The 72,089-nt window shown below is 44.8% G+C and overlaps 2 protein-coding genes and 1 non-coding gene across 4 annotated transcripts; 1 reads left to right on the top strand and 2 right to left on the bottom strand.

The window, feature by feature from the left end:
• Positions 1-30,387: 30,387 nt before the first annotated feature.
• On the bottom strand, positions 30,388-30,469 carry LOC111590215 (small nucleolar RNA U31b). Its single transcript, XR_004852927.1, has one exon. It is a non-coding gene; the product is annotated as a small nucleolar RNA U31b (small nucleolar RNA).
• A 15,521-nt stretch (positions 30,470-45,990) lies between these two features.
• On the top strand, positions 45,991-55,741 carry LOC103638749 (uncharacterized). Of its 2 annotated transcripts, XM_020543928.2 has the most exons (10): positions 45,995-49,771; positions 49,889-51,034; positions 51,569-51,770; positions 51,869-52,016; positions 52,477-52,561; positions 53,800-53,887; positions 53,980-54,250; positions 54,322-54,364; positions 54,463-54,566; positions 54,982-55,730. In XM_020543928.2, exons 1-10 carry the CDS (start codon positions 46,348-46,350, stop codon positions 55,393-55,395), a joined length of 5,925 nt encoding a protein of 1,974 aa, XP_020399517.1. In that variant the 5' UTR covers positions 45,995-46,347; the 3' UTR covers positions 55,396-55,730. The 2 variants fall into 2 exon arrangements, with proteins under 2 accessions (XP_020399516.1, XP_020399517.1); XM_020543927.2 differs by having other exon boundaries at positions 45,991-51,034; positions 54,982-55,741.
• Positions 55,742-56,350: 609 nt separating this feature from the next.
• Positions 56,351-59,094, bottom strand: LOC100273175 (uncharacterized). The gene is made up of 4 exons (NM_001147620.1): positions 58,821-59,094; positions 57,541-57,798; positions 57,087-57,290; positions 56,351-56,762 (listed from the first exon to the last, which is right to left on the bottom strand). Exons 1-4 carry the CDS (start codon positions 59,079-59,081, stop codon positions 56,595-56,597), a joined length of 891 nt encoding a protein of 296 aa, NP_001141092.1. The 5' UTR covers positions 59,082-59,094; the 3' UTR covers positions 56,351-56,594.
• Between the last annotated feature and the right edge of the window lie 12,995 nt (positions 59,095-72,089).

Below are 72,089 nucleotides of genomic sequence, written 5' to 3'. Positions count from 1 at the left end.
GGATCCATCTCTTCGGGCGGTTAGTCCCTTAGATGAAGAGTACGACTTTGATACCAATTGAGAGCACCTAGAAGGGGGGTGAATAGGTGATCCTGTAAAAATCAAACACTAAATAGCCACAACTTGATTATCAAGGTGTTAGTGTAGTCAAGTGGCTAAGAAACGTTCTCGTGCGAACAAAGCAATCACAATAAGCAGCACACGAGACACGTGATTTTTATCCCGTGGTTCGGCCAAGTAACACTTGCCTACTTCCACGTTGTGGCGTCCCAATGGACGAGGGTTGCACTCAACCCCTTTCAAGCGATCCAATGATCAACTTGAATACCACGGCTTTCTTCCTTAGTCTTTCTCCCGTTTGCGAGGAATCTCCACAACTTGGAGCCTCTCGCCCTTACAATGATGATCACAAAAGAAGCACAGAAGTAAGGGAGGGGATAGCAACACACACAAGACTCAAATCCACAACACAACCATGCACACAAGTCACAACTTGAGCTTGAACTACAACACACGGAGTTCGTAACTCAAATGGAGCTCAAATCGCTAACACAGAGAATCAAATGCGTGGAAACAGAGTCTGGATGTTTTGGAATACTCAGAGAATGCTGGGGTGACTCCTCCATGCGTCTTGGGGTCCCTTTTATAGCCCTAAGGCAGCTAGGAGCCGTTGGAGGCCAACTTGGAAGGCCAAACTTGCCTTCTGTCGGGTGGTGCACCAGACAGTCACTGTAGTTGTCCGGTGCGCGATCTCCTTCCTTTTCTAGCGCATCCGAGTGTTGGTACTCGGGGGCAGTTGACGCACCGGACACTGTCCGGTGCACACCGGACAGTCCGGTGTGCCCAACCGACCGTTGCTGTGGGCCATGCGTCGCCCGCGGATTGCGTGGCCGACCGTTGCGCTGGCGACCGTTGGCTCACCGGACAGTCCGGTGCACCACCGGACAGTCCAGTGAATTATAGCCACGTCGTCTTTTCCGTTTCCCGAGAGCGACGAGTACGCCGAGATGACTCACCGGACAGTCCGGTGCACCACCAGACAGTCCGGTGAATTATAGTTGTACGCCGCCGTCGAGTCCCGAGAGCGGCCTTTTTACGTAGACCAGCCTTGTAACACCCACTTTGTAAACAGAGTCTAAGTAGAGAAATTGTATTCCGTATACATATATGAGTTATCTATGTTTCTCATTTCATGTGAACACCATAATTAAACAAATAAATAATTAACAAAAGACACTCAAATAAATCATGCATCATGCTGGATATTGTTTTTGTGTGTACATTTTGTGATAAGGAATATAGTAACAAGTCCAAAGTGGAATTCAAAACTTAAAAGGAATTCTATAATTTAGAAAAGAGAAGAAAATGAATATTATGTGGAGTAAAAATAAGTACAAAAATATATATTATTCCTACACAGACTGAGTTTATATATTTGACTCAAAGGAGAATTTCTTAACAAAACTCAAATTGAAATTTGAAATTCAAATGAAAGGAAAAAGGAATTCAAAATAGAAGGGAAAATAGGAAAAGAATTCTAACCTAAATGGGCTGGCCGCAACACTTCCAGCCCATCCCCTTTTCCTCTGTGCAGCCCATTTTCGCGCCCCCGCGACTGTGCGTGCATCAGCGCCGACAGCTGGGCCCGCTTGTCGGTCATCTGCGGCGCGTGCTTGGGTTTTTTGCCTCTGACCGGTGGGCCAGCTCGGTCGGAAGCATCCCTAACAACCCCACCGATTTCCCTGGCGACTATGGCGCCTGCTCAACCGCACCACTTGCGCTCGTATCGACCTGCGGGGGAGTATAAAACCTCGTTGTGTGCTCCCTCCTCCGCCTGGCGTAAACCCTAGACCAAGCATCCTGCGACTTCTGCCGCCGTGCAAGCTTCAAAATCAGAGGAGAGAGAGAGAGCTACAGGAGTGTCGCCGTGTGGAAACGCCATTGGTGTTCTCCTTCGGGGTTGGTGCGCGGTCAGGGGCTTCTATCGAGCTTCTTCGCTGCTTCGGGTGCGTCTGCTGAGTGGTCGGGCGACCTGGGAGGGCCCCAATTCGTCACTGTCGCTGCGAGTCCGCGGCACTCCGTTGACAGGACTTCCACGACTTCGATTGGCGGTGAGCACCTTCCATTGAAATTCCATGTCATTACCGCTGCCAATTTCTACCTTTGGATTGGAGTTTAGGTGCGGGGATAGGGGGATTAGTAGATCTAGCCATGGAGCCATCGTGGTCCAGGGTGCCGCCGCGTTCTACGAGAACCAGTGAGGAAGACGCGGTGTTGGTCGTCGAACGTGTGATGGACGGCCACGATCAAATCCAGTTTCCCCTTTCTCCCGATTGGATCGCGTCCGTTGGATCTTTCACCAACGGTGTTGATTAGATTAAGTGTACCGATTCGGGGTATCCCACCTGGAGCGCTAGATCGGAATCCAAGGGCATAGGATTGATCGCAGTCACATTAAATCCGGGGCGTAGATCTTGGATCCTGGGGCTCAGGTTGCGTACCGATTTGAGCGTGGCCAGATTTAATCGTGACCTTTGGTTTAGATCGGACGGCCGGTGTTCTGCGATACCCCTTCGCGAACACATTTTCATAAGAACCCCCTAGAGATTGAATAATTAACCCGCAATCCTGTCTGCAGGACTCTGTGTCTTAGGACCTTTTGCGCCAGGGCCCCTGAGTTCTTTGTAAATAGTGCGCCCAGTCTAGAACATTATAAAACCAGAGAAAATAATTTATAAATGAATTTTTAATAGATAAATAAATGCTAGAACTTGTTTAAATCATAGAAAATCCATTTTTAGTACAAATTAATCCATTCCACTTTCTAATTTTTTGTAATTTTATTCTCTATCACTTATAGTCTCTGTTTTGCCAGGAAAACAGTAAGAAATTTAATCTCTCACTTAATCTATTTTAAACATATAAAACCTTTGAAAATTCATAACTTAAAATCTATAACTCCAAAAACTATGATTCATGTTCCTAGGATTTTATTTTAATATGTAGAATATTGCTGTGTATTTTGTTCACATGTTTGGTGTGATGTTAATTTTCCCTGTATATTGTGCTTGTTTGTATTGTGGCGAGTAGAAGAGACCGTGACTGAGGATCCTGGTGAGCAGCAGATAGAAGTAGCTGAGCAGGAGCTCATTGAAGGCAAGTTGTGCCCTTGACCACTTTTTACCCAATAATGTTCTTTAATACCATTTATTCATGCATATGTTAATTTTGATGGGACCCAATAGGTCATCCTAGATTGTTTATCTCATTACCTTGTTTACCCCTGAATCACTTGGGTAGTTTGCTATTGCTTTACATGGTTTTGGGATAATCATTCATTTTATCTATGTTCCAATTCTTTTGTTATTCTATTTATGTTCATGTCAAGATCACTAATGTTAATTGGAACATACAGCTTAACTTGAGTAACACGTGCCACCACAAGGGTTTAATGGGACACCCTTGGCTGACTAATTAGGAAAGCTAGTGGAAGACTACCTTACCCGAAAGGGGCAAGGGCAGTAGGGGAGTTGCATGCAAGGAGGTTCTCGGGTTGATTTAGCTGCGATGGCGGTCAGACGGGGGATTCTTGCAAGTGCTCTTCCCATAAACTGTAGCGGGTTTTCGGAAGCTAGTGGAACTTTGTAAAGGCCTCGTAGTGTTGCCCTGCCGCGCTTCCTAGGTAGAGGTGTATGGGAGTCGCGACCCCTTGGCAGATGGGTAACATGACTTGTGGGTAAAGGATACAACCTCTGCAGAGTGTAAAACTGGTATACTAGCCGAGCTCACGGTCATGAGCAGCTTAGGACTCTCTGATGATTAATTTATGGAACCTAAATTCAATTTTGTCATTTGCATATGCATGGGTTTATTATTAATTTGTTCTATTACTTTATTTAAGGTTTGGTATTTACTTACACTTAGTAATTGCTAATAAAATTTTGACCAACTACTTAAAAGCAATGCTCAGCTTTAACCATTCTCTTTGATAAGCCTTACACTCCATGAGCTCCCACCTTTGGTGAGTTCATGTCACATTATTCCCCACGACTTGTTGAGCGATGAACGTATGTGAGCTCACTCTTGCTGTCTCACATCCCCCCACAGGAGAAGAACATGTGGTTCAGGAGGAGCCACGAGGCGAGGAGTTTGATCTGATCTAGGTGGCGTTTCTCAGTTGACATTGACGCCGACGATCCTTAGTTCGTTTTAAATTTATATTTTATTTTGTAATCAGACTTCCGCTATGAAATAAATACTCTGGTGTTTTATGACATTTATCTCTATACACTCTGTTATTATATATGTTGTCTTCTTGGCGCATGTATGAGATGCACCTGGCTTTGTTCCTTAAAGCCGGGTGTGACAGAAGTGGTATCAGAGGAAATGTTGACTGTAGGACGAATCCTAGATAGAAATGGACAAACCCTTACCTACTTATCTTATTCTGATTCATTCTATACTTACCTTACTCTGATTCTTTCTATACTTATCTTGATCCTGTCTCACCTTCTACTGTTCTACTCTGATCATTCTTATCTTCTCTATTCTCAAACAAGATGGATTTCACACCTTGGAATCCTACATTTATGACCTTTTTAAGAGATAGGAGACCTAAGACAAAAATTAAAATTATTTTATCTATTAAAAATATTGGTTGATTGTGCTGATGACCAATGCCTGATTTGCTTCTTTGATTGATTGAAATAGTATAGACGGGCATCTTAGCATGTACCACCATAAGGTAATGTATTAGCTTTAGTAGGTGACACACTAATCTACTTAGTTAATAAATCCCCCGCAGTAACATTTCTCGTAAATTACTCGCATTGTCTATAATTCTTCCTTTCTTACCCTGTATTTCTAACCTAGATGGGCTACCCTATAGTGTTAGAAGAGAGCACTATAGACGTGATCCTTGGTATGTCATGGTTAAGAAAGGCAAAGGCAGTATATACACTATGCTAAGGGTACCGTAGAACTCACTACCACTAAAGGAGAAAGATTTCAAGTTAATATTGCAGTGACCACCTCATCCAAACGTGCAATGTTCTTTATACCTGAGGAGTTTGTTGGTGACAACATCCGTGTGGTTAGAGATTTTCCGGATGTCTTTCCAGAGGAGTTACCAGGGATGCCACCTGACAGAGAAGTTGAGTTTGTAATTGATCTTCTACCTGGAACTGCCCCTATTTCTAAACGACCATATAGGATGTCCGTAGAGGAGTTGAAGGAACTTAAGAAGCAGTTAACTGAGTTACAAGAGGTTGGGTACATTCGTCCGAGTTCCTCACCTTGGGGAGCGTCGGTTCTGTTTGTACAGAAGAAGGATGGATCACAAAGAATGTGTGTGGATTATAGATCCCTTAATGATGTCACTGTGAAGAACAAGTGTCCATTACTCCACATTTAGAATTTATTTAATTAGATGAGAGGTGCAAGGGTATTCTCGAAAATTGATCTCCGATCAGGTTACCATCAAATGAAGATTAGGCCATCGGATATTCCCAAGATAGCTTTCTCGACCCGATACAGTTTATATGAGTTCATCGTTATGTCATTTGGACTAACTAATGCAACAGCTACTTTATGGATCTGAAGAATAAGGTGTTTATGGAGTATTTGGCTAGATTCGTCGTAGTATTCATCGATGATATTCTTATTTATTCCAAGAGTGATAGTGATCATGAGGAACATCTAAGATTGGTGCTACAGAAGCTACGAGATAATCAACTATACGCCAAGTTTAGCAAGTGCGAGTTTTGGATTGGTGAGGTGCCATTTCTCGGACATATTATTTCTAATGGAGGGATATCAGTGGATCCTGCTAAAGTCAAGGAGATAGTGGCGTGGAGCATACCCACTACAGTTACTGAGGTCTGGAGTTTCTTGGGACTTGCAGGATATTATCGGAGATTTATTAAAGGATTTTCTAAGGTTGCTAAGCCTATGACCTCACTTCTGGAGAAGGGAAGAGAGTTTAAGTGGGACGAGAAGTGCCAAGACAGCTTTGATCAATTAAAGAAGAGATTGATGTCACCACTAGTGTTGGTTATGCCAGATCTACAAAAGGGATTTGATATTTATTGTGATGCATGTGGCCAAGGCTTGGGATGTGTGCTCATGCAAGAAGGACATGTGATTGCCTACGCATCTCGTCAGTTGCGGAAACAAGAGTTGAACTACCCCACTCATGACTTAGAACTGGCAGGCGTAGTGCATGCGCTTAAGATATGGAGGCATTATATCATGGGGACCAAGTGTCAAGTATACACGGATCATAAGTGTTTGAAGTATATATTCACTCAGAAGGACCGCAACCTTAGGCAACGCCATTGGTTGGAGTTTATTAAGGATTATGATTTGGATATTCCCTATCACCCAGGCAAGGCAAATTTGGTTGCAGATGCCTTGAGTCGAAAGGAGCATGTTCATTCAGCTGTTGTTGCCCAGCTACCCGATAAGATTGTTGAGGATTTCAAGAGACTTAACCTGGGGATAATTGCTCACACTGAAGGAGTTATTATTGATGTGGAACCTACCTTGGAGCAAGAAATCTGCAATGAACAAATTGGTGATGCTAAGATATAAGAGATTAAGGATCTAATTACTGGAGGTCGAGGTCCGGAATTCACGGAAGATGAACAAGGCACTGTGTGGTTCAAGGACAGGATATGTGTTCCTGATATTGAAAGCCTTCGTGAGACTGTTTTAAAGGAGGCCTATGACTCGGATTATTCTATTCATCCTGGTAGTACCAAGATGTATCAAGATTTGAAAAGAAAGTATTGGTGGTATGGATTGAAGAGAGATGTGGCCACATGTGGCTATGTGCGAAGTGTGTCAAAGAGTTAAGGTCGAACACCAAAGACCAGCTGGACTATTATACCCATTAAAGATACCCGGATGGAAGTGGGAAGAGATTGGTATGGATTTCATTACTGGATTGCCTCGTACCTCGAAAGGATATGATTCTATATGGGTTATTGTGGATAGATTGACCAAAGTGGCTCATTTCACTTATAAGGGATCTTAATTGGCAGAGTTGTATATGGCTCGGATTGTGTGTTTACATGGAGTACCGAAGAAGATCGTGTCTGATCGAGGTTCACAGTTTACCTCAAGATTTTGGAGAAGCTTTCATGAGAATATGAGTACGGAGTTGAATTTTAGTACAGCTTATCACCCTCAGACTGATGGACAGACTAAAAGGACTAATCAAGTATTGGAAGATATGTTGAGAGCATGTGCCCTTCAGCATAGAGGAAGTTGGGATAAGAGTCTACCTTATGCTGAGTTCTCATATAATAATAGTTATCAGGCCAGTCTGAAGATGTCACCTTTTGAAGCTCTATATGGCAGGAAATGCAGGACTCCTTTGTATTGGGATCAAACTGGAGAAAGACAGTTCTTTGGGCCTGAACTGATTCAAGAAGCAGAAGAACAAGTTCGTCTAATTCAGGAGAATTTGAGGATAGCTCAAACCAGGCAAAAGAGCTACGCTGATAATAGAAGAAGACCACTGGAATTTGAGGAAGGAGATCATGTGTATCTCAAGGTGTCACCACTTCGTGGAATGAGGAGATTCAAAGTTAAAGGCAAATTGTCCCCTCGCTATATTGGACCATTCTTGATCTTTAGGCGAGTTGGGGAGATGGCATACCAACTCGAGTTACCTGACAGTCTATCGGATGTGCATAACATGTTCCACGTATCTCAACTGAAGAAGTGTCTCCGTGTTCCTGAGGAACAGTTACCGATGAAAGAGCTCAGTGTTCAGGGTGACTTGACTTACACGGAGTACCCGATCAAGATTTTGGATACTTTGACTCGGGTTACAAGGAATAAGGTGATAAAGATGTATAAAGTGCAATGGAGTCACCATGGAGAGGATGAAGCAACTTGGGAAAGAGAAGAAGAGCTTCGCATAGATTTCCCCCATCTTTTACCTAGATCTTCCTAAATCTCGAGGACGAGATTATTTTTAAGGGGGGTAGGATTTGTAACACCCACTTTGTAAACAGAATCTAAGCAGAGAAATTGTATTCCGTATACATATATGAGTTATCTATGTTTCTCATTTCATGTGAACACCACAATTAAACAAATAAATAATTAACAAAAGACACTCAAATAAATCATGCATCATGTTGGATATTGTTTTTGTGTGTGCATTTTGTGATAAGGAATATAGTAACAAGTCCAAAGTGGAATTCAAAACTTAAAAGGAATTCTAGAATTTAGAAAAGAGAAGAAAATGAATATTATGTGGAGTAAAAATAAGTACAAAAATATATATTATTCCTACACAGACTGAGTTTATATATTTGACTCAAAGGAGAATTTCTTAACAAAACTCAAATTGAAATTTGAAATTCAAATGAAAGGAAAAAGGAATTCAAAATAGAAGGGAAAATAGGAAAAGAATTCTAACCTAAATGGGCTGGCCGCAACACTTCCAGCCCATTCCCCTTTTCCTCTGTGCAGCCCATTTTCGCGCCCCCGCGACTGTGCGTGCATCAGCACCGACAGCTGGGCCCGCTTGTCGGTCATCCGCGGCACGCGCTTGGGTTCTTTGCCTCTGACCGGTGGGCCAGCTCGGTCAGAAGCATCCCTAACAACCCCACCGATTTCCCTGGCGACGATGGCGCCTGCTCGACCGCACCACTTGCGCCCGTATCGACCTGTGGGGGAGTATAAAACCTCATCGTGTGCTCCCTCCTCCGCCTGGCGTAAACCCTAGACCAAGCATCCTGCGACTTCCGCCGCCGTGCAAGCTTCAAAATCAGAGGAGAGAGAGAGAGGTACATGAGTGTCGCCGTGTGGAAACGCCACTGGTGTTCTCCTTCGGGGTTGGTGCGCGGTCAGGGGCTTCTATCGAGCTTCTTCGCCGCTTCTATCGTGACCTTTGGTTTAGATCGGACGACCGGTGTTCTGCGATACCCCTTCGCGAACACATTTTCATAAGAACCCCCTAGAGATTGAATAATTAACCCGCAGTCCTGTCTGCAGGACTCTGTGTCTTAGGACCTTTTGCGCCAGGGCCCCTGAGTTCTTTGTAAATAGTGCGCCCAGTCCAGAACATTATAAAACCAGAGAAAATAATTTATAAATGAATTTTTAATAGATAAATAAATGCTAGAACTTGTTTAAATCATAGAAAATCCATTTTTAGTATAAATTAATCCATTCCACTTTCTAATTTTTTGTAATTTTATTCTCTATCACTTATAGTCTCTGTTTTGCCAGGAAAACAGTAAGAAATTTAATCTCTCACTTAATCCATTTTAAACATATAAAACCTTTGAAAATTCATAACTTAAAATCTATAACTCCAAAAACTATGATTCATGTTCCTAGGATTTTATTTTAATATGTAGAATATTGCTGTGTATTTTGTTCACATGTTTGGTGTGATGTTAATTTTCCCTGTATATTGTGCTTGTTTGTATTGTGGCGAGTAGAAGAGACCGTGACTGAGGATCCTGGTGAGCAGCAGATAGAAGTAGCTGAGCAGGAGCTCATTGAAGGCAAGTTGTGCCCTTGACCACTTTTTACCTAATAATGTTCTTTAATACCATTTATTCATGCATAGGTTAATTTTGATGGGACCCAATAGGTCATCCTAGATTGTTTACTCATTACCTTGTTTACCCCTGAATCACTTGGGTAGTTTGCTATTGCTTTACATGGTTTTGGGATAATCATTCATTTTATCTATGTTCCAATTCTTTTGTTATTCTATTTATGTTCATATCAAGATCACTAATGTTAATTGGAACATAGAGCTTAACTTGAGTAACACGTGCCACCACAAGGGTTTAATGGGACGCCCTTGGCTGACTAATTAGGAAAGCTAGTGGAAGACTACCTTACCCGAAAGGGGCAAGGGCAGTAGGGGAGTTGCATGCAAGGAGGTTCTTGGGTTGATTTAGCTGCGATGGCGGTCAGACGGGGGATTCTTGCAAGTGCTCTTCCCATAAACTGTAGCGGGTTTTTGGAAGCTAGTGGAACTTTGTAAAGGCCTCGTAGTGTTGCCCTGCCGCGCTTCCTAGGTAGAGGTGTATGGGAGTCGCGACCCCTTGGCAGATGGGTAACATGACTTGTGGGTAAAGGGTACAACCTCTGCAGAGTGTAAAACTGGTATACTAGCCGAGCTCACGGTCATGAGCAACTCAGGACTCTCTGATGATTAATTTATGGAACCTAAATTCAATTTTGTCATTTGCATATGCATGGGTTTATTATTAATTTGTTCTATTACTTTATTTAAGGTTTGGTATTTACTTACACTTAGTAATTGCTAATAAAATTTTGACCAACTACTTAAAAGCAATGCTCAGCTTTAACCATTCTCTTTGATAAGCTTTACACTCCATGAGCTCCCACCTTTGGTGAGTTCATGTCACATTATTCCCCACGACTTGTTGAGCGATGAACGTATGTGAGCTCACTCTTGCTGTCTCACACCCCCCCCACAGGAGAAGAACAGGTGGTTCAGGAGGAGCCACGAGGCGAGGAGTTTGATCTGATCTAGGTGGCGTTTCTCAGTTGACATTGGCGCCAACGATCCTTAGTTCGTTTTAAATTTATATTTTATTTTGTAATAAGACTTCCGCTATGAAATAAATACTCTGGTGTTTTATGACATTTATCTCTATACACTCTGTTATTATATATGTTGTCTTCTTGGCGCATGTATGAGATGCACCTGGCTTTGTTCCTTAAATTCGGGTGTGACAAGCCTGGCGCACCGGACACTGTCCGGTGCACCACCGGACAGTCCGGTGTGCCAAACCGAGCTGAAGATTGGCAGCATAGAGCCAAGTCTTTTCTTTTCCTTCTTGTCTTCTTTAGTCACTGTTTCTAGCACTTGGATAATCATGTTAGTACATAAAACAATTTACCAAGTCTAGAAACATACCTTGTTATATGATTTGCACTTCTTCCTTGTTTTAGCAACTCACTCACTATGTGTTGGACACTTAATCACCAAAACATTATAGAAATGGCCCAAGGGCACATTTCCCTTTCAATTACATTATGGGAACTGAGTGCCAAGTATACACGGATCATAAGAGTTTGAAGTACATATTTACTTAGAAGGATCTCAACCTTAGGCAACGTCGTTGGTTGGAGCTTATTAAGGATTATGATTTGGAGATTCACTATCACCCAGGCAAGGCAAATTTGGTTGTAGATGCCTTAAGTCGGAAGGAGCACGTTCATTCCGCTATTGTTGCCCAGCTACCCGATGAGATCGTTGAGGATTTCAGAAGACTCAACCTGGGAATTGTTACACACACTGAAGGAGTTACCATTGAATTGAAACCTACCTTGGAGCAAGAAATTCGTAAAGGTCAAGAGGGTGATGCTAAAATTCAAGAGATTAAGGATCTGATTACTGAAGGTAGAGGTCCAGAATTCACGGAGGATGAGCAAGGCATTGTATGGTTCAAGGATCAGATATGTGTTCTGGAGATTGATAGCCTTCGGGAGACTATATTGAAAGAGGCCCATGATTCTGACTACTCTATCCACCCTGGTAGCACTAAGATGTATCGGGATTTGAAGCAGAAATACTGGTGGTATGGATCGAAAAGGGATGTTGCTACACATGTGGCTAAGTGTGATGTGTTTCAAAGAGTCAAGGCCAAACATCAAAGACCAGCTGGACTATTGCACCCATTGAAGATACCCCAGTGGAAATGGGAAGAAATTGGTATGGATTTCATTGTTGGACTACCCCGCACTCCGGCAGGATATGACTCTATTTGGGTAATTGTGGACATATTGACAAAAGTGTCTCATTTCATACCGGTGAGGACTAATTACACGGGAGTTAAGCTAGCAGAATTGTATATGACTCGGATAGTTTGTCTACATGGAGTGCCTAAGAAGATCGTATCTGACCGAGGATCACAGTTTACTTCTCGGTTTTGGAAGAAGTTGCATGAGAGCTTGGATACACATTTTAGTTTGGCCTACCATCCTTAGACCGATGGGCAGACAGAGAGGACTAACCAAGTACTGGAGGATATGTTAAGAGCTTGTGCTCTTAAACATGGTGGAAGTTGGGATAAGAGCTTACCATATGCGAAGTTCTCATATAATAATAGTTACCAGGCCAGTCTGAAGATGACACCATTTGAGGCTTTATATGACAGAAAATGCAGGACTCCTCTATATTGGGATCAGACTGGAGAAAGACAGTTCTTTGGGCCTGGACTTATTCAAGAGGCAGAAGAACAATTTTGAATGATAAGGGAGAATTTGAGAACTGAGCAATCAAGGCAGAAGAGCTATGCTGATACCCGGAGAAGACTACTGGAGTTTAAGGAAGGTGATCACGTGTATCTGAAGGTGTCACCGATCTGGGGTATGAGAAGATTTAAAGTAAAAGGGAAGTTGTCCCCTCGCTTTATTGGACCTTTCTTGATTTTAAAGCGAGTGGGAGAAGTTGCATATCAACTAGAATTACCCGATCATCTGGTAGATGTACATGATGTATTCCAAGTATCCCAACTAAAGAAGTGCCTCAGGATACCTGAGGAGCAGCTACCAATGGAGGACCTTAGTGTACAAGATGACCTGACTTATGCTGAGTACCCTATCAAGATTCTTGATACACTGGCTCGTGTCACGAGAAATAAGGTTATAAAGATGTGCAAAGTGCAATGGAGTCACCACGGAGAAGATGAAGCTACTTGGGAGAGAGAAGAAGAGCTTCGCATAGATATTCCCTATCTTTTCCCTAGTCCTTCCTAAATCTCGAGGGTGAGATTCTTGTTAAGGGGGGTAGGATTTGTAATACCCAAAATTATAAGGTTGTTAGAAGAGTTGCTCTCCTTACGTGTTTTGCCATTCACTTATCATATTATGGGAACAATCATATGTAAAGAATTAATTAAGGCCATCCTTAAATCAGTGCATCATGTTGAAGGTTTTGCTTGATTGTGCATTTAACAATAATAATATAATAATAAAAATATGATGATGATTTTAGAATTTGGATTGAACTCAAAAGTACAACTTGGAAAATTTGAAGCAATATTAGAGGAGAAAAGGAGAGAAATACTATACAAAACAAAATAAATGTATAAATAAATAAATTTAAACCGCATTGGTGAACTCAAGTCGTAAATTCAATCTGAGCACAAAGAAATTCTCTGCATGAACTGAATTCAAAATTTGGAACTCTAAAAAATAAAAAAATAAAAAGAGAAGAAAAAACAGAATAAAGAAAAGGAAAAGGAGGTTTTGGCTAATTGGGCTGGAAGAAGCCAATTCAGCCCATTTGCTCGCGCGGCCTGTGGGGGATAGATATCCCCTGGGTCCACTAAAGAAGTAATAGGCCTCACGAAAGGCCCGAGGGCCCAATAATTCGTAAGGTCATTCTTTCGTGGGCCTAGGGAAAGACCATCAACAAAGAAGAGAAGACGTGAGACCCGGACGGCCCACAACGTCGAACGAATGAATCACAACAAAGACCCGACTTTCCCGCGCTGAAGCCCCATGCAGCGCAGCCATGCGAGGATAAGTCGGCGAGGGTTACGTAGGGATAGACTCAAGAGGTTCACTATCTTTTAGCTACTTGTTGTTATCATATCACATGTACCGCCCCACGGTCGAGTATATAAGGCCTAGGGGGCACCCCTTCAGAACGATCGACTCTGTTCTACTTAGCCACCCACAAAAACTCTCTGCGCCCTCTACCCAGAGAATCCTCTTGTAACCACACTCATATACTCACCAGGACGTAGGGTATTACGCACTTCTAAGCGGCCCGAACCTGTAAATCTTGTCCATTGTCCCTCGTGCGATCGGCACGAACCATTTTGCTACAGTCGTCGACACCGTCCTACTCCTAAAAACACCTTGAGGGGCAACCCCGGGTGTGCGGTCGGACCCAAAACACCGACAGCTGGCGCGCCAGGTAGGGGGTGTGTCGACGATCCAAGCTAGCTCAATGGCCGTCACCTTCCACAACAAGATCACCATGCGTCCCGGATCCATATTCTGCTTCGGGACAATCTCATCCGTGGCGGACGAAGAAGGAATCCTACACCGCCTCGCGGATCTGCCGGAACAGAAGTCTCCTCCAACAAACTCCGAAAATGCTGGAAAGACGCTACCTCCGGCTCTTTGGAACAAGATCGTCTCCGGGGAGGCTGGAGCTAGAAGCTCGCTGACCCGGAAGACTCCGCTGTCTACTTCCCCAACGAAAGAATGGACACAGATCATGAGAAGGAAGGAGATCAGGGAGAGGCCGGTCGTTCTTCCCGTTCCTCCGACCTCAAAGGAGAACGGAAAGAAAGTCACCGCGGCAGCAATACCGTTCTACCCCGACGTCCTCTTCATCGGGAGGGCAGAGTCGCCCGCCGTCTCCGATGATGAACCGACCGCGCCCGGAGAAGAACCGCCTCAGCGAGAATCCCGCCGACGAAGGAACTGACGCAGAAACGTTCGACGACATCACGCAGCTGGAGAACGGGATCCGGAGCAGCCTGTCTCGCGAGACGAGGTCTCAGAGATAGGAGAAACTCCGGAAGAACGCGTCTTCAGGGAACGAAGGAACTCCCGACGACGTGATCGCTGTCGGACTCAGGAGCAAGCCGAACAAGATGCAAGGCAACGACGCGAGAATCCGCTCTTTGGGCGTAACTTGAACCCTGACTTCGCCCGAGCTATGAACACGCCGAGCGAGGTCGGAGGCGTTCTAGCCCGGATAGCTGACGGACTTCCTCGGACCCCCGACGCCGAGGGATACCGGCGCCTGTTCACTCAGGCAGCCAACCATCTTCTACCGCTCGCTCACCCGCCGAACGATCTGCGACACGCCATCAACAGTCGCCGAGACGCGCGGAGCTCTATCAATGCTTCGCGCGAACGGCGGCACGAGAACGAAATTCGCCGTCGGGAGGAGTATGACCGAGATCATGGCTTCCCGACTCAAAGCCAGGCTACCCGAACTGAGTCGGCAACAGCTTCAACTGGTGGAACCACCCGGGGACGGTCGAGGAACCACCACCGCCACTCCCCTCCCCGGGACAGACGACATCCTCGACGACAGGAGGACACGTGCGGAGTATCTGCCCTTACTCCGCGCCTTAGGGCCATCCAATGGCCTCCCAACTTCAAGGTATCCAATGTCGACAAATATGAACCTAAGCAGGATCCAGGGGGCTGGTTGGCCGTCTACACCACCGCTGCTCGGGCTGCCGGGGCATCCGAGGACGTCATGACTGCGTATCTGCCCATCGTCCTCGGGCAAGACGCGCTACAGTGGCTACGACATCTACCCCGACACTGCATCGACGACTGGGGAGACTTCAGTCGACGTTTCACCGCCAACTTCCAGTCTCTCTCCGACAAGCCAGCGCAACCATGGGACCTCAAATCCATCAAGCGCCGGGGGGATGAGACTCTCCGGTCATACCTTAAAAGGTTCCAGACCATGAGAAACCGCATCCCCGAGGTCACGGAGGCGGCCGTGATCGAGGACTTCTACAGAGGATCTAACGACTCGGCTTTCGTCCGAGCCATACTGCAAAAGGCGCCGACTACCTCCGAGGAGCTGTTCCAGGAAGCCGACCTCTACATCACCGCTGACGAGCGGGCCCAGGACCTCATCGGAGGAGCAAAGCCCGCACCGGCGGCGCCACGACGCGACGCGAACCAGCCGCCCGACAAGCGCTGGGAGAAGAGGCCTCGCGAAGAAGTACACGCTGCCGGACCACCCGCCTCTCGCACCCGAGGAGGACCTCGTGGAGGCGAACGCACGCTGGACGACATCCTCGACGCCCAGTGCCCGTACCACAAGGATATGCGCCACACTCTCTGCAACTGCCGGGATTTCAAGCACTCCGTCGGGCATGGCCGACCTTTCCAACCTCTACCACCTCCTCCGCCGAGGGGAGGACCAGATGAACCACGACAGCCCCATCAGCCGGAGGAGGGGGGAGGAGGAGCATTCCCGCGCGTTGACAGGGAGGTCAACGTCATCTTCGGTGGACATGGGTCGCAGGAGAACAAGAGACAACAAAAGCTCAACGATCGCCAGATACTGGTGGCGACCACCGGCCCTCCCGCTCCGTACCAGTGGTCGGAGCACCCAATCACGTTCACTCGGGAGGATCAATGGCTCAACTTCGACCACCCGGGCAAATATCCGCTCCTCGTCGATCCGGTGATCCGAGAGAGCCGGGTGAAGAAGGTGCTAGTGGACGGGGGGAGCAGCATCAACGTCACCTTCCCCCGTACGCTCCAAGGCTTGGGAGTTCACCTCAAAGAGCTCCACGAGTCAGACACTCCTTTCTTCGGCATCGTGCCGACGGAAGGGGAGTACCCGCTGGGCCACATCCACATGCCGGTCACCTTCGGGACTCTGGATAACTACAGAACCGAGTTCCTGAGGTTCGAGGTGGCGAACTTCGACTGCGGGTACAACGCCATCATCGGGAGGCCGGGGCTGGCCAAATTCATGGCCATCCCACACTATACGTACATGATACTGAAGATGCCAGGGCCGCAAGGAATCATAACTGTACGCGCCGACTTCCAAGGCGCCGCAGAATGCTTCCGAGTGGCCATCCAAGCAGCCCTCACCACCAAGCCATCAGCGGTTCCTTCTACACCGGCGAACTCTAAGCCTGAAGAAGACCTCGCCGTGCCGGCAAACGAAGCTCAGGCCGCGACCTCTATGCGGCCGACTGAGGACACCAAGCGGATCAACCTGGGGTTCGCTGATGAGCGCAAGACGGCCATCATCAGCTCCAGTTTGAGTGACAAATAGGAAAGCGCGCTCGTCCAGTTCCTGCAAGATAACCGAGACGTATTCGCATGGCAACCTGCGGATATGCCGGGAGTCCCAAGAGAACTGGCCGAGCACAAATTGAAGGTCTATCCCCAGGCGAGGCCGATCCGGCAAAAGCTGCGTCGTTTCACGCCCGACAAGAGAGAGGCCATTCGTGCCGAGTTAGCCCGCTTGGTCGCGGCCGGATTTATTAGAGAAGTATTACACCCCGAGTGGTTAGCCAACCCTGTTCTTGTACTCAAAAAGAATAAAGTGGATTGGCGCATGTGCGTCGACTATACTGATCTCAACAAACACTGTCCGAAGGATCCCTTCGGACTCCCGAGGATAGATCAGGTGGTGGATTCCACCGCTGGATGTTCGATGCTGTCTTTCTTAGATTGCTATTCTGGGTATCATCAGATTAGTTTGGCAAAAGAAGACGAGGAAAAAAACGGCGTTCATCACCCCGTTTGGTGCTTTCTGTTATACCTCCATGCCGTTCGGCCTCAAAAACGCTGGAGCGACTTATCAGAGAGCTATTCAAACATGCTTAGCCGATCACTGGGGCAAGCGTGTGGAGGCTTACGTAGACGACGTGGTGATTAAAACGGAGAATCCGGAAAATTTCATTGAAGATTTACAGCTGGTTTTCAATAGCCTGAGAAGATATAGATGGAAGCTCAATCCTGAGAAATGCGTCTTCGGGGTACCAGCAGGAAAGTTACTCGGATTTATTGTCAGCCAGCGGGGAATTGAAGCTAATCCAGATAAGATTGAAGCTATCATGAAGATGGAAGCTCCTCGATCGCAAAAGAAGATTCAGCGACTCACTGGATGTATGGCAGCCCTGAGCAGATTCATATCCAGGCTGGGAGAAAAAGGTCTACCATTTTATAAATTGCTGAAGAAGGTGGATAAGTTTCAATGGACTTCAGAGGCACAGGAAGCTCTAGACGCACTGAAGAAATTCCTGACAACACCGCCAGTATTGAAACCGCCCCGGCGAGCTACGCCGACTCAGCCAGCTGAAGATTTGCTGCTATATATCTCTTGCACGACTCACGTGGTAAGCACTGCGTTGGTAGTCGAGCGAGTGGAAGAAGGGCATGCCTACCCGGTACAACATCCCGTCTATTTCATCAGTGAGGTTCTAGGCCCATCGAAGAAAAAGTATCCTCAAGTTCAGAAGCTATTATATGCAGTACTTCTAACTGCCCGCAAGCTGCGCCACTACTTTGACGACCACAAAGTCATAGTAGTTACTGGTTTTCCAATAGGGGACATTCTTCACAACAAGGAAGCCATTGGCCAAATAGCCAAGTGGGCTTGCGAGTTGGGGTCTCATGATATCGAGTTCCGACCTCGCACTGCCATCAAAACTCAAGCACTGGTCGATTTCGTATCAGAGTGGACAGAACAGCAAGTGCCGGATAATCCAGAAACCGCAGAAGTATGGCGAATGTATTTTGATGGCTCGCTAAAGCTGCAGGGAGCAGGAGCAGGAATTCTTTTCACTGCACCTGGAGGCGAGCACCTCAAGTATGCTCTCCAGTTGCTATTCCCGGCCTCTAACAATGCTACCGAGTACGAAGCTTTGATACACGGATTAAACATCGCCATATCACTGGGTGTCAAGAGACTGATGGTGTACGGAGATTCTCTGATAGTCATCAGTCAAATAAACAAGGAATGGGATTGCTCAAGTGATTCAATGGGAAGATACTGCGCCGCCGTCCGAAAGCTAGAAGATAAATTCGAAGGTCTGGAGTTTCATCATATAGAAAGAGATCGGAACACGGCGGCTGATGTACTGTCCAAGCTCGGATCCGGTCGGACTCAAGTCCCGCCCGGGGTCTTCGTGCAAGAAATCCTTCAGCCGAGCATCTCGACGGATCAAATAGAAGAGTGCAACATCATAGACCAACCCGAGTCAGATTCTGATGACTGGAGGCAACCGATTATTAAGTATATAAAGAATGAAGAAGAACCAGATGACAAGAACTCGGCAGAGCGCGTTGCCAGACAATCAGCTCACTATACACTCATTGGGGAGATATTATACAGGAGGGGCGCGTCAGGCGTCCTCATGAAGTGCGTTCTCCCGTCCACCGGGAAGCAACTTCTGGAGGAAGTCCATGCTGGGCAGTGCGGAGTACATGCAGCATCCAGAACGTTAGTCGGGAAGGTTTTCAGGTCAGGATTCTATTGGCCGACGGCGAAGAATGATGCAGCCGAGCTAGTTCAGAGATGCGAAGCTTGCCAATACCTGTCAAAACAACAGCACATGCCAGCACAGCAGCTACAAACCATACCAGTAACTTGGCCTTTCGCATGCTGGGGATTGGATATGATTGGACCTTTCAAGAAAGCTCAAGGAGGATACACCCATGTATTGGTGGCAATTGACAAGTTCACTAAATGGATAGAGTTTCAGCCCATTGCCTCCTTAACCTCTGCTAAAGCCGTGGAATTCATACAAAGCATAATATTCAGATTTGGAATACCGAACAGTATCATCACTGACTTGGGATCCAACTTCACCAGTTCAGAATTCTTTGACTTCTGCGAGCAAAAAAGCATTCAGATCAAGTATGCATCTGTAGCCCATCCGAGAGCCAACGGGCAGGTTGAGCGAGCCAACGGAATGATATTGGAGGCACTTAGAAAAAGGGTCTTTGATAAAAATGAAAAATTCGCAGGAAAATGGATAAGAGAATTGCCTTATGTTGTTTGGAGCTTGAGAACTCAACCTAGCCGGGCCCTGCATGGAAACACTCCTTTCTTCATGGTCTATGGGTCGGAGGCAGTGCTACCTGCTGATCTCAAGTTTGGGGCGCCAAGATTGATCTTCGAAAGCATAGCAGAAGCCGAAGCTACTAGGCTGGAGGATATTGACGTACTTGAGGAAGAACGACTGAATGCAGTGATTCAATCAGCACGATACCAGCAGACTCTAAGGCGCTACCACGACAAAGCTGTGCGGCAACGTTTCTTTTCGATGGGAGACCTCGTCCTCCGCCGCATTCTAACGGGGGAGGGACGGCACAAGTTATCACCCTTATGGGAGGGACCTTTCGTAGTAGCAGAAGTCACTCGTCCCGGATCATATCGCCTTACCCAAATGGATGGCACGGAAGTTGGGAACTCCTGGAACATAGAACACCTCCGAAAGTTCTACCCCTAGCTATATTTCAAAACAGCCGAAGTGACCATGTATTCTGTATAATGGAAATACGTCATCAATAAAGAGAGATTTCAAAGATACTTGGCTCATTTATGATTGACTTGCATTCTTACTTAACTCGGGGTGACCACTATGCCCTACAAACGGAGCAATCGACTTAAGTCGGCAACGACTTAAGGCGGTGCAACATGCTCACGCTTACTTAACTCAGGGTGACCACTATGCCCTACAAACGGAGCAATCGACTTAAGTCGGCAACGACTTAAGGCGGTGCAACATGCTCACGCTTACTTAACTCGGGGTGACCACTATGCCCTACAAACGGAGCAATCGACTTAAGTCGGCAACGACTTAAGGCGGTGCAACATGCTCACGCTTACTTAACTCAGGGTGACCACTATGCCCTACAAACGGAGCAATCGACTTAAGTCGGCAACGACTTAAGGCGGTGCAACATGCTCACGCTTACTTAACTCGGGGTGACCACTATGCCCTACAAACGGAGCAATCGACTTAAGTCGACAACGACTTAAGGCGGTGCAACATGCTCACGCTTACTTAACTCGGGGTGACCACTATGCCCTACAAACGGAGCAATCGACTTAAGTCGGCAACGACTTAAGGCGGTGCAACATGCTCACGCTTACTTAACTCGGGGTGACCACTATGCCCTGCAAACGGAGCAATCGACTTAAGTCAGCAACGACTTAAGGCGGTGCAACATGCTTACGCTTACTTTACCTAGGGTGACCACTAAACCCTACTAACGGAAGTTACCGGCTAAAAGTCATTGACAGCTTAAACCAGTATAGCATACTCGCGCTTATACAGTTCAAGGGATGATCTCCATATCCCACAAGCAAACTTCATAATCATCATGCAGCGTTACCACAAACTTGCAAACTAATAAATTCTGATACAATAAGGGAGTAATCACGTCATTCGAATGATAAGTCGATAACCTCTAACGAATACTTGATCATGCTAACTGCGCGCTCAGAGCACGCGAACTGTTTCTTTATTTTCTAATGTCTTTCTCAGGAACGACTGACGAAGAAGGGCGATTCGAGGAATCAGGGGCAGCATTCACGTCGGCTCTTATATCTTCAGGGACAGCCACGCCGGGTCTTCTCATCAAGATTCGTCCCGCCCGAATGGCCTTGTCCAGGGCCTTATCGCGCTGAGCTTTGAAAGTGACAGCAGCTTCTTCAGCAACTTTAACAGCCTGCTGAGCAGTTTCCAACTCCTGAGCAATGGATTTCTTAGAAGCTCGGAGTCCCTTGATGGTGGCGTCCTTTGCCGATAGCAACTGAGTAAGGCGGGCCACTTCGTCCGAAGATTCTTGCAGTTGACGGCGCTGATTGTCAAGCTCCTCCATCGTAAAACGGTGGCTCCTCTCCAAAATGGTCAGCGAGTTACTGGAATCTCGGTACAATCTGTCCAAGTTGTCGCGAGAAGCAGCAAGGATGCGTTTTTCTTCCTACAAGCAAAAATCAAACTCATTCAGAATCCAAAAGCATGATAAGGCAAAGCACAGGTTCGTAAGCTACCTTCTCAGAGTCAAGCTGAGCATGGAGAGAAGAACTCAGAGCGTTGGCATCATCCAAAGCCGCAGAGACCTGACTCAACTCGATCTGACTTTGAGAATACTTCTCCTCGAAGTCAGCGCATCGTCGAGCCATTTCAGCTTGATCTTGAAAGTGTTTTTCTTCAAGAACTGAGATCTGCCGAGTCATCCCTATCAAGAGGTATTCAAACAAAATGAGGTCAGAAGGTAAAACAACCTACGGGCAAGAGCAAAGAAGAAGAAGAAAGGACACTGACCAGCATTGGTGGCCTCCAACTCAGATACACGACCCCGAAGCAACACCGGATTCCAACACTCAAGAGATGAAGCCACCTCCGGGATGGAAGCACCCTGCGATTTCAGTTGACTGGCCAATCCATTCACCAAAGCCTGACGAGAAGAACAGATGAGCATAATGACAGCAATTCATGCAACATAAAGATCAAACTAAAGCACAGCACAGCACCTGGAGGTTGGAAAAGAACGAAGGGATCCCCAAGTCAGGAGAAATCAGCTGATAATCAGGTGTCAGACCACCACCCGAAGCAGTTTGCAGTAGACCAGCAGGAACGAGCTCAGTACATTCAGCAGAGCTTAACGCCAGACCAGTGGGGATGCTGCCCTCCAAAGCGACCCCCTGATCCGGAGTTTGAGCCACCATCATGCCGCCAGAGTGTGGAGGTGAACCCACATGAACATCCATGGAAGTGCAGGAGGGAGACCTCGCTCGGACACCCTCGGGGGCTGGGTCAAGGTTGGCACTGCCCACTTGAGCCGGGTTACCCCCGGCAACACCCTCGGGGGCTGGGTAGTGGCCTACGCTCCTCACCTGAGCTGAGTCCCCCCCGGCGACACCCTCGGGGGCTGGGCACATGTCAGCACTATTCAAAGGATCCAAGCTCTCTGCCGTGACCACCTCTAAGGTCGACGGGCCTTCAGCTACCTCCGCAGGATCAGGACGATCCAAGTCATCATCCCGGCCCTCGAGATCGTGCTCTAAGGTCGACGAGGCACGGGACGACCTCAACCCAGCATCTGGCACGGCCGCACAAGTTTATGTTGCATCAACGTCTGCAGGTTCCAACAACAAGTTCTCAGGGACCATATCCTCTAGAGCTTGATCAAAATTGGTCATGGACAGTTCTTGCAGACCAATAAGAGCAGACAAGGCAGGAGAAGGAACCCCACTACTACCGCCGCTAGCGACGAACTGCCGACTGTTTTTCCGAGTCAATGGAGTTTCATTCTCTTCCTCCTCATCTTCCACGGCAACAGCACAAACAGCACCCTCATTGGGGTCAGCAGCAGGCGGAGTACACCCATTGGGACTCCAGTCAACAGCGCAAAGGATATGATTACACTAGCCGTCCCATCGCATTACTACTCAGAGGCAACCGGCTAAAACACTCAGCGTACCAAGCCGTCCCTTGCCCACACCCATTGGGGGGGACGCCCAGGAATTATCAGTATATTTTTCAAACAGTCACATCCGTGCAGGGCATGCAGTGAATACCTCAAGACAAAAATGAGATATCAGTAAGGATCAGAGGAAAGCCAAATATAACCAGCAAAGTACAAGATATGGCCGACAGAAATGACGTGAAGACTAGACAGAGAACGTCCGTCAAACGTCCAATCAATCGCAGAAGCAAATAAATTGCACTACCTAGCAAGATATGGATGGATCGTGAACTCGGCTGCTAAAGACAAAATATATGCTGACCTCTGAAGCATAATACTGATGACATAGCACGGATGACATCATGCCAATTTTTTACAAGCAGAAAGGATAATTTTCAGCAAAAAGGACACAGAAGGAAGACCTTCGAGTGGATTATCCTCAAAAATCCACTTGAAGGTCGGGGGCTACACCCATTGGGTGCACCTCCGGTGCACCCCATGGAATATTGTTCTAAACCGACATAGCGCCGACTTCTAAGGCGTAGAGCAAGATTGAAAAGATTAATCCTCAACCGAGATGCAGGAGCGCGAATGGAGATAACCTTTGGAAGAAGACCTTCGAGTAGATTATCTTCTGAAATCTACTCAAAGGTCGGGGGCTACACCCATTGGGTGCACCTCCGGTGCACCCAATAAAATCCAGGGTCTTACAATCCAAAAATGCCGACCTCTAAGGCACAAGCACAAAACCAAACTTTGGTCGGACGAGCGATCAGAGTCAAAGAAAACAGCAGGAAGTCATTTTTTGGACCTTGGATCTTTGGGTTGATTACCTCTAAATCAACCCAAAGATCGGGGGCTTGTGGGGGATAGATATCCCCTGGGTCCACTAAAGAAGTAATAGGCCTCACGAAAGGCCCGAGGGCCCAATAATTCGTAAGGTCATTCTTTCGTGGGCCTAGGGAAAGACCAACAACAAAGAAGAGAAGACGTGAGACCCGGACGGCCCACAACGTCGAACGAATGAATCACAACAAAGACCCGACTTTCCCGCGCTGAAGCCCCATGCAGCGCAGCCATGCGAGGATAAGTCGGCGAGGGTTACGTAGGGATAGACTCAAGAGGTTCACTATCTTTTAGCTACTTGTTGTTATCATATCACATGTACCGCCCCACGGTCGAGTATATAAGGCCTAGGGGGCACCCCTTCAGAACGATCGACTCTGTTCTACTTAGCCACCCACAAAAACTCTCTGCGCCCTCTACCCAGAGAATCCTCTTGTAACCACACTCATATACTCACCAGGACGTAGGGTATTACGCACTTCTAAGCGGCCCGAACCTGTAAATCTTGTCCATTGTCCCTCGTGCGATCGGCACGAACCATTTTGCTACAGTCGTCGACACCGTCCTACTCCTAAAAACACCTTGAGGGGCAACCCCGGGTGTGCGGTCGGACCCAAAACACCGACACGACCCACCTTGCTCCACCACGCGTAACCGCGCTCTTTTCCGCGCCGATCTGCTGGCCGCTGACATCCAGGCCCACTCATCCGATTCACGCTCGCTCTTGACTCACACTAGATCGTGGGTCCCAGCCGTAAGCTCTACCCCTCCCCTTTCTTCGCTGCTTTTGTTCTTCTCCCCGTCTCGCACGGCGCTAGCTCACCACACCTCCCTGGCGGGCGCAATTACCTCCCTATCAGACCGACGCTATGGGCGGACTGGAGGAGACTCGGACCACGCATATAAAACCCCTCTCGGCCTCTGTTGAGCATACCTAGGTCGCCACCATCGAGACCCACTTCAAGCTGTGAGATCCGCCGTCGTCGTTCATCACCAGTGTCCTCTCCCAACGCCCGTGAAGCGATCCCTGGGGTCCTGAAGCAAGTGTGGATCATGCACATGGGCATAATTGGGTGTGGGAAGCTGCGGAGCGGCGGGGATTTTTCGCCGTTGTTACACCGCTGCCACGGACCGCGCTTTGCCGTGAATTGCACGCATGTGCGCTCGATTCTTGATATGAGTCCCTTGCCCGTATTTGCCTTTAGTTCCGCAACGAGTAGAATTGTTTGATTCGAAGTTAGTGCGCCTTTGTTGAGGTTTCATCTCGCCGGCAATGGCGTCACCGTCACTGTTGTGCGATCCCAGCCGCTCTGCTCGGCTGTGGTGGGGAAGACGTTCGTGGTCTGTCCATTTGTTGATGAGCGCCTAGGATTAGATCTGGCATAGGATGGCCCTCGCCACCGATCCTACAACGAACGACTGCGATTAGAAGTCAAGTTACCCTTTCACGACTTTATCGGGTGACGGTTAGATCGGGATCCTATGGCTATGATTGGAACCTGACATTCCAACGCGGGCGTGGGTTGGTGGCCATTGATCTCGTGATCCACGGCTCGGGTGTGTAGGCGGGTTTTGATCTAATCTCGGCCTTCAATACTCGATCGGACGGCTAGGATCCGAAGATACCCCTTCGGTCGCAAGTTTTGCAAAAGAGCCCTTCGAGTATTAGAAAACCAACCCGCCGTCTGTTGAGGGACTCTCTGAGTCTTAGAATTATTTGCACCGTAGCCCCTGTACTTCTTTGTATTTGAGGCCCCGTCCAAAGAGTTATAAAATCAGGAAAATGAATTAGAAAATGAGTTTTTAATATAAAAACAATTCCTAGAAAATTCATATGAACTCCAAATTGGTCCATTCCAGTTCCTAAACTTTTGTAATATTATTGTTTATCCATTAGTGCCTCTGTTTTGACATGAAAGACACATTAAAATTTATCTAGTACTTAAGCTTGTATTAAACACATAAAACCTTCAGAAATTCATAACTAAAAATCCATAACTCCAAAATTAATAATTTCTATTCCTATGATCTCATTTTAATGTGTATATTATTATCATGTATTTTATTTACATGTTTGGTGTGATGTTAATTTTTGCTATACTATGTATGTATTGTGTTGATGCGAGTAGACGAGCAAGTCACAGAGGATCCTGAGGTTCAGCTGGTAGAGACTGCTGAGCAGGAGCTCGTGGAAGGCAAGTTGTGCCCTTGATCACTTCCTTTTACCATTCATGTTCTTATTAATCATAATGGTCTGCATAGGTTAATTTTGATGGGACCCAATAGGTTACCCTAGATTTTGACTATCTTTATACCTTGTTTTACCACTGGTTTTACTACTAAATTTTTGGGTAGTAGACGCTATTGCTTTATGTGGCATTGGGTATAGAGATATTCATCACTCATTTTTATACTCTTTATTATCTATTTATTATTTACTGTTCATGATAAGATCATTATGTTAATGGGAATATGGAGAACCACCCGAGAAAACAAAGCTACCACAAGGGTTTAATGGGACGCCCTTGGCTAATTAACTAGGAAAGCTAGTGGATGACTACCTTACCCGAAAAGGGCAAGGGCAGTAGGGGAGTGGTCAGTGTAGGGAGGTCATTGGGTTGATTTTGCTGTTATGGCGGTCAGGCGAGGGATTCATGCACTGGAGCTTCCTATAAACTGTAGCGGGTTTTCTGAAGCTAGTGAAACTTTGTAAAGGCCTCGTAGTGGTACCCTGCCTCGCTTCCTTGGTAGAGGTGTATGGGGTTTGATCAACTCCGTGGCAAATGGGTAACACGACTTGTGGGTAAAGATGTGCAACCTCTGAAGAGTGTAAAACTGGTATACTAGCCGTGCTCACGGTCATGAGCGGCTCGGACACTCACATGATTAAATTATGGAACTTAAATTTAATTTGTCATTTCTTTGCATCTGGGATTATTTTATTATTACTTTTATTTATTATTACTATAGTTTTGTATTTACTTACACTTAGTAACTGCTAATAAAATTTTGACCAACTTATAAAAGCAATGCTCAGCTTCAGCCTTTATTTCTTTGATCTACCTTACACATCACATGAACTCTCACCTTTGGTGAGTTCATGCACATTATTCCCCACAACTTGTGGAGCGATGAACATGTGTGAGCTCACCCTTGTTGTCTCACACCCCCACAGGAGAAGAACAGGTGGTCGAAGAGGAGCCGCCTAGCACTGAGGCTTTCGACTTGATCTAGGTGGCGTTTCCGAGTCAGCTTTGTGGCGCCAGGGAATAATATATAGTTTGCTTTATTTTATCATTTATTTTTGTAAGACTTCCGCTATGTAATAAGTACATTTATGATATTTATGATATTTATCTCTATGCACTCTGTTATTATATGTGTTGTCTTCTCTGACGCATATATGAGATGCACCCGACTTTGTTCCTTAAATCCGGGTGTGACAGTAAGCAAACACACCTGCAACATCCTTACTCCTAGGGAAATGAAGTCTACTAAAACCTTGTTCCATACAATGCACATGCAAGCAAAGTATACCTTCTTCACACCAACTAATTTGGTAGAACAAAATTTACTTCTTCACGCCAACTAATTTTGTTGAACTAAATTTATGAAGCTAGAGGAAACTTTAGCATTGTTTATCGAGTTTATCCAACTGAAACAAAAATGGTGAAAGAGAGAACTACATAAGCTAGAGGAAACTTTAACATTGTTTAATGAATTTGTCCATTGCGAAAGGTTCAACTGTGTATAATAAAATGGTTGAGGGAATGCTCAATAGTAACAATAGAATGCTCAAAGGAAATTTGGGTAAAAATAGTTGAGTCGTCCACTTTGGTTCTTTCAACTAAGTTCTTTATTCTTGTTCATTGAACAATTCTGTACCAAAAAATGTAAGTGTGTAATCATCGTGTATCCATCTTAGCAATTGGAAGAATGGTTTTGATTGGGTTGTGCAAAAAAAGTAACATAACATGTTGAATAAAAGTTATAGATAGAACCATGCATGAACCCAAGCATGAGATGGTTTCATGTTGGCAAAAAAACAAGAAAAGAAACAATGTTGAGATTTAGATATGTATCCACTCATGACTATTGCATAGCTCCACTTAGCCTCTTGATTGGCCTGGAACAGAGATCACTGCAAGAATTTTAGCAAATAGATCAAAGGAATACAAAACAGAACATTCTTTATTTCTTGGTAGGTTGATAATTCAAGTAGCAATAAAATTGTGGACAAAGACACGTTAAAGTAGACCATTCGAAACTATGTTGTTGAGAGACTAACCCACAATCCAACTTCTGAAACTCATACTAACTCCAATTCTATTGATTATTCATGATAACTCTTACTGTCTCATCATCACATATCCTAATCCCACTTGCACTGCCTATCCAAATGACACCTAGATGGGGTGGATGAAGAACAGAAGGGCTACAAACATTGAACGCAAAACACATAGAACTGCATGCGTAGATTTAATAAAGGACTGAGTAAAAATTAGCTAAATACTCTTGACAGACACTGAGACAGTCGAGCTCGAGCGCGAACCGATCGGATGTGGAGCTCCTTTTGCAGGGAGTGCGCAGAGAGGAGCATGTTGGATTAATGGGGGGACCTAGCTAGTACATCCTAATTAGTTTAAAGCCTATATAACAAACCAGAGTTCTGCAGAACACCAAAAAGTTTACACTTACACATGAGTCAAGAGCACGTCTAGAATACAAACACATTACACATTTGTTGTACATCAATGCACTTGGAATGTACGTGAGCAGTACAATGTGCTTATGTGAACTAAAGAAAAAAACGTCAATTAAAAATATCTAGCTAAGAACCTCACAAGAGGGAAAGGTAACGATGCACCAGTACCGATTATTAGATAGTTCTAGCATACTTTACTAAGGTAATATATCATCTAAATACACAATATAATCTATAAACTTGAGTAACAAAATCAACAAAAACAATAGCATACTACTTGTTTTGATTATAACCCGTCAAGATGTTGCAGACATATTACAGTATTACCCTTCAAAGGAGATTCTTGGGTATTGATTTCCTTGGTATCTTGACCAGACTGGAATATATCAAGACCAATTCAGCTAAGTCTACATGGAAAATATTAAAGGTCAGGAATATAGATGAATTTGTAAGTGTTGGTTCAAAATTAGCGGCTATAGAATCAAAATATAAGCCAAGCTTCTAAGTCACCAATCATAGAATTATATTTCTTGTATGCAATATTTTGCACAGTAGACAACAATCAGTGTTGTAGTCACATGCATAAGTATACTGCAGAAAACCATGTTCTGTATAGTAAGCAACAATCAAGTTCTTCCATAGTGTCCCAAATTCATCGCCTTCATCAACTTGTTTAGCTCTCTTTCCGAACATAAAGCAACAACCCATCTTTAACAACACAATAGCACATGCACCCATAGATAGCTAGAGAGTTGGGAGCAGTTTCTAAAAAACAAAGATATGCCGACCAAACTATCAGACAAGGGTGACACACAACTACCACGACATACTTCTTTGTCTTGCTCTTTATCTCATTGACATTTGAGTCATTAAGCTGTAGAAACTAATGAAGTAGTTTATATGCATATGATATTAAGAACAAGTAATGCACGTCCATTGGGTAATCCTGTTTAAGTGCATAACACAAGCAGACTTCTGTTTTTTGGTTAAAGAGATGATGAATACCCTAGGTACAAATGGCAACAATTTTTTTATTTCAAAGAATATGTTCATTCGCACTATTTAAGCTCCAAAAATCATTGGAGATGTTGTGATAAAGATTACTTGTGTTTTATATATAATCCAAAGAGAGGAAATGTTAACGAAGTCCAATGATGCAGTAGTATCACTGAACAGATAGGAGAAATGAAACATCAATTAAATTTAACCACAGACTAAGAAACAATTATGCCATGCCAAACACTAAATCTGGATGTTAATCTAGCTTATATAACAAAAAATAAGAAATACGGATGAAAAGGCAAGCCACATCACCAAAAGAGACCGTAAAACATCTTCAACAACTTCAGAATGGTGCTATCTCGATGTGTTGGACAAGAAGCTTATTAACCTGTGGTTCCTCTGAAGTTGTGGAAATGTGAAGCAAGGAAATCAATCTACAGGTGAAGAAGGCATTGCTATGTTTTTTTTAAAATGCGAAGAAATGACACACAGAGGCAGCCGTAAAAATAAAATAGAGATAAGGAAGGGGAGGTAGTAAGCGGCAGGGCTCACCTGGATCCAGCCTGTGGCGTCTTGGTGACACAGAGCGAGTCTTTGCCCCATCAGTGTCCTTGTGGAGCTCCTCGGAAGAGGTGGCAACGTTCTTATCCCCTGAACATCATGCGTTGCCAACAGAAGCAACATAACCAACAAGAAAACAACACAAACAAAGATGTCAAAGCAGAAAAAAGACATAAGGAAATAAAGCACCTGCAAATGTAGAAAATAAGCCTTGATTTTATCATCGTTTGCAATGCAACTAAAACATATGTCTAGAGCCAGTCATAGGTAAATGAGAAAAAGAATCGTCTAACAACAAGACTGGGCTAAAAATTGACATGGTGGAGTCAAATTTAACATATCAATCATCACAGATATGGAAGTACAGATCTAAGACTGGGGCGACAAAACCATATCGTCATCCTTTCACATAGCCCACCAAAAAAAATTAAAAGATTAACCTAAGAAAATAGGGAACCACTGTCACCAATTTCTAATCTACATGTGAAAGACCGAAAACACTCACTATGTCCAATCAAAACACCATAGGTAATTGCTCACCTACAAATTAAAAACATGCAAAACATAGTCATGTAGATAGTTTTGTTGAATCAGACAGATAGTTTTGTTGGGCATGTAATCGTATACCACCAGGTTGCAGTCCGCGCGGGAGTAGCAGCAGTAGAGCTTCACGATGTTCTTATGCCGGATGCTGACCAGCGTCTCCACCTCCATGTGGACCTCACGGTCTTCGAGCCACCGCCGCCACTGTTGCTGTCTCTGCTACTACTACTTTTGGTAGTGGTGGTCACCGCGCGCAGCCGCCATCTAGTCAATCTGCTTGCTGCTCAGCCCACACAGCAGCCACTTCGACGACGACACCCACAACTTCTTCACCGCCACCAGCTCGGTGCTGCTAGCACGATCTTGTACACAGTCCTAGAGTCGATGAGCTCCACGATGTTCTTATCGATCAGCGCCTCCAAGATCTCATGCTGCTCGAAGCCAACATCCCCTCCTGCTCCGCCACCATTAGGAACTTTAGCATTCGATAAATCTGATGGTGTAGTTAGTAGAATAAAGAGACAGTCAAATAAGATGATACCTATGTCCCTAATTTGGATGAAACATGTGTAAATATACAATTGAAGATTTTGAAGAACACTACAGAAAAAATACTTTCTATGTTTCCTACTCATGTATGCGTGAAATAGACAGGTTCTTTTGTAACGCAAAAAACTGCTTAAAATCTGAACATGAAACTACGCTAACGAGAATCACTCTTAAAACATGGTACATTAAAACACAAGGCATGTAAGAGACAAATCATCATGAATCAGACAAGAAAAATCATCATGATGTATATAACACACTAAAATCAAATACAAAATCAAATTAGACAGTATTAAGAAAACCAAATAGTAGGATACAAATAAATCTCTGTAACAAAATGCTTTGTGTTTTGCCGACACCTGTCATAGCCACACTTGTTGAATTTCCAGTGTCACTGTCAGGAACTTCAGCATTCGATAAATCCGATGGTGCAGTTGGTAGTTCGGTTTGGAGCCTGATCGAGAAGGAAATTGGTTGAATAAATTTGGAAATTACATCTAAACAATGAACAAGCAACACATGTGTGCATCTGTTTGATTTTATTCACTCACCAAAATGAAAACATGTTAGGTATTGGGATCATGAGATTTCCTCCTAACGAATTTGCAGGGCCTGGATCAATTGCACGAATTCAGAAAAAAGCTAGATAACAAAACGACAATGCAAGCGAGAATAAGAGAAGTCGAGAAACGAGCGCCTGACTTACCCTCTTCCAGTCAAGGTCCCTAGTCGTCGCTGATGATGACGACACAACTTCTAGAGGTGTGCTGTCGGTAGATCTAGGCTTCACTGGTGCGACACACTTGGGGGAGGTGGCGATCCACACAGCAGTAACCTCTGAATTCAAGACGTATGAGATCTGCTGGCACTGGGGTGACACAACAAATTGCTCATGTAACTTGCAAATGTGAATGAAGTCAGAATCACCTTGGCGGATAGAAGTCATGATGACATCGATGGTGACAGACAAGTATCCCGGCTCCATGGAAGTCATCTGGATCACGGCGCGGTCATTTGACCCGACTGGCCAGTACTGCTACCCATTAAGCAGCGCGGGATCTAGTAGTACTTCCCACGCAGCTGGCATCAGATCCAGATTCGTAGTGGTGTGTGCTAGCGGGAGGAGCAGCGCCGGTGCAGGATGTGGGGTGGAGAGAGGTGTCGAGGGAGCCGGCGGTGGGAGGGACAAACGTGGTGGAGGTCCTTGACACAGATGCCGCTGACACAGATGTGGAAGAGGACGGTCCGGAGGGGATGAAAGGATCACGATGCCCAAGAGGGGGGTGAATTGGGCTTTTCTAAAAATCAACACTAATTAAAACCTAAGCAAGAGCTAAACAAGAGCCCAACTTCACCCCAACAACTAGCACTAAGAAAATAATACTAGAAATGTAACAAGGCTAAAACAATGCTTCAAATACTTGCTAAACAAATACACAAAGTAAATAGCTTGAATTAAGTGCGGAATGTAAAGCAAAGTTTAGAAGACTCCTCCAATTTTTCCCGAGGTATCGAAGAGTCGGCACTCTCCACTAGTCCTCGTTGGAGCACCCGCGCAAGGGTATCGCTCCCCCTTGGTCCTCGCAAGAACCAAGTGCTCACTACGAGATGATCCTTTGCCACTCCGGCGCGGTGGATCCATCGAGACCGCTTACAAACTTGAGTCGGGTCACCAACAAGATCTTCACGGTGATCACCGAGCTCCCAACGCCACCAAGCCGTCTAGGTGATGCCGATCACCAAGAGTAACAAGCCATAGACTTTTGCTTGACCAAGAGAAGCCTAATGCAAGTGGTGTGTGCTCTAGGTGGCTCTCACTAGCGCTAATGAGGAACAAGCGCGGATTATGATTCTCTAATCTCCTCACTAGGCTTTTGGTGCTTGCAATACTCTACCAAGGTGCTGGAATAAATGTGGAGTGCAAGACATTGAATATGGTGGGTGGAAGGGGTATAAATAGCCCTCACCCACCAACTAGCCGTTACAGGAAACTTGCTGCGCGATGGCGCACCGGACAGTCCGGTGCGCCACCGGTGCGCCAACGGTGCGCCACCGGTGCGCCAACGGTCACTTCCAACGGCTAGTTCTGACACAGAGCCGTTGGACTCATGGCGCACCGGACAGTGAACAGTCCACTGTCCGGTGCACACCGGACAGTCCGGTGCGATGTCCGGTGTGCCACTAAAATTCATCTCCGAAGGCAGCGCTCTCGGGTTTCTGCGACTGGGAAGGCTCTGCTGTGAACCAGCCTGGTCCCACCTGGCAGAGGGTGCACCGGACAGTCCGGTGCACACCGGACAGTCCGGTGCCCCAAAGCCAGAAACCCTAAGTCTTGTTTTTCAGCTGATTTTCAAATCGGTTTTCGCTCTAACTTGTATGTGAGTTCTAGAGTGACACCTAGCACTGTGTATGAGTGTGATTGTGCACCAACACTACACTAGAACTCTCTTGGTCAAACTACTCATCGACAACCCCTCTTTATAGTACGGCTAAAAGAGAATAAAAGACCTAACTAAATCGCGAGTGTCCACATCTCCTTGACACTCGGACTCCGTAGACCTTCACCTTTTGTTCCGTCGTTTTAGCCGTCGCTTCGAGTTCTTATCTCCGGGATTGCTTTCACATTGTAGTGCTTTTACCTGTCATGTGACCTAACTTACCATTTGTCTCTGCAAAACACACGTTAGTCACATATAATATTACGTTGTCATTAATCACTAAAACCAACCAGGGGCCTAGATGCTTTCAATCTCCCCCTTTTTGGTGATTGATGACAACCCTACAAGTTTTGTGAGAGTAGTTTGTTTTGAAGATTCTGTCAATTGAAAGAATGGTTAGTTATACTCAGTAATTTTTGACAGAAAGAATGTGTACCATAATAATAAGAGTGAGCGCATACACATCATAAGATTCTTGTTCATATAAAAGAAAAAGTAAATTAATGAAACAAGAACTAGAAGACTGGAGATATGATATAAGGTGAAAACGTAATACACACAGTCAACCAAAAGCAACGAGAGTATATGACGAGTTTGTGAGCCAAAAACATAAAGCTAGTACAGAGAGTAGCAGGCACAAATATTACATCAAAAGGACACTGACTCTCTACTAACTCTCTGACTCCCCCTAGCTCTCACAACTCATCTCTCCCCCTTTGGCGTCAAACACCAAAAGGGACCTAAACATCGGATGCAGGAGGAGGCGACGGGGGCGCATCCGGTCGAGGTCGAGGTAGCAGAGCAAACGCCGACGGAGGGTCAGAGTCAGGCTCGGATCCAGGATCTGCGGTAGAAGCTGGAGCTGGTACTGACTCGGACGCAGGCAGCGCTGCAGGAGCTACCGGAGCAGAAGCAGTCACAGATACTGCCACAGCGGTAGTGGTAACAGCAGATGCTGGTGGCACTGGCGGCTGCGGGCAGACAGAGCTGAGAACTGGTGAAGTGAACGCCATGGTGACCGGCCGGAGCGGAGAGGTAACAGCAGGGGGTGCAGACAAGATCGAAGGCACTACTGGAGCGTGAAGCGAAGAAGGCGGAGCAGACTGAACTGGAGACGCTGAGATACCAGAATGCTGAAGCATGAGGGCCATGAATGCCCTATTCTCTGCCCTATCCTGAATAAGCTGCTGCTGAAGTGAATCCTGCCTGTCCTGCATAGTCTGAAACATTAAGAGCATCCTCTCGGACATACGGGCCTGCTCGGCTGCCAGCTGAGCCTGCTGCTGAGTGAGAGTCTGAAGAATCGAAGCTAGAGCAGGGTCCATAGCCTGAGTGGTAGCAGGGGCAGCACTAGAGCTCCCAGCCTCATGATCATGAGAGCGTGGAGGCATAGGAGGCGGAGGTGGAGGAGGAATCCCAAAATCATCATCATCATCATCATCATCTGCTGCACCCTGGGTGTCAAACTGTCGAAGTGCGGCATCCTCGGCCTGAGTGTCAAACATAGGAGCATAAGCTGGCACTGGAATCTCAGGAGCAGGACGGTAAGATCCAAACACAAGGCGTGAGGCCTCAAGGGTACTCTGAAAACGAGGTGGCTGGATCAGCTGCGCAAAGATGTGGCACAAGTAGTGAGCATAGGGCAGCTGTCGTCGAGCACGAATCCCATCCAGAACAGTGTCCTCAATCTCACAGATCAGAAAGTCCACAACATCAAACTCAGAGTGGGATACCAGGGCACCAAGGAGCCATAGCTGAATATGAGTAGTAGCCTCCCTGTATCCCATCCGAGGCAGGAGAGAACGTCTGACGAGCTCATACAAGTACTTCGCTGCAGTAGTGAAGTCTGCTGGAGAACGTCGCGACCCATCTGAAAAAGGCGGGCGGAACAGAGCCGCGACGTGAGCTGTCCCTGGAGCTACACCACCGTGAGGGCGACGTGGAGGATCTGAAGTGCCATAGCAGAGACTGTGCAGGCGAGTCGTCGACTCAGGGAATCCAAATAGCTGCCGGATCTGACTGGCAGTGATCGTGACATCCTCGCGCTCAAAGCGGAACCTCATCCAATGATGATCCGGGTCAATCCAAACAGAGGCGTAGAAGACGCGGACCCACTCCTCAACATATCTGCCGCTGATAGTCAGAAAGGACAGAAGGCCTGGCAAATAGGTGAGATGCGCCTCAGACTCAGCACCGGCTGCTAGCAAGAAGGCTGGAAGATCTAATAGGCGGTGAACTCGTAGCGCAATCTGAGCAGACATCTGAGCCCTGAAGAATGACTCCTGAATCCGTGTGCTGAAAAGAACTCCTGCTGCTGGGTCTCTCTGAGCTGGCAGCCAAGACTCCACGGGTACGTACCTGAACCGACGTACCCGGGCTGCAGTAGCACGCTGAAGATCAAACAGACGAGGATCCGAAACCAGTGGACGGACCTCAGTCTCATCACGCTCCCGGAAGCGAGGAGGAGGGACAGGTGGAGCAGAAGCGGGAGCAGGTGCAGGGGAAGCAGTGGAAGCTGGCGTGGTGCTGGTAGTGGGTATGGCGGTGGAGGTGGATGGAGCAATAGGAGTGACTGGAGCAGGCAGAGTGGGTGGCGGAGTGGAAGCGGAGGTGTGAGTGGAGGAGCGGGACCGGGAGGCGAGACGACGAGCACGGAAAGCAATCTGATCTGATGGAACATCTGGCTGATCTCCAAGTGCTGCCTGTGCAGCGGCTGCTGCAGCTGCTGCTGCTGCACGAGCCTCTCTGTCCGAACGCCGCTTCTTGCGGCCTTCCTGCTGCTCCAGATACACAGTCTTCCCCTTCACCTGCCTGAAGGGGCGACGAGGGTCCTCGTCATCGCCACCCCCTGATGCTGACGCATTCTTCGTGCGCGGCATCCTGAATTAAGGTCTGGAAAGCCCACACAAGAGGTGACGATCCAGGCAGAACGGGAGACGCCACATGGTCACACAAGGTCACGAGGGAGGGATGGAGAGAGGCGAGGTCGCCGGCGATGATGGCCGGAGATGGTGGCCGCCGGAGAGGTCGCCGGACTACCGCAAAGCAGAGACGAGGCGCCTGGAGACAGAGAGCTTGCGGCTGGGAGAAGAAATGAGACAGAGCCCCTGGCTCGGTCGGGCTGGGGGCGTTTTTTTAAAACGCGAGATGGGCACACCGGACAGTCTACAATGGCTGTCCGGTGCACACCGGACAGCGCACAGTAGATGTCCGGTGAACCACCGGACAGCGCACAGAAAAAAAAGGAACTTCGCGCGCGGCTGCCGGTGCACCGGACATTGCACAGTGCAGTGTCCGGTGCACACCGGACTGTCCGGTGAGCCCAGACAGAGGGGAGTTTGGAAAATTTTGAATTTTTCTATCTAACTCCTAACCAAACCAAATCCCAACTTATAATCACACAAAAGAACACTTGTTGGGACAGGTATTGGCACCCTCATATACTTTTCAAAATATTTTGCCATAGGCTAGATAATTTTTAGAGAAAATAGGCAAATGGTGAAATTTGCATTTTGGTTTGCACTAGGGGTTTTTCATGAGTGATTTGAGTTTTGAATACTCCCCCTAAGTGCAGTACCTCATGCATATTTCAAGAATCAATAATTGCTTGAAAGTAAGAATTTAAGTGCTAAAAGCTTAAAACTAAGACTTGTCAAGTTTGACCCGAGTTAAGCTTTTTCACTCGCTTTATTGGCGGTTATCTCAACTAGGTTAGACAAGCCCTAGATGCAATACAAGGAATTTAAATATGCAATGCAAGTGACAACACCATTTGACATTTCACATAAAATTTCTGAGATCAAGGATATTTAGTTCATTCCTCAACATGCAAAAGCGGGTCTTATCAAGTGGCTTAGTGAAGATATCCGCTAATTGATCTTCCGACCTCACTCCTTCTAAAATAATATCTCCTTTAGCAACATGATCTCTAAGGAAGTGATGACGGATATCAATGTGCTTGGTGCGAGAGTGTTGTACAGGATTATTAGCAATTTTAACAGCACTCTCATTATCACACAACAAAGGTACTTTTTCTAGAACTACACCATAGTCTAGAAGAGTTTGTTTCATATATAAAATCTGTGTGCAGCAAGCACCTGCGGCAATGTATTCCGCTTCGGCAGTTGACAAGGCAACACTATTTTGCTTTTTGGATGTCCATGAAACTAGTGATCTACCAAGCAGATGGCATCCCCCAGAAGTACTTTTCCTATCAATCTTGCAACCGGCATAATCCGAATCGGAATAGCCAATTAAATCAAAAGTAGCTCCTTTGGGATACCACAAACCAACGCTTGTGGTGTGCTTGAGATACCTAAGAATTCTCTTAACGGCGCGAAGATGAGCTTTCTTAGGATTAGATTGAAATCTAGCACACATGCAGACACTAAACATGATATCGGGCCTAGATGCGGTAAGGTATAATAAACTACCAATCATAGAACGGTAGAGAGTTTGATTAACCGGGTTACCTCCCTCATCTAAGTCGAGATGTCCATTTGTAGGCATGGGGGTCTTGATTGGTTTGCACTTCTCCATGTTGAACCTTTTCAACAAGTCTTTGGTATACTTTTCTTGTGAGAGAAAGTTACCGTCTTTCAATTGCTTGACTTGAAAGCCGAGGAAGTATGTTAGCTCACCAATCATTGACATCTCGAACTCCTTCGACATCAACTCACCAAATTCCTTGCAATGACAGTCATTTGTCGAGCCAAAGATTATATCATCAACATATACTTGACAAATGAAAATATCACCGTTATGTTTCTTTGTGAAGAGAGTTGTGTCGACGGTCCCGATTTTGAAGCCCTTTTCGATGAGGAAGTCGCGAAGACGCTCGTACCAAGCCCTTGGAGCTTGCTTTAGCCCATAAAGCGCCTTGGACAACCTGTAAGCATGGTTAGGATATCTAGGGTCTTCAAATCCAGGCGGTTGCTCAACATATACAAGTTCATTTATGAAACCATTTAAAAATGCACTTTTTACATCCATTTGATAAAGTTTTATATCATAGCATGATGCATATGCAAGTAGGATACGGATGGCTTCCAGTCGAGCAACCGGTGCAAAGGTCTCTCCAAAATCTAAGCCTTCAACTTGAGAGAATCCCTTTGCGACAAGTCTTGCCTTGTTTCTTACGATCACACCTTGATCATCTTGTTTGTTTCTGAACACCCACTTTGTTCCAATGATTCTTGCATCTTGTGGGGGTTTCTCCAGGGTCCAAACTTCGTTACGGGTGAAGTTGTTAAGTTCTTCATGCATGGCATTCACCCAGTCCGGATCCTGTAGCGCCTCATCTATACAAGTAGGCTCAACACAAGAAACAAAAGAGTGATGTTCAATAAAATTAGCATGTCTATGTGATCGAGTAATAACCCCTTGTGAAGGACTCCCGATGATTTGGTTTTGAGGATGAGCTTGAAGTAGTGATGAGTTTCTCCTGTTAACCACTTGGGAAGAAGATCCTGGAGCATCAACATCTTCGGCTTGTACCCTTGCTTGTTCATGAGAGACAAATGTATCTTCATTTGCATGCCTCTCATCTTTTTCATCATCTTGTGGTACATTTGATGAAGAAGGCCTGTCAATGATTCGCACCTCTTCTTCATCTTCTTTTGGTTTGATAGCTCCAATAGGCATGTTCTTCATTGCTTCCCTAAGTGGCTCATCACCTACATCATCAAGATTTTCAAGTGCTCCTTGGGAGCCATTAGTCTCATCAAATTCCACATCATATGTTTCTTCTACCACGCCAGTGGCATGGTTGAATACTCGATATGCTTTGGACTTTAATGAATAACCCAAAAGAAAACCAATATCACAACGTCTTTGAAACTTCCCTAAATGATGGCGTTTTTTGTAGATGTAGCATTTGCACCCAAACACCCGGAAGAAAGAGACGTCTGGCTTTTTCCCATTTAGCAGTTCATAAGGAGTCTTCGCAAGTAGCCGGTGAGGAAATAGCCTGTTTGATGCATAGCAAGCAGTGTTGACAGCTTCGGCCCAAAACCTCTCCGGTGTGTTATACTCATCAATCATTGTTCTTGCAAGAGTGATCAAGGTCCTATTTTTCCTTTCAACAACTCCATTTTGTTGAGGTGTATATGTGGCAGATACTTCATGCTTGATCCCAATTTCATCACAGTACTCATGAATGTTGGTGTTGTCAAATTCTTTGCCATTGTCACTTCTAATCTTCTTAATCTTGCAATCAAATTCATTTTGAGCTTTCTTGGCAAACTTCTTGAATATAGATGCAACTTCAGATTTGTCATGGAGAAAGAACACCCAAGTGTATCTTGAGAAGTCATCAACAATCACTAGACAGTAGAGGTTGCCACCGGCACTGACATAATTTGTAGGTCCAAATAAATCCATATGAAGTAGTTCCAGTGGCCTTGATGTTGACATGAAAGCTTTAGTGGGATGTGTATTAGCAACCTGCTTTCCAGCTTGACATGCACTGCATGGCTTGTCCTTTTCAAATACCACATCCTTTAATCCTCTAACCATATCTTTCTTTAATACCTTCTTGAGTGTGCTCATCCCAACATGTGCAAGCCTCCTATGCCAAAGCCATCCAAGAGAAGCTTTGGTGAAGAGGCAAGTTCTTAAGTCTGCATCTTCTGAAGTGAAATCCACTAAGTAGAGGTTGTTGTATCTAAAACCCTTGAATACCATTGATTCATCATCCATTTTTGTTACAATAACCTCTGATGGAGTGAATAAGCATTGAAGTCCAAGATCACAGAGTTGTCCCACTGATAATAAATTGAAGCTCAAAGGTGCAACTAAGAGAACATTTGATATTGATAAGTCATTTGAGATTGCCACTTTGCCAAGTCCTTGTACTTTTCCTTTTGAGTTGTCTCCAAATGTGATTTTATCTTGACCATCAACATTCTCATCTAATGAGGTGAACATCCGTGGGTTGCCTGTCATATGTTGTGTGCATCCACTGTCAATAACCCAATGGCTCCCACCGGTCTTGTAGTTCACCTACATTCACAGACAATTCAAGCTTGAGTTTTGAGAGCCCTATATTGCATAGGACCAGTGACTCTCTCAATTAAGGACTTTGCCACCCAGATTTGTCTAGGTCTACTCTTATTTGGTGGACCTAGGAATGTAACCTTAATCTTTCCATTTGCAACCTTTCTTAGAACATAGTGAGCATTGAAAGCAAATGGTCTTGAGTGCTTAGGCAAGGGAGTTGGTGGTTTAGCTTTGCAGTTGTGGGCAAAATGACCTTCATTTCCACACTCAAAGCATTTGATAGGCTTGTGAGTCTGCTTTGGCTTGTATTGAGTGATAGATTTCTTTTGCACAAAAGCATTGTATCCAATACCACTCTTGTTATTTTTCATAACAGTGTTCATAAGCAGCTCATTTTGGAGGTATTGACCCTTGTTGAACTTTTGCACACTTGTTGCAAGATGTTCATTTTCACTTTTTAGTTTCTTGACCTCATTCTTAAGCCTTTGATTATCCACTGCCAACTCATTGTTGAAATCATTGTTCTCAATAGCAACTTTTCCTCTAGTAGTTGCATCAGTCAAATAATTCTTCAATTTTTGGTTGTCTAAAGTCAGGACTTCAACTTTTTCAGTCAATTCAGCATGTAGACTAGTTTGCTCTTCTTGAATCAAATCATCACATGAGGTTGCTACATCAAGCTTAACAACAGGGTTAATAGCCTCATGTGTTTTGCAAGATAAAAGTTCATTTTCAACAAGAAGATTGTCATGATCAAATTTAATTTGAGTATAGTCTTCCTTGATCTTAACTAGTCTATTTTGCAACTCCCTATTAGCTTCATTTAATTTGTCATATTTTTCCTTAGCATCTTTTAGGGAGATTGTGAGCTCATTTACAGTTGATGACATAGTTTTATTTTCTTCTTTTATTTCATCACTAGCCTTTATAACTATGTCATACTTGGCATTTAAAGATTCATTTTCATTTTTCAACCTATCACATTTAGCTTTTGACTTTCTAATGATTTGAGTATATTCTTTAAGTAAGTCAGCTAACTCATCATATGAAGGTGAAGCAAATTCTTCATCACTATCACTATCACTATCATCATCAATATCATTTTGTACCTTTCGTTCACCCTTAGCCATAAGGCACAGGTGAGAAGTGGATGATGGCGATGGTGGTGGTGAAGAGAAGTCCCCGGCGATGGCCGCAACTTTTTCATCATCCTCTTCTTCACTTGAAGAAGATCCACTTGATGATTCGACGTCGGTGAGCCAGTCACCAACAATATAGGCCTTTCCATTCTTCTTCTTGTGGAACCTCTTTTGCTTCCCATCCTTCCTCTTGAAGAATTTCTTTTCCTTCTTTTCATCATCACTGTCATCTTCTTTCTTGCCCTTGAACTTGTTCTTCTTGGGCTTGTTGCATTGATGAGCAAGATGACCAAGCTCACCACAGTTGTAGCAGTCCATCTCAGAGATGGGCTTTCTTTTGTTGGAAAAGAACTTCTTCTTCCTTGAATCAAATTTGATGCCTTCTCTATTTAGCTTCTTCAACATCTTGGTGGTCTTCCTTACCATCAAGGCAATGTTTGCATCAAGGTCATCATCACTTGAGGATTCTTCCTCAACTTGTATTTTTGCTTTTCCTTTTCTTTCATGATTTGCTTTGAGGGCCAAATCCTTTCTTTTGGAAGATGATTCTTCTTTGTCGTTGATGTGCATGTACATTTCATGGGCATTGATCTTTCCCAAAATTTGTGTAGGTGTGGTAACCGAAAGATCCATTTGATGTAGCACAGTGACAATGTGTCCATATTTGTCTATTGGGAGGACACTGAGAATCTTCCTCACAACATCCGGTTGTGAGATTTGAGTAAGCCCCAATCCATTGACTTCCTCTACAAGAATATTAAGTCGTGAGTACATAGCGTTTGCATTTTCATTAGCAAGCATTTCAAAAGAATTTAACTTTCGCATAGCTATGTGATATCTTTCCTCACGTTCACTTCTAGTTCCTTCGTGTAGAGCACAAATGTCCATCCACAAATCATGAGCATTTTTATGATTCCAAACTCTATTGAACACATCTTTGCAAAGGCCTCTAAAAAGGGTGTTTTTGGCCTTCGCATTCCATTTCTCATAATTGAACTCATCACCTACAAGATTTGTGGGATCTCTAGGTTGGGGAAACCCTTGTGTGGCGGCTTTATAGACACCAATGTCTATAGCCTCTAAGTATGCTTCCATACGAATTTTCCAATAAGGAAAATCGTCACCATCAAAAACGGGAGGAGGTCCATCCCCACCGGACATCGTAACTCTAGCGGTTAAGCTAATCTATGAGCAACAAGGCTTTGATACCAATTGAAAGGATCACGATGCCCAAGAGGGGGGGTGAATTGGGCTTTTCTAAAAATCAACACTAATTAAAACCTAAGCAAGAGCTAAACAAGAGCCCAACTTCACCCCAACAACTAGCACTAAGAAAATAATACTAGAAATGTAACAAGGCTAAAACAATGCTTCAAATACTTGCTAAACAAATACACAAAGTAAATAGCTTGAATTAAGTGCGGAATGTAAAGCAAAGTTTAGAAGACTCCTCCAATTTTTCCCGAGGTATCGAAGAGTCGGCACTCTCCACTAGTCCTCGTTGGAGCACCCGCGCAAGGGTATCGCTCCCCCTTGGTCCTCGCAAGAACCAAGTGCTCACTACGAGATGATCCTTTGCCACTCCGGCGCGGTGGATCCCTCGAGACCGCTTACAAACTTGAGTCGGGTCACCAACAAGATCTTCACGGTGATCACCGAGCTCCCAACGCCACCAAGCCGTCTAGGTGATGCCGATCACCAAGAGTAACAAGCCATAGACTTTTGCTTGACCAAGAGAAGCCTAATGCAAGTGGTGTGTGCTCTAGGTGGCTCTCACTAGCGCTAATGAGGAACAAGCGCGGATTATGATTCTCTAATCTCCTCACTAGGCTTTTGGTGCTTGCAATACTCTACCAAGGTGCTGGAATAAATGTGGAGTGCAAGACATTGAATATGGTGGGTGGAAGGGGTATAAATAGCCCTCACCCACCAACTAGCCGTTACAGGAAACTTGCTGCGCGATGGCGCACCGGACAGTCCGGTGCGCCACCGGTGCGCCAACGGTGCGCCACCGGTGCGCCAACGGTCACTTCCAACGGCTAGTTCTGACACAGAGCCGTTGGACTCATGGCGCACCGGACAGTGAACAGTCCACTGTCCGGTGCACACCGGACAGTCCGGTGCGATGTCCGGTGTGCCACTAAAATTCATCTCCGAAGGCAGCGCTCTCGGGTTTCTGCGACTGGGAAGGCTCTGCTGTGAACCAGCCTGGTCCCACCTGGCAGAGGGTGCACCGGACAGTCCGGTGCACACCGGACAGTCCGGTGCCCCAAAGCCAGAAACCCTAAGTCTTGTTTTTCAGCTGATTTTCAAATCGGTTTTCGCTCTAACTTGTATGTGAGTTCTAGAGTGACACCTAGCACTGTGTATGAGTGTGATTGTGCACCAACACTACACTAGAACTCTCTTGGTCAAACTACTCATCGACAACCCCTCTTTATAGTACGGCTAAAAGAGAATAAAAGACCTAACTAAATCGCGAGTGTCCACATCTCCTTGACACTCGGACTCCGTAGACCTTCACCTTTTGTTCCGTCGTTTTAGCCGTCGCTTCGAGTTCTTATCTCCGGGATTGCTTTCACATTGTAGTGCTTTTACCTGTCATGTGACCTAACTTACCATTTGTCTCTGCAAAACACACGTTAGTCACATATAATATTACGTTGTCATTAATCACTAAAACCAACCAGGGGCCTAGATGCTTTCAGGGGACGCAGAGGTAGCGGCGACGTGGGGAGGAAGAGGGTGGGGGCGAAGACGCGGAGCAGGCATCATGGGATTTTGCCGGCGGGGATCACAGGACCACAACGAGGAGAGGCTCGACGAAGGAGAAGACCTCCGGCTCCGCGGGGTGACACACCCGTGTAGGGAGTGGAGTGGGTTGGGAACGACAGATGTCTCGGCGGGGGTGGGGTTGGCGTGGCGGTCGCGGCACCGGAGCTGAGGGGGAACGAAGGCGAGGGGGCATCGTACGGGGGCTGGGGCGGGGGCATGGTGAACCAAATGTGAACGCCCTCCTTACCTCCTTATAGAGTAGTAGAGATTTGTTTCATGTAAGAAGCAACACAATACTATACATGAATCATATTTATGAGTGATAAAATGTTAAAAAACAGTGCATCATGTGGGGTTCGAACTCATGCCCTAATGGAAGAAGAGCGAGAGACACTAGGTAAAGTTGTTTAACCAGTAGAACGTTATGCTCATATGTTTTTAATATTGAATATAAATTATATATATGTATATACGTTTTTTGTAAAATAAAAAATATAATCGTGTCGGGCTGGACCAGCGCCACGGGTCGAGGCTACAGCCCAAGCACGACACGACGTTCTTGGCTCTTGCAAGCATTAGGTCCTTTCTAAGACCACATTGACACAACGGACTCCATGGTGTTTGAGGTTGCTGGATTGGATGGAGCAACAATGATTTATCAAACTAACAATAAAATAAAATGTTATTTGTTGGTTTTAAATATTAGTAATTGCTACGAAGTAGCATAATTTATATGGAGTGCATCCAGTTTTTATTGATGCCTGACTTTAGCAATCACTCAATATTTTGATCTATCTTTTTTTATAAGTTTGAGTTCATGTGACTTATTTTAGAAACTTGAGCTCACAAACTTTCTCTTATTTGGTCTCTGTATGGTGGAATTATGTCATTTTATAATCTCTGTTCGTTCAGTCAGCTGTTGTGAACTCTCTTCTAACCGCTCACTTTATTGACCGTGTTGTAACAAGACATATTTGATGGAGTAAATAATAACATCAGTTAGCTAAATCAAAAAAATATTATACGGAGAGCGAAGACAATCAATAGAAAATATTGATTTTTTTGGTGAATAGTTTACATGAGTATTGTTGTAAGACGTCGTAATACACGGGCAACTGACTAGTCTGTGTAGATCCAACTCTTTGGTGGTTGAAATAATTGAAAGTATCGATAATGTTGATCTATGCAGCTCTAAAGTTCTGATGAACCGATCGATAAAGGCCGGTTGGTATGGTCCACGAAAAAGAGTTGGCCTACCCGGGCCACGTTGTCCTCCACAATTCACAGGCCCACACGCCCGCCCCCACTCGTGGGCCACGAGTCGTGGCCGTCCCGGGCGGCGCCTGCTGCACATCCTGGCCTAACCCAAGCGTCAGATCGCATCGTGCTTTCTGCTTTTCCGATCAGGCCGCAACGACACGTCATTGCCGCGAGAGAATTCGGAGTCGAAAGTGTATAAAATCCAGGCCGCCACAGACCCTGAGATTCCCCTCCGCAACAAAAGCCGGCGCGTCATTGCCGCGAGAGAATTCGCAGCCGAATCGGCAAAATCCAGGCCGCCACAGATCCCCCACCCCCTCCCACCCGAGCTCCAACCCCCACCCTTCTCGCAGGCCGCAGCCGGCAGACCCGATCACGCACGGTCGCACGCTGCTCGTTGCCGGCTGCGCAAGGCTAAGCAAAGCAGCAGCTGCCGCGCGCCGCCCACTCCCTACGCAACACACGATTTGCCCCGCGCCGTCCCCCCCCCCCCCCTGTAACCCTAGAGCCCGCCGAATTGCAATCGCAATTCACCCAGTTCGAGCCGATCCGCGAGGCGCTTCGTCGGGCGGCAATTGCCATGGACCCGCACCCGCACCCGCACTTCGACCACCCGCACCACCGCCGCGCCGCGCACCCGGGCCACCACTACCTTGATCAGCACTCCGGCCACCACCACTTAGCCGGCGGCGGCGCTGCCCCTGCGCGCTTCAGGTATGACTACGAGTATGACTCCCGCCCGATCCAGTACTCCACTCCTGACCACCACCACCACCACCCCCTCCCGCGCGTGCACCAGCAGCCCCCGCCGCCCCAGCCGCTGCCCCCGCCGCCACCTCCCCTGCCGCACCATCGCCAAGACGTCACCCACTATGCCGCCCTACCGCTCCGCCCCCCGCCGGAAACCTACTCCCCACCGCCGTACCACAACTCCCCTCCTCCTCATCAGTCATACCGCCAGCATCGCCACAGCGGCGATGACTTTCGCGCCGCCGATGAGATCCGCCACATCCCTAGCCACCACCCCCACCATCACCAGCAGCAGCAGCCGCACTACAATCACTACCAGCAGCAGTCTCACTACCATCACCACCACCAGCAGCCGCAGCACCTTCACCAGCAGCCACAACTCTCGTGGGAGGAGGCTGAGGAGGAGCGCCGCTACACTGCCCAGCAGCACCAGGTGTCGCTGTCGCCACCCGGTACACGGAAGAGGTACCGCAGCGCCATGCATGACTCAGTTGACCTGGAGAGCACATCCAGCTCTGGCCCACCACCCCTCCGCAAGAGGCAACAGCCGCACCCTAGCTATTCTCCCCCTCCAGATGATAGTTTTGTAGATAGGGCAACTAGTTATTCTTGTTACGGCCATGGGGGCTTTGTGACACACAGCGACAGTAAAGGAAACAGTAAGATGCCGATGTCCATGTCGACTATGCTGCCTGGCTCGCCTAGGCGAGCCCCACAGAAGGTGGTTCCTATGAGATTGTCTGTGTGGCATCGGATTGAGGAGAATCCATCAGTGCATACGTCGCCTTCTCCAAGCAAGGTGCCAAAGGAGGTGCACATTTCGCCGAGCAAGACCAAAAACTCTGGGTCTGCTTCAAAGGAATTGGCAAGCGTAATTTCTTCGGATTGCAAGGCAAAGAGTTCTGATTGTAAGGGTAGTGATGATAGTGCAGGAATGAAGAAGAACGCAGCAAAGAAAACTGAGAAGGTGCTGTCGTCGGTTCTTGTGAAGCCTTCACCAGAAGACAAGGAAAGAGAAAGAGCTGTTAATAAGGTTAGTAAGAAGCCTAACAAGGTTGGCAATAATATACCAGGTTTCACGAGTGCAGGTGTGAGATTGGCAGCCTTTCCTGGGCCTGGTGTGAAAAAAGTGAAAAAGATTGTCATCAAGAAGATTGTTAGGAAGATTGGTGCCAAAGATAAACAAACTAGTAGTTCAACCGTCCCAGAAAAGGACATCATTGATGCTAATGTAAATGCCTCTGAAAAAGAAGAAGCTAATGCAAATGCTTCTGAGAAAGAAGAAGGTGAGATCACAACATCATCTTTTGAGAAGGATGCTATTTCTGCACACAATTTGGTCAGTACTAGTGATACAGCTGGAGTTGTTAACAGTGTGGAGGTCCAGAAGGAACAAAATAGTGATTTGGTAAATCTGAGGAAGAGCAATGCTGCTTCAACCATTGCATCTACGGATACTCTTGGTACAGCAAGTGCCGGCCGGAGAAAGCATCCTGGAAAAGATTATAAGAGCTTTGTGAGTTCCATTGATTGCAATGCATCTTCAGCCATTGAATCTACTAAAACATTTAATACAAGTGGTGTTGAACATCCTGGAAAAGAAGATGATAGGGTTGTCATCAATTCAAGTTTTAAAAATGCTACCCTTCATTGTGAGAACAATAATTCTCAACATGAAGATGGTGAAATTCTGGCTGTTTCAGGTCTTGTGAATGTTAGAAGCAATTTCCCAAGGATTCTTGATGCAGTGGAACCACATGATTGTGAAGTGGAGAACATGGAAGGCAACGGCGTTTCTGAGGTCCTGAGTGGAAATGGTGCTGTTTACGAGAATGGAGCTAAGGATTGTGCAACAGAAGTTTGTGGAAGTAAGAATGACAGGAGGGAAGAAGGCCTTTTCCTTCTAAATGATCCCATTATAAGTCCTAGTACAGATGAAGTTAACATGACTCATAGCAAGGATAACCATGAAAAGGAGGGTATGATTCTGATCGGTGCAAGTGAAGTGTGTGCTGCTTCTGTAGGCCAACCTGAGGAAAATTCCAAGATAGCAGAAGCTGCTGTTTCTCATGTTGCACGTAAGGAAGAAGGCAATCTGCTGAACAATCCAAGAGAGACGGATGTGGCACCTTTTGGATCTTGGGGAACCCTTAATACCACAGAAATAAGTGTTAATGAGATTACCCAGGAGAAAGAGTGGAGAATACCAATTGAACCAAATGAAGCACACCATGTGAAAGCTTTGAGTACATTAGAAATTAGTATTGGTGAGAATATCCAGAAGGAGAGCCAAATGCCCATGGATCCAAGTGCTTTTCAAATAATAGAATGTGCCGAAGCTCCTAATACAGGAGTTGTTAGTAGTAAGTTTGCTCTGAATGTAGCATGCGATAGTCCCATGGATTTAAATTTGACAAATGTTGGGACTTCAGATAACATCCTGTACACTTCAGAGTTTGCTGTACCAGGTCGAACCGAGGATAGAAGCATGCAAGTTGATTTTCATGATGCGAAAGCTGCTTTACATAAGCCAAATCTTCCCCTGGAAGTAGTGGATACAGATACCCATGATCTGCAGTCATCCAGAAATACTGAGAGCACAATTCTGCCATCATTCGGTGATGATCCTATGAAGGATTCCTCTGGTGCTCTGAATAATGGTCTAGGGAGGAGCACTTCATCTCAAGTAACCGAACTGACACATCTTCATAGATCCCACCCGCCTGCTGACTACAATCCATTCTCCTTGCATTCCCATGATTCACCATCTGTATCTGGTAACAGTGAGCATTCTGTTCCGACAGCTTTGACACTTGGTAATAATATCTATTTCAGTAGTGCAGAGAGTGAGGGACAGCCTGAGGAAAACCATAACCTATTGGATGTAAACTTAGGATTTGATGTGACAACGACAGAATTTGGTAATGTTGTCAAAAGAAAAGGTGAATCTGGCAATGACTTAATGAATGCAGGCAGTCAGAATTGGTTGACTTTACCACTTACTGTCAGCTGCTTGGATAATGCTTCTGCTGTTAGTAATGGGAGGATAGGTTTAGAGCAGATTGTGGATGAAGGTGTCCCTGTTATCTGTCAGGATCATGATATTATGCTGGATATTGACCAGCGGGGCAGTATTGATGTTTTGTCTGGCCAGGATCACAACCTCAAACTATGTGGTATCAGTATTCCTCAAGCAGTCCTTTTGGCAACAGAAGAGAGAAATAAGGATGTTGATGATGAGATCGTTCGCCCAGGTTCTTCTATTAATTCTGTAAATGTTTTAGATAAATATAGTTATTGCACAGTGGGTAAACCTATAGATAATCTTAGTAGACCCATTCTCTTATCTTCACAATCTGCTGATGTACCAGGTCGAGACTTAGCTTCTCAGATATCTGTTGATTCTGATCACACTTACCATGGAAGTACTGAGGATCCTGTGGGCATGTCAAGTACAACACCTGATTCGGTATCCTCCTGGATTGAAGCCATTGTACCAGAAGCTAACAAGGAACACCAATCATGCAAATCTTCTCTACTTCCTATCTGTTCTTCAGAAAAGGTATCAGCACCAAAGGAGGATAGCAAGAAGGCGTTGTCAGATTCAGTAGTCAACTCTGTAGTAAAATCTCCTCCTCGAATTAATATTGCAAGCTCCACAGTATTGAAGGTACCTACTAAACAGGTAGCTTTGCCTGGTTCATTGCTAGAGCCCCCTCGCTTAAACCAGAATGCAAGGAACAGGACATGGCGTCGTGACAATGCATCATCTTCTAATTCGTCATTGCATGTTTCACAGACTTCAGGATTACCCCCTAAACTGCCATTAAAAAAGAACAGCAAAAGTCAAAACTCTTATATCCGCAAGGGTAATGCCCTAATTAGAAATCCAGCCAATGGAAATCATCTTCATTCTTCTTCTAGTCTAGATTCTCAAAATAAGTTGAGTAAGCCTGTTATGAGGAGAAGCATGAACTTTGTCAGGAATGTCGATTCAAAAGACGCAGCACATTCTCATATTTCAGTTGAAAGACCCAAGACCCCACCTTTGCCACTTCATACCAAATCCATCAGTTGTGCTGTGAATGTTTTGGAGCCATTGTCTCAAAATTTGCAGCAACAGGTCCTTGAAACTGAAAAGGAAGATTCCAGTGGGCAGGTTAACTCAGGTGCTGACAATCTAAGCATTATTAGTTTGCACAAGTCTGAAGCCCTTGATGCTGGTAAAGCAATTTATGTTAGGCCAAAGTTAAATCAACTAGTTGCACAGGGGCGGCATCTTGGTGAGTCGAGTAACATTTCCTTGGATAAAGTGACGTTGCTGCAGCCTTCCGCAACATCTGATCTCTATTTCAAGAAAAGGAAAAATCAGATTATTTTGGGTCCCTCTACTTCTGATGCCCCGAGTTCAAAAGATACATTTCAGGCTGAAAATATAAAGTCAGGTGAGAGTAAAGTTCTAATGTCTTCATCTTCCAACAACAATATCACTGTGGCAAAGGACAGGCTGCACAAAGGTAAATGCTATATAAAATACATGTTTGGCTGTTCCTTGTACCTTTAACTAAATTGTTATTTAATTAACATTTCAGCGTTCTCAAGTATGCTATAACTTGTTTGGAAATTACATATAATGTATTTCACATCTATGAATCCAGTAGTTTTACATTAGCTAAATTGAAAAATTGAGAACAATAATTAAATATGAATGATATTATTGCCAAACTATGCACACCTGGTTATAGCCTTATAGATGACCTTTCCTTTTGGTATCCTACTCTTTCACCTTCTGCAGCTCGAGACATGAACACCTTTCTCCTGTTTTTTTCCCTATAGTTACCTTGATGATTTCACATTGTTTTTTCCTACAAGATTTGGTCATCACTTGTCTTCAACCTTTGTGTAGACAGCATCTTTGTTCTAAACTACGTTACTGCCAGCCTTTTCTTTCATTTCCCTCTTGACCTTTGCTTTCTGAGGGCATGTACTTGGATAATAAAGCAATGCTAATTTATTTTGAAATATTATTTGTGTAAAATTTCTAAATGCAGCTCTTCAGACAACAAATACTGTCAGAAGTTTCTCTCATGTATGGACACTTAATGGACAAAATCCTCGAAAGAAATCTTATGTGGGAGCTAGTCATATGAAGGTCTTACCTCGTATACTTCCATGGAAAAGAAAAATATTCTGCCAGAACTTTAGAGGCAGTTATTCTTCGTTGTTGAATACAAGCTCTATAGGAATAATGAGGTAACCAATACGAGAATTGCCTTAACTTCCCATATTCTGTATTGTTTTATTCCATTCAACTTGTTAATAGCAAGTCATGATCCTCTATCATTTATCAGAAAATTATTGCAAACAAGGAAGAGAAGTACTATTTACACTGTCTCTACTGATGGATTCTCTCTTCGGAAATCTGGAGTGTTAAGTATAGGCGGGTCAAGTTTGAAATGGTCAAGGTCCCTCGAGAAACATTCTCGAAAGGTTAATGAGGTATTGAATTCAAAGATGCATAATCTTTCCGATCACTCATATTGAGTAATCCATGTTAATTTAGTTTATTGTTCTAATCACCACTGCATTATATTCAGGTGCTGAATTCAATGGAAACATGTGAGGATAGATTTAAATATAACTGGAATTTTCTTTTAGCTCTTGAAGCTTCTAAACTGAAGTTTGTTGGTTGATCTCAAATATAAATATTATTCTTAATGAATCCTTGTTTTGAGAGTTAACATTTATTAAAACTGTTAGTAGGGTCATGAGAACATATACTAGACTATCTTGTTTCCTAGTTTCATTTGTTACTGTTATTTCAGAATTAGTAACTTGCATAGTATTAGTTGCTATGTTTTTCAACACCAAGAACATTATTTTGTTTACTTTACAAAACTGCTACCTTGTGCTAGTTTTCCTTGATCAAACATGAGCAAATCTGAAATCTTGATTGCAGGAAGCTACACAGGCAGTTGCTGAAGTTGAAAGAAAGAAAAGAGAAAAGAGAAAACGGCAGTCTCTCCGTAGCAAGGGAAGGAATGGTAATGCATTATCTTTCGACGGTCATAAAGTGAAATATCATATGCATGAGATATGTAACTGTGTAATTCCATGCATTGCAGTTGTTCCATTTTTCATATGAATTTCAATTTATCCAAGAGATGGAAGGGCAGAGCTTTTTTTTTTTGGTTTTTTCATCTGTTCTTTTCATCAAAGAGTTGAACAATGAAGATAGATGGCAAGTGCCTGATCGATTTGATCAGGTCGTGTAGGAACAAGGTTCAAATTGTTCGTTTGTTAGTTTCATGCTTCTTTACTTTAAAATTTAATGAGTTACTGATGCACCAGATTGAAATTCAATTTGTGCCAAGTCTAACTCTAACATGTGAGACATGTACTGTTTGTATACCAGTTTAAGATTCATAATTGAATAATTAGTAATTTTTCATGATCATGTACATTTCCATGTTGGAACACTTTGGTTTGAACTACCTTTCTTAGAGCTATCAGTACCTAGTCTCCTAATTATCGTATCCATAGTTATCATGTCACCATGGCGAGGCCAGGCACCAGCTGGGTGCCTGGACGCCTAGGCGCCAATTAGGCGATGATCAGTAGTTAGTAATCAGTAGCAATTTAGAGATTAAGAGTACAGTTCATACTTCATAGCAAACAAATATAGATGACAAGTCCACATTGATCATATCAACCAAACAAATTAAAAGTTCAAAATGACATAATCAAACAAATAAACTCAATTAATGAATTAATTAAACATGATGAGGTATAGAGTGGTAGACCATCTCCTAATTGATATCTAAGTTTATATCATTTAGGCCACCCTATTCTGATCACTTGGAGAACCATCATGTTGAGTAGGCGGTGGTTGGCCATAGTCATCCTTGAATGGATCATATTATAGACAACATCGTCTGGTATACTAGGCTACTAGCTGCACTATCCTCCATGTTGAAGTTGTTGGACAGAGGGGAGGGGCTGGCCTCTGGCGGCTCCGCGGCTGGATGGGGAGTGGATGACTGGAGGCGCTGTTTGATGGAAGGGGAATTAGGGATAAGATATGGGTTAGATGGGCTGGGGCAACGCGGCGAAGTCACGGTGTCGCCTGGGCGGACGCTTAGGCGACACGGCAGACCTGCCCAAGTGCCTAGGCGGCGACTAGGCGACACCATGATAAGCATGATCATATCTGATGTTTCCATTTCTCACTAGATTTGTGTAGTTTTGACTTGTGGTTCATGATTCCCATTTCGTTTTTCAGATCGGTACTCTGCATCAGTTGCTGCCAATCAATTAACAAACAGAAGCAGAGCATCTTCAGATTCAAGGGTGTCATCAACTTGCAATGAGTATGTTTTGCACCATGTTGCATTGTAGCTTGTGTTAAGAATAACAGACAGAATCATGACATCTCTCTCTCTTATTGTCTTTCTGTAAGCAGATATGTGCGTGTTAACAAAGGTAACCAACTGGTCAGAAATCCGAAGAAAGTAATCCGCATGCTAGCAAGTGAGAAAGTTCGATGGAGTTTGCACACTGTTAGAACACGATTGGCAAAGAAGAGGCAATATTGTCAATTCTTCACCCGCTTCGGCGAGTGTAAAAAATCTGGTGGCAAGTGTCCCTACATTCATGACCGAGCTAAAGTGGTTATTTGTACTAAATTTCTTAAAGGCTTGTGTTCTAGTACTAGCTGCAAACTAACTCACAAGGTAAGATTTCTTCCTTATTCTACTGGTGATCATGGCTTTGTTTTCTCCCATCATGAGTACCTGTCCTGCAGGTCCTGCCAGAAAGAATGCCAGATTGTTCTTACTTTCTGCAAGGTGACTCATTTGTAGTGTCATTGCTACCGTCACTTACTATCCTTTGTAATTTACTGCCTGCTTACATAGTTACATGTATGTTTTGGCATCACTATTAGGGCTATGTACCAACACAGCCTGTCCCTATAGGCATGTGAAAGTGAACTCGAATGCTCCTGTCTGTGAAGATTTTTTAAAGGGATATTGTGCTGATGGTGATGAGGTATTTATGATATCACTAGAATTATATAGATGTTTACTTTTTTTCTGCACCTTGCATCGAAGAGTAGGTAGGCACATGAATTCTTATGGAGATGGCATGAAGCTTGCTTCCATTGGGTTTTTAGCGAACAATATTTTATATCAGAATTAATATATTTAGGTTGGAGTCCTTTATTTGTATATTTGTTCCAACACGAAATGTTCTATGGGACACGTAGTGTCAACATATCCACACCTTCTAGTTCCTTATATTTTTGGATAGTGTTGATTCTTCATCTGAAAAAGCATGCTGTCTCTGCTTTAAAACAATGGTCGTATTATCTTTTAAATTTCTGGGACCTTAGATGAACCTTTACGGTTCTGAATGGATATCACTAATCTTTTCATGGACTTGAAACAATCTCTGTTACGAGCAGTGTCGTAAAAAGCACAGCTATGTATGCCTCGTCTTTGAGGCAACAGGAGAGTGCCCACAAGGATCAAGATGCAAGCTTCATCACCCGAAGAAGAAAAGCAAATCCAAGAGAAGCAAAGTAGACACCGTCCAAAACAACAGTTGGGGTCGGTATTTTGAGACAAACGTTGGCCATGGCAGTGGAGCAAGAATAGTTTATTTGGAGGAAGATGAGAGACAGAAACCAGAGCAAGTCTCTGGTGAGGAGTTTGCTGACTTCATTGAACTTGGTGCCGGTATTGAAGTCCCTGAAGATGCAGACACTTCGGATGACATACAGCTGATGGAACTGGACTTAGGGAATCTCGAGGTGCAGGCTGACAATAATGACGCGATAATCAAGCCACTTCGGATCATGAGAACGGCAAGAGTTTGATGAGTTCTTTGGTTGGATACAGCTGCAGTGTTCCTGGGTCAGGGTGGTATTTTACGCTATGTTTGACGTGGCATATAGGCGCTGACTGGAGTTTCTATTTCTCGAAGACTGGTTCTGACGGGGGCAATCGGTTTTTGCTTGGTTGAAGGTTTGATTTTGTTCATCTTGTACATCTTTTATTAGGAAATATATTAGGACCATATGGCAGTGGTAGAGGCCATGAGGGTTACTGGCTGTTAACCCGTGTTTTTTCAACATTACCCAGAGTTGAATGTAACAAACAGTGCTTTACAATATGAAATGAATGAAGGTTTGCATACAGGAAATGAAGCTTTCATTTTGTGTATATTGCACATTTGCACCGCACATCTTTTGGTTATAAATTCGTTAATTCCTTCCGTAAGATATATTTTTATGATGCAAGCAAAGAAACTTGCTCCCTGTGGTAAAAAAAACAACATAACGTGAGTTTTTGGAAGCCGTCATTCAAAAGCAAAGAAACTTTTAGGTTTCCAACCTGAAAGGTGGTTCTGTGAGGCAGCTTTTGGAAGCCGTCATTCAAAAGTTAACTTTGTAGGGATTTAGGGTGTGTTTGGTTTAGCTTTAAGTTTTGGTTTTTGTCCCCTAAAAGTTAAAAACCAAAAAAGCTAGACCTAGAAAGTAGTTTTTTTAAAAGCTGAATTTCTCGCAGAAAGCATCTATTGACTTGCTTTCTGCATCTATTGACTTGCTTTCTAGGTTAGTGAATTTAATCTTTATTTTGTACTAGAAAGTGGGAACAAAAAAAAACTTGTTTCTCACCACTTCTAACCTGCTCATCACTCTCTAATTCTTAAGAATCACTTCACAACTTATTTGTTAAACAATTTTCGTCAAATAAATTCACCTATACTAGAGAATCAACTCTAGAAGCTAAAGAATCATGGAGTGTAGCTCTACCAAACGAGCTTTTAGTGGTTTCTACCAAATAATTTTTAGTCTTTTAATAGCTTACAACATACAACAGTTTTTTTCAGAACACGCGACCACAATAACTTTTTTCCCAGTCCAACCAAACAGACGCTTAGATTGTTTTAAGCTCATGTAGTTCAAAACGAGCGGAGATCCATGGATACAATAGATCCGCATTGGACTACAATATGAGAACAACAACAAAACTGGTGATATACTCTTCAGGTCAGGAGGATTTGCGGGCTCGCTCATGCCGTTTTTGGCACTGGGGCAGCTTCTGTTTGAGACAATGTTACAGACCGCAATGGCGGTTTTGGCACTGGGGCAGCTTCTGTCTGAGACAATGTTACAGACCGTAGTAGCTCCAGTGAGCTGGATAGCCCAAGGAAATGCGAAAGGATCGTGTTGGCTGAAGCCTGTAGATGATAGGAATAAAATGGCAAGAAAACGATGAGCGTTCTTGTATCAGTAATAAAGTATCGGGACTGCAACAAATGCCAAACAAACATAGCAATACCAATTGGATTAACATAAATCGAATTTTAAAAACTAATGGAGGCCTAGAGCCTTATTTCTGATGAGAACTAGGCATCTAAACCCATGTTATAATGTTCATGTGAAGATAATCTATGCCTGACTACACAGAACAAACTTCCCCATTCGAAAAAAAGGGCACGAAACACCCACACAAGCTATTCTTTACAGTAAATTAAACACACATGGCAAAAACAGCGGCATACCTGAACAAGGAAGATATCTAAAGCAAGAACGGGACTCTGTCCAGGTGGTATCCCCTGGTAGTAGGGCACTAATGAGGTAGTCAGTGCCTTGCCTACCAAAGCACCTACAGTTGCCTGCAGGCCCAGAACTGCAGCAGCCATTCCAACAACGTTAAGCACGATACTGTTTCTCAGATTATTGACCACATCGGCACGTGGAGGAGCCTGAAAGAGGAGAAAACGATTTTAGTTCTTTTTTTTTTTTGTCTCGGAAGCGTGTCCAGAGCATTTTAGCAAGAGCACCACACAGAAGTAAGATAACAGAATTGTGTAGAAGTTTTCACACGAAGCGGCTGTAAACAGGTGGAAGATGGTGCTAATACCATAGGCTACACAACAGAACCATTTTGTTCCATAGAGAAAAAAAAAGAAAATGATGCTGCAGCCCTACAACTATTCTAAGCGATAGAAGTACCTTAGAAGGATCGTTTGCTGTTCTCTTAAGCCTTTCAGAAAGGCGGATGTAACCAAATGACCGGAAGACGCAGATGAAGGCCACGACGATGCCAACCGCAGTCGCACTGAATGTGAAGGGAGCTGTTACATTCCCTGTAGCGACCGCAGAGAACGACAGGATCCCGGCCGAAACGACCGTACACACCAACTGGGACCAGAACCCCAGGGTGCCCACATTCTTGAAATGCCGTGCTGTTTTCTCTAGCTTTTTGCTAACCTGCAAAAGAAAGGTAATCACTGATTGGCTATATACTTGAGAATCATAGCGTGCTTAGTAAATGTACGTTGGGGGGGACACGAGTGTTGGAATCGTAGCATGCATGCTGGGAGCAGGAGTTCTGGAAGTCCCCAGTAACTATATGATGGAGGAAAATAGCTTACGTGCATGACAATCTAGAAAGACCACCATGTTAAAGTTTACTTAGGAAACTACTCTGTTAAAGTTTGACAATTTAACCAAGTCGCTCTATGCTAACAGTCGAGTGACAGAAGACGGTACCTCCTAGCTAACACGAGTGTTGGACTGTTGGTAGATCCCAGTACCTAGGTGATGGAGAAAAATAGCTGGGGTGCCTAAAAATTTAGAAAGGTAACCGTGTTGAAGTTTATCTAGGAAACACAACTCTCTTGAAGTTGAAGGTCACCATGTCGAAGTTTATTTAGGAAACAACTCTCTTGAAGCTTGACAATTTAACCAAGTTACTATAGGATAAGAGTCAAGTAACACAAGGTAGCACCTCTAGCTAACACATGGATATTGGCAAATGTTACAGTAAGTCAGTAACACAACTTCAGAAATCATGAACAAAAGATATCACAGTTTACATGAGATTTTGGTAGAACTAATAAATGTGGTTTCTGAATATGGTAAAACTAAACGATATCACACCTCTTCTGATAAATGGACTAAGGCAATGTATCAAGGATGACAAATATGGTTAATACTGATCGAATGCTAAGCAGCTAAGGTGTGCCACTTCATTCAATCACACCAGACCACAGAAGGCATTTGGTTGCTTCTGTCTTCCTCCAAAGGAGTAGCAGAATAAGAAACTACCACGGCATTGCTTACATTTTCTTTCCTTGCGCATTCGCTGATGTGCTCTACTAGCTCACTCAAATAGTCAAAATACTGGAGAACCTCGTCGCCCAATTGGCAGAAACAACGAGCACGTGGTTGCAAGAATCTCAATCTCCAGACTCCAGGACGCTTGACTAACACTCTATGGCTGTCCTTACCTGAGCCAGCTTGGCGCGTTCGGCCTCGGCCTCCGCGGAGAGAGGGCTGGGGTCAGGAGGACCGGATGCCGCCGCCCCAGCCTCTGGAGCCGCGGCGGCGAGGTGGCGCGGCAAAGAGATTCGGCCGGCGGAATAGAATGAGGTACCACCGACAGCAGCCCCACGACTGGGAGCGGAGAAGTGGGGCTTCGGCGCCGGCCGCCGCCTCAGCGTCGGGAGGGGCGGCCTTGGTGGCGCCGGGGAGAGGTGGAGCGACCGCATTTTGTGATTTGTGTTGTGTGGCGTTCGGGCGGTTACCGGTCACGCGGGTTTTCCACTCATTCTTTGCTTGGGTAGTGCGGGTTACAAAAAGATTCGACGATTAAGGACATTTTCCATATATATATATATATATATATATATATATATATATATATATATATATATATATATTGTAAGGACTTGTTTGAAAATTTAAATTTTTTTCAGGATTCTTGGGAAGGATTCTTAGATTAAGTAAAAAATTAGCTCATTTTTTACTCAAACCCTGAGAATCTATAAGAGGATTTAAGTTTTTAAACTAGCCATAAGCCCATAACAGTACCTCTCCGTTTAGATGTCAATATTGAAGGACATAAAATTGAATTGAGTTCTATACCGAATCAGTCATAGTATTGAAATAAAATGTAATTTCAATTCTATTGTTTAGATGTCACTGAATTGAAATTTAGAATGGTCTAATTCCACTCAATTTTAAGGGGTGATGCTTTGTATCGAGAGAGAGTTTCTAGTCCAAATCCAGAGAATTGGTCTCTGATTTCGAATCTCAATTCTATGTGCAACCAAATAATAGAATTAAAAAAACTGATTCTAATTTTCAATTTTGTGTTCCAATATCTACGTCTAAACGGGGCTATACAAATTTAGGTCCAAAAAGTTCATAATTTGGAGAGGAAAAGAACACACTGAATCATGTGAAGCTTTTAGCAGTGAAAGAAGAAATTTCAGAATGAAAAAAATGCGACGACCTTGGCTATCAAACTATATATCAGAACTTCACAGAATCTGTTGTTTATAATATGCTTTTCAGAACGGAAATAAGAAATAGTTTCCCCAAGCTAGGATTCTAGGTATTAGAAGTTTTCTACAAATGACTTTACCTATACAGGTACGTGATTAGGAAAACAGTATGTTTCTATAATTCTATATTGTCTCCATTGAACTTGACTATTGATATCTGACCAGCAATGGTTTTTTTTCTTAAACGTATAATCACGTAACATGAAAATAGTATAAATATATATACCTCCTCCGTTTCAAAACAACTGCGCTGTTAGCATTTAAAATCTGAACCACAAAGAGAGCGTATTTAGCTTATGGATCACCTAAAGCTATCATATCTCTTATCCGATCTCATATTTTAAACTTCTCTCTATAAATAGTGTTAAATAATATCATCATCTACAGTTCCGTGTTACCTATTTTTCACACTCCACTGAAGACAGTGTTTCCATACGAAGAGTTTATATCTCCTGTCACATCACGTCCTATTAACTATCGATCATGCTATTGATCATTGTCATCTTTTAACTATCCAACGTGAACCAACGTTTGTAGCCTCTTCTCTTGTACACCTCCAACGGGATTCGATTTATCTCTGATACAGGCAGAGGTTTAATCGGATCGCATTCAAACAAATATTGTTGTACTATATTTGTTTTTATATTTTCTCTTGGATTTGGACCGTATATTGAGTTGTGTCGCAAGATTTGAATGGATATTGATATCTTAAATATCCAACTTTAAATATACAGACATATATATAAATCAGATACGGATCGGATACAGAATACCTGGACTCGAATACGAATTAGATATTAGCCTTCTTTGATGGATCAAATTCTTTGTTTTTTTATATAGGGGGGGGAGCCCTCTGACAAACGGTGGCGCCAAATTTTCAGATCATGTACAACCTTAGAAATTATTCCGGGGGCTGTGGAAGTTGCACCATCATGGATGTATCTATTCCTACAATCCCATATCGTCCGCCACAGAATAGCAGGTAAAATATACGAGCGGCTGCTTCCTGGGATGTCTTCAGGCAGGGAGTAAGCGATGTCGGCAGTAAGATTATGTTTGGTTCCGGTAAATTGTTTCGTGATCGGTAAATTGTTCCGGCAATCAAACAAATGGAGGTAATCATTGCACGGAAGCATATGCCACCCACAATTCATTCCATTGCCGTTACCATTCTCGAAGCCAAACCAAACAGCACCTAAGGCCTAAGGCTGTCTCCAACAATGTCCTCTATATTCATCCTCTATATCTGTCCTTTATAGTCTCCTCTAAAAGATTTCATCCTCTATATCTCATTTCTCTCCAACAACGTCCTTTAAATCATGTCCTCTATACTCAAATACCCATATTAAAGACATTTTTTAATTTTATTTTTTGTACATACGTATTTATCATACTCTCAAATGTATTGTACATATTTTAGTTTTGCTAAACCGGTTATTCAAAGTAGTCAAATGGATAGAGAACCGTTTAGAGAAACTCTATATATAGAGAATCCAGCAGCATCCTCTAAATTTAAAGAACCGTTTAGAGGACGTTGCTGGAGAGCGTAGAAGACCGTTTGGTCCTCTATATTTAGGGTAGAGAACCCTTTAGAGGACCTTGTTGGAGCCAGACTAAGGGCCTTCCATCCCCACGATCGTGATGCCAGAAAATGCCCAAACGGAAGAAACCCGGGGGCACTGAACAGAGGCATGGAGTCTGTCCTCCACTGCCGCGCCGCACAAGGGACAGAGCAGATCCTGCCTTATTTGTTTTCTGCAGAGGCGGTCACTGGTGTGCAGTTTATCTTTAATAAATAGCCACAAGAAGATCTTCACTTTGCTAGGAACTTGGAGCTTCCAGATCTTGCAGATTTCCTCCGTGTCATCGCTTTGTGGAGGCAACCCCAACATGTAGGCTGCACGAGAAGAGAAACGTTGTTTGGAGACACACATCCGCCTCTCATCAGGGTGAGAAGACAACGATACCTGCGAAAGAAGACTCAAACAGCTCGCTTGCGGCCGCATTGGCTAGTCTTCGAAGGCGCAAATCAAAATTACGACTGCAAACTCCATGCACCGAAAGGTTGTTATCGGGTACTAGTAAAGTGGCACCCAAAGCGAGGTCTATAAACCTCTCTCTAGCCAATTTACCGACCAAACTCCCGTCGAGTAAGTCTACGAGGTGGCATGATCGATCAAGTCCCTGCCCAGACAATAAGTCTGCGCGGCGGGACGACCGACCAAGTCCCCGCCAAACAAGTCTTTGAGGCGGGGCAAACAACCAAACCCCCATCAGGCAGGGTCACAAAGAAGGAATCCAGGCCGACGTTGTCGGCCCACGACAGCCACGACAAGACACAAAATCACCAAATCACGATCGTACTGTACCTACAGTACCGAAAGGCCTCAGGCAGACTCGATGGAACACCCCCACATGCGCCTACGGAAGTGCCCTCGCTAACTCATGGGGCCGGTCAACTCCAGTCACGGAGACCTCAACACTGGAGTCTCTACAATAACCCATACGCCGGAAAGGACGAAACAATACCCCATACCACGCGTATACCTACGCATGCTTGATATATAATGATGCAAGGGGTATGACAGAAGATGAAACATTACCAGACACAACCTCGAACCTTACCATAAGCCAACTCTGCGGAATCCGCCAGGTACCACAACGCTGACACCAAGCAAGCCATAGGGACTCATGTACCAAACGGACAAGATGGAATACCATACTAGGGGTACAACAGCGCACGACCCTACATATGACGTTAGGAAGACTTGAAAGGGAAATCTACCTTTGGCCCATTTCTATAATGTTTTGGTGATTAAGTGCCCAACACATATTCTCTAAGTTCTAAATGTGTCAAAGATTGAAAAAATGCAAATCAAGGCATGAGGTATGTTTCTAGACTTAGTACATTTGTTTTTAAATACTAATGAAGTTATTTAAGTGCTAGAACAGTGAGAAAAGAAGAAGAAAAGAAACCAAAAATACTTGGCTCAGTACAGCCAAATCTCAACTCAGTCTAGCACACCGGACTGTCCGGTGGTGCACCGGACAGTGTCAGGTGCGCCAGGCAAGTCTCCGGTGAAAAGGCCGCTCTCGGGAAAAGTTTAGCGGCGTACGACTATAATTCACCGGACTGTCCGGTGGTGCACCGGACTGTCCGATGAGCCAACGGTCACCAGCGCAACGGTCGGCCGCGCAATCCGCGGGTGACGCGTGGCCCGCACCAACGGTCGGCAGGGGGCACCGGACAGTGTCCGGTGCGCCAACTGGCCCGGAGCTGCAACGGTCGTCCGCGCCAGAAAAGGAAGGAGATCAGCACCGGACCGTCTACAGTGACTGTCCGGTGGCGCACCGGACTGTCCGGTGCGCCACTCGACAGAAGGCAAGGATGGCCTTCCTTGTTGGCCTCCAACGGCTCCTAGCTGCCTTGGGGCTATAAAAGGGACCCCTAGGCGCATGGAGGAGAGACACAAGCATTCACTAAGCATCCTAAGGCATCCAGACTCTGTTCCCGCGCATTCGTTTCATTGTGTTAGTGATTTGAGCTCTATTCGTGTCGAGGACTCCCTGTGTTGTCATTTGAGCTCAAGTCTTCTCTTGTGTGCGTGGGTGTGCTGCGATTTGTGTCTTGTGTGTGTTGCTCATCCCAACCTTACTCCGTGCTTTCATTGTGATCTTTGTTGTAAGGGCGAGAGACTCCAATCTTGTGGAGATTCCTCGCAAACGGGAATAATCATCTAAAGGAAAAACCGTGGTATTCAAGTTGATCATCGGATCACTTAAAAGGGGTTGAGTGCAACCCTCGTCCATTGGGACGCCACAACGTGGAAGTAGGCAAGTGCTACTTGGCCGAACCACGGGATAAAAATTGCGTGTCTTTTGTGTGCTTTCTCTTTGATTGTCTGTGTTTACAAGAACTCGCTTCAAGCTACTTAGACGTTCTAACTTTCATAACTAAGTCGTGTGGCTATTAGTGTTGAATTTTACAGGATCACCTATTCACCCCCCTCTAGGTGCTCTCAATTGGTATCGGAGCCGTACTCTTCACGTAAGGGACTAACCACCCGAAGAGATGGATCCTAAGGGAAAGGGGATGGTGGTCAACGACAAGGAGAAGGAGTCTATCTTCAACGAGCCAAGAGATGACAAACCCACTGACTCTGGCTCGAGTCACAAGAAGAAGGACGAGAAGAAGAACAGGCGCATCAAGAAGATCGTCTACTACGACAGCGATGAATCTTCTTCTTCACCAAGAGACGACGATGATGACGATTCTTCGTCAAAGAAAAAGACGGTTAATCAAAATTACTCTTTTGACTATTCTCGCATGCCGTACAATTCGAATGCACATTTACTTTCTATTCCACTAGGAAAACCTCCACACTTTGATGGAGAGGAATACTCATTTTGGAGTCATAAAATGTGTAGTCATCTATTTTCTCTCCATCCTAGCATTTGGGAAATAGTAGAAAATGGAATGCATTTCGATAGTACGGATAACCCTGTGATGATAAATGAACAAATTCATAAGAATGCACAAGCTACCACTGTTTTGCTAGCATCTTTGTGCAGGGATGAATACAACAAGGTGAGCGGCTTGGACAACGCCAAGCAAATCTGGGACACCCTCAAGATATCTCATGAGGGAAACGACGCCACCATGATCACCAAAATGGAGTTGGTGGAAGGCGAGCTGGGGAGATTTGCGATGATCAGGGGAGAGGAGCCAACACAAACCTACAACAGGCTCAAGACCCTGGTCAACAAAATACGAAGCTACAGAAGCACAAGATGAACGGATCATGATGTCATCCGACTCATGCTAAGGTCATTTACTGTAATTGACCCCCATCTTGTCAACCTCATTCGTGAAAACCCTAGGTACACCAAGATGACGCCCGAGGAGATCCTCGGAAAATTCGTGAGCGGGCGCATGATGATAAAGGAGGCACGATACGTGGACAACGCCTTGAACGGTCCACTACCCATCTATGAGCTCTCAAAGCAACAAGCAGCAAGGAGGCGCTACCAAGCAAGGTAGCACAAGTTGAGGCTACCAGGCTTAACGAAGATGAGATAGCCCTAATCGTCAAGCGCTTCAAGACCGCACTAAAAGGACGCAAGGAGTACCCCAACAATAATAAAACAAGGGGAAAGCGCTCCTGCTTCAAATGCGGTAAGACTGGTCACTTTATAGCAAATTTTCCCGATAATGATAGTGACCAGGGACAAGAAAAGAGCGGGATGAAGGAGAAGAAAAAGAGCTACAGGAAGGCAAAGGGCGAGGCACACCTCGGAAAGGAATGGGACTCGGACTGCTCTTCTTCTGACTCCGACGACGAAGGACTCGCCGCCTCGGCCTTCAACAAGTCTTCCCTCTTCCCCAACGAACGTCACACTTGCCTCATGGCCAAGGAGAAGAAGGTAAGTGTTCGAGATACCTCTAAGTACACTACTTATAACGATGATGATTCTAGTGATGATGAAGTAGATTATACTGATTTATTTAAGGGTTTAGATAGAGCTAAAGTAGATAAAATCAATGAGTTAATTGATGCTCTAAATGAAAAAGATAGATTGCTAGAAAGGCAAGAGGACATTTTGTATGAGGAACATGACAAATTTGTTAGTGTTCAAAAGTCTCTTGCCTTAGAACTTAAAAGAAATGAAATGTTGTCTTCTGAGTTGTCTGCCTGTCAGGAATCTGTCTCTAGTTTAAAGATTTTGAATGATGATTTAAATGCTAAGCTAGAGAAAGCTAATAAATCTAGTTCATGTGTAGAGCATGTTGTTATTTGCAATAGATGCAAGGACTTTGATGTGAATTCTTGTAATGAACACCTTAATTCTATTGCTAAACTAAATGATGAGGTGGCAAGTCTTAATGCTCAACTTAAGACTTGCAAAATTGATTTTGATAAATTAAAAATTGCTAGGGATGCCTACACTATTGGTAGACACCCCTCTATTAAGGATGGACTTGATTTTCGAAAGGAAACCAAGAACTTAACAAGACAAAAGGCTCCTGTTCTCAACAAGGAGAAAGGGAAGGCTCCTATGACTAGTAGTTCTCAAAAGTGTCATGCCTACATTTATGATAGAAAATTTTCTAGGAATGCTCATTATAATAGGAGTTATGATCATGTCGCTTATAATGATTCATATGTTATGGTTGCTTCTAGCTCTACTTTTGTGCATGGTAGAAGTAGGCCTAGGAGAAGTAATGTTGTGCCTCATGTGCCTAGGAGAATGTGCAATGAACCTTCTACCATTTACCATGCTTGCAATACTTCATTTACGCTTTTATGTAAGAATGAAAAAGTAGTTGCTAGAAAGTTGGGATCCAAATGCAAGGGGACAAGACTTGTATTTGGGTTCCAAAGGCTATTGTGACTAACCTTGTAGGACCCAACAAGAGTTGGGTACCTAAAACCCAAGCTTAAATTGCCTTGCAGGTTTATGCATCTGGGGGATCTAGCTGGATAATCGACAGCGGATGCACAAACCACATGACGGGGGAGAAGAAGATGTTCACCTCCTACGTCAAGAATAAGGATTCCCAGGATACGATTATTTTTGGAGATGGGAACCAAGGCAAGGTCAAAGGTTTGGGAAAGATAGCCATCACAAGCGAGCACTCTATTTCAAATGTATTTTTAGTAGAGTCATTAGGATACAACCTCATGTCTGTAAGTCAATTATGCCACATGGGCTACAATTGTTTGTTTACAAATGTTGATGTTTCTGTCTTTAGAAGGAGTGATGGTTCATTAGCGTTTAAGGGTGTATTAGACGGCAAACTCTACTTAGTTGATTTTTCAAAAGAGGAGGCCGATCTAGATGCATGCTTAATAGCTAAGACTAGTATGGGCTGGCTGTGGCATCACCGTCTAGCACATGTTGGGATGAAGAACCTTCATAAACTTCTAAAGGGAGAACATGTGTTAGGACTAACCAATGTATGTTTCGAAAAAGATAGACCTTGTGCAGCTTGTCAGGCAGGGAAACAGGTGGGAAGCACTCATCACAACAAGAATGTGATGACAACATCAAGACCACTGGAGCTTCTTCACATGGACCTCTTCGGACCCATCGCCTACCTTAGCATCAGGGGAAGTAAGTATGGTCTAGTAATTGTTGATGATTTTTCCCGCTTCACTTGGGTATTCTTTTTGCAGGATAAATCAGAAACCCAAGGGACACTAAAGCGCTTTCTAAGGAGGGCTCAAAACGAATTTGAGCTCAAGGTGAAAAAGATAAGAAGCGACAATGGGTCCGAGTTCAAGAATCTGCAAGTGGAGGAGTATCTTGAGGAGGAAGGCGTCAAGCACGAGTTCTCCGCTCCCTACACACCATAGCAAAATGGTGAGAAGAAGAACAGGACGCTTATCGATATGGCGAGGACGATGCTTGGAGAGTTCAAGACACCCGAGCGGTTTTGGTCGGAAGCTGTGAACACAGCCTGCCACACCATAAATTGGCTATATCTGCATCGCCTCCTCAAGAAGACCTCCTACGAACTCCTTACCGGTAACAAACCCAATGTCTCTTACTTTCGTGTATTTGGGAGCAAATGCTACATTTTGGTGAAGAAAGGTAGACATTCTAAATTTGCTCCCAAAGCAGTAGAAGGGTTTTTACTAGGATATGACTCAAATACAAAGGCGTATAGGGTATTCAACAAATCATCGGGTTTGGTTGAAGTCTCTAGCGACGTTGTATTTGATGAGACTAATGGCTCTCCAAGAGAGAAAGTTGATCCTGATGACATAGATGAAGATGATGTTCCGACGGCCGCAATGCGCACCATGGCGATTGGAGATGTGCGACCACAGGAACAATAGGAGCAAGATCAGCCTTCTTCCTCAACAATGGTGCTACCCCCAACTCAAGATGATGGACAGGTTCCTCAAGAAGAGGCGCGTGATCAAGGGGGGCACAAGAAGAACAAGTTATGGAGGAAGAAGCACCACTGGCCCCTCCAACTCAAGTCCGAGCGACGATTCAAAGAAATCACCCCATCGATCAAATTCTGGGTGACATAAGCAAGGGAGTAACAACTCGCTCACGTTTAGCTAATTTTTGTGAGCATTACTCGTTTGTCTCGTCTATTGAGCCTTTCAGGGTAGAAGAGGCATTGCAGGATCCGGACTGGGTGTTGGCCATGCAGGAAGAGCTTAACAACTTCAAGAGGAATGAAGTTTGGAGCCTGGTGCCATGTCCAAAGCAAAATGTTGTAGGAACCAAGTGGGTGTTCCGCAACAAGCAAGACGAACACGGAGTGGTGACAAGAAACAAGGCTCGACTTGTGGCAAAAGGTTATGCCCAAGTCGCAGGTTTGGATTTCGAGGAGACTTTTGCTCCTGTGGCTAGGCTAGAGTCTATTCGAATATTATTAGCCTATGTTGCTCACCACTCTTTTAGGTTGTTTCAAATGGATGTGAAGAGCGCTTTCCTCAACGGGCCAATCAAGGAGGAGGTGTATGTGGAACAACCCCCTGGCTTTGAGGATGACAGGTACCCCGACCATGTGTTTAAGCTCTCTAAGGCGCTCTATGGACTTAAGCAAGCCCCAAGAGCATGGTATGAATGCCTTAGAGATTTCTTAATTGCTAATTTTTTCAAGGTTGGGAAAGCCGATCCCACTCTTTTCACTAAGACTTGTGACAGTGATCTTTTTGTGTGCCAAATTTATGTCGATGACATAATATTTGGTTCTACTAATCAAAAGCCTTGTGAGGAGTTTAGCAGGGTGATGACATAAAAGTTCGAGATGTCGATGATGGGCGAGTTGACCTACTTTCTTGGGTTCCAAGTGAAGCAACTCAAGGACGGCACCTTCCTCTCTCAAACAAAGTACACTCAAGATCTTCTCAAAAGGTTTGGGATGAAGGACGCCAAGCCCGCAAAGACACCTATGGGAACCGACGGACATGTCGACCTCAACAAAGGAGGTAAGTCTGTTGATCAAAAGGCATACCGGTCTATGATAGGTTCTTTGCTTTATTTATGTGCTAGTAGATCGGACATTATGCTTAGTGTATGCATGTGTGCTAGATTTCAATCCAACCCCAAGGAATGTCACCTTGTGGCCGTTAAGCGAATTCTTAGGTATTTAGTTACTACGCCTTGCTTCGGGATCTGGTATCCAAAGGGGTCTACCTTTGACTTGATTGGATATTCAGACTCCGATTATGCTGGATGCAATGTTGATAGAAAGAGTACATCAGGGACGTGCCAATTCCTAGGAAGGTCCCTGGTGTCTTGGAGTTCAAAAAGAAACAAACCTCCGTTGCCCTATTCACCGCTGAGGCCGAGTATGTTGCCGCAGGATAGTGTTGCGCGCAACTACTTTGGATGAGGCAAACCCTTCGGGAATTTGGCTACAATCTGAGCAAAGTCCCACTCATATGTGACAATGAGAGTTCAATCCGCATGGCGGATAATCCTGTTGAACACAGCCGCACTAAGCACATAGACATCCGGCATCACTTTCTGAGAGACCACCAGCAAAAGGGAGATATCGAGGTGTACCATATTAGCACCAAGAACCAGCTAGCCGATATCTTTACCAAGCCATTAAATGAGAAAACCTTTTGCAGGCTGTGTAGTGAGCTAAATGTCTTAGATTCGCGTAACTTGGATTGATCTATAGCATACATGTGTTCTATGCCTTTGATCATGTTACTTTATGCATTTAAATCCATTATTGTTTATTTGTGGTGCTAAAGTTGTACACATGATCCCCGGACCTCACAAGTCCATTTGCAAGTGATGCATATATTAAGGGGGAGATGTGCTACAACTTGACTCTTTGAGACTAACCTATGTGTTTGAGTACTCTTGATTTAGTCTCAAAGGTGCATTGAAAGGGAAAATGGACTTGGACGTTGCAAAGACTTTCACTGCACTCCGGTATTTGTGTATTTAATTCCAAGTTCATACTTATGCTCTTATTGTCTTTTTGCTCTTAATTGACATTTTTTGGTGAGGCAATGGGGTTAAAGGGCCAAGAATGATCCCGTTTTGGTGCTTGATGTCAAAGGGGGAGAAATTAAGGCCAAAGCAAATGGATCAGCTACCACCTGTGAATTTTGAAAACAATAGAGTTAGAACTTTTGATTTGTCCAAAATACTCTTATTGCAAAATTTGGTCTCTTGTGGGGGGAATTTATGATTATGGGAAAAAGGGGGAGTTTTTGGCACTTGATCAATTTTTCTCTTGGAATATCTCTTTATGTGCCCAAACAAGTGAGTTTGACTTAGAGATAGGAAAATGAATTTGATTTGCAAAAACAAACCAAGTGGTGGCAAAGAGCGATCCAAATATGCCAAATAATAGTCAAAAACAATTTGGTATTCAATTGCATTGATATTGCACTTCTTTTGGTTGCTTTTGGTGGTGTTGGCATAAATCACCAAAAAGGGGGAGATTGAAAGGGAAATGTGCCTTTGGGCCATTTCTATAATGTTTTGGTGATTAAATGCCCAACACATATTCTCTAAGTTCTAAATGTGCCAAAGATTGAAAAAGTGCAAATCAAGGCATAAGGTATGTTTCTAGACTTAGTACATTTGTTTTTGAATACTAATGAAGTTATCTAAGTGCTAGAAACAGTGAGAAAAGAAAAAGAAAAGAAACAAAAAAGACTTGGCTCGGTACAGCCAAATCTCAACTCAGTCTTGTGCACCGGACTGTCCGGTGGTGCACCGGACAGTGTCCGTTGCGCCAGGCAAGTCTCCGATGAAAAGGCCGCTCTCGGGAAAAGTTCAGCGACGTATGGCTATAATTCACTGGACTGTCCGGTGGTGCACCGGACTGTCCGGTGAGCCAATGATCGCCAGCGCAACGGTCGGCCGCGCAATCCGTGGGCGACGCGTGGCCCGCACCAACGGTCGGCAGGGGGCACCGGACTGTCCGGTGCGCCAACTGGCCCAGAGCTGCAACGGTCGTCCGCGCCAGAAAAGGAAGGAGATCAGCACCGGACCATCTACAGTGACTGTCCGGTGGCGCACCGGACTGTCCGGTGCGCCACTTGACAGAAGACAAGGATGGTCTTTCTTGTTGGCCTCCAACGGCTCCTAGCTACCTTGGGGCTATAAAAGGGACCCCTAGGCGCATGGAGGAGAGACACAAGCATTCACTAAGCATCCTAAGGCATCCAGACTCTGTTCCCGCGCATTCGTTTCATTGTGTTAGTGATTTGAGCTCTACTCGAGTTGAGGACTCCCTGTGTTGTCATTTGAGCTCAAGTCTTCTCTTGTGTGCGTGGGTGTGCTGCGATTTGTGTCTTGTGTGTGTGTTGCTCATCCCAACCTTACTCCATGCTTTCATTGTGATCTTTGTTGTAAGGACGAGAGACTCCAATCTTGTGGAGATTCCTCGCAAACGGGAATAATCATCTAAAGGAAAAATTGTGGTATTCAAGTTGATCATCGGATCACTTGAAAGGGATTGAGTACAACCCTCGTCCATTGGGACGCCACAACGTGGAAGTAGGCAAGTGCTACTTGGCCGAACCACGGGATAAAAATCGCGTGTCATTTGTGTGCTTTCTCTTTGATTGTTTGTGTTCACAAGAATTCGCTTCAAGCTACTTAGTCGTTCTAACTTTCATAACTAAGTCGTGTGACTATTAGTGTTGAATTTTATAGGATCATCTATTCACCCCCCTCTAGGTGCTCTCAGTACTACGTCGTACATAAGTAGTAAGGCAGGCACCCTCCTAGTAGAATACAAGTTCCCAGTGTGAAGTCCACCCTTGATCTATAAAAGGGTGGGGCAACTTTCTTTCTGGACACAAGCACACCAGCTGTAACATGCCTCAAAGCAATACTACGATCAGCACTACACTGAACTAGGGCAAAATCTTGAACTAGTATAAGCCCCGTGTCTCAGTTCCACACTCGGATATCTGTGATCCACCATTCGAAGCGGGTCCGCGCTTGCATCCTCACCTAACACAAATCTATTGTTCACCGGTTTTCAAAACCACGACAATTGTCCTTAGAAGAGTGTGAGAAAAGAGAGGGAAATGTTTTCAACAAGGGTTAAGGGGTAAGCCATTTGTCTAGCCAGAAGGAGGTAGTTTTGCCATTATTGACCACATAAAAGGTGAGATCACGATAATAATCGACGTTGGTGAGGAATAAATGATCTATATAAGAGGCCCGATGGGGGGAATGAACGAGGGGGGGATCAATGTGTCT

Source organism: Zea mays, chromosome 9 (genome assembly GCF_902167145.1).
Source record: "Zea mays cultivar B73 chromosome 9, Zm-B73-REFERENCE-NAM-5.0, whole genome shotgun sequence".
In the NCBI taxonomy this organism is placed as follows: Eukaryota; Viridiplantae; Streptophyta; class Magnoliopsida; order Poales; family Poaceae; genus Zea; species Zea mays.
Note: the sequence above shows the minus strand (reverse complement) of the source record. Positions and strands in the feature narration are given on the sequence as shown.

Bases quoted from the DNA above. Each gene is read 5' to 3' on its own strand.
- LOC103638749 (XM_020543927.2), top strand. From the start codon at position 46,348: ATGGACCCGCACCCGCACCCGCACTTCGACCACCCGCACCACCGCCGC. The intron at 52,017-52,476 runs GTATTGAATTCA...TCTTGATTGCAG, and splicing joins ATTCTCGAAAGGTTAATGAG to GAAGCTACACAGGCAGTTGC. The intron at 54,567-54,981 runs GTATTTATGATA...TGTTACGAGCAG, and splicing joins ATTGTGCTGATGGTGATGAG to TGTCGTAAAAAGCACAGCTA.
- LOC100273175 (NM_001147620.1), bottom strand. From the start codon at position 59,081: ATGCGGTCGCTCCACCTCTCCCCGGCGCCACCAAGGCCGCCCCTCCCG. The intron at 57,799-58,820 runs GTAAGGACAGCC...TTTCTTTTGCAG, and splicing joins AACGCGCCAAGCTGGCTCAG to GTTAGCAAAAAGCTAGAGAA. The intron at 56,763-57,086 runs GTATGCCGCTGT...TATCATCTACAG, and splicing joins TAGATATCTTCCTTGTTCAG to GCTTCAGCCAACACGATCCT.